We start from the raw sequence: 72,089 nt of genomic DNA on the forward strand, positions 1-72,089 counted from the left end.
AGAGAGATTCACACAGAGAATAGGGGCTCCTTAAATGAGAGAGAAGAGTAGGGAGGGAAAGAAAGAGAGAGGAGAGAGGCGGAGAGAGATTAAGAGAGAGAAGCTGGTAAGGAGTGAGGAGAGAGGGGGAGAGAGATTAAGAGAGAGAAGCGGGTCTCTTGGGGGCCGTGGCTACTTGAGGGAGGGAGAGAGTAGGGAGAGAGAGGGAGAGAGAAAGAGAGAGAGGGAGAGAGAGAAAGAGAGAGAGGGAGAGAGAGAGAAAGTTTATAGGAATGAAACGTGGCGAGAGGAGAGAGGAAAAGAGAGAGAGAGAGAGAAGAGAAGAGGGAGACTTAGGGAGAGAGAGGGAGAGAGAGAGAGAGAGAGAGAGAGAGGAATGAAACTTCTGTGCTAGAGGGAGAGAGAGGGAGAGAGAGAATAAGTGGGATGAGGATAGAGAGAAAAATACTTAAGAGTTGTCAAAGAGAGAGAGAGAGAGATTAAGAGAGAGAATGAGGTGTCTTGACTATGACTACAAGGAGATTTAGGAGGAGAGAGAGAGAGAGAGAGAAAGTAAAGAGAGTTTTATATATTTACATCTTTTATATTATATTTTTAAATGAGAGAGAAGAGTAGGGAGAGAAAGAAAGAGAGAGGAGAGAGAGGGAGAGAGATTAAGAGAGAGAAGCCGGTCTCTTGGGGACCTTGGCTTCTCTTGGGGACCGTGGCTCCTTGAGGGAGGGAGAGAGTAGGGAGAGAGAGGGAGAGAGAGAGAAAGAGAGAGAGGGAGAGAGAAAGAGAGAGAGGGAGAGAGAGGGAGAGAGAGAGAGGAATGAAAAATACTTAAGAGTTATAGAGAGAGAGAGAGAGATTAAGAGAGAGAATGAGGTGTCTTGACTATGGCTGCAAAGAGATTTAGGAGGAGAGAGAGAGAGAGAGAGAGAGAGAGAGAGAAAGTAAAGAGAGTTTTATATATTTACATACTTTATATTATACTTTTAAAAAATTATAAAAGAGTGAATTTATGGTTTATTTTGAAAGTGAGATAATGTTTTTATATATATTCATCTTTTAAATTGAAAAATGTTAACTTTTCTTTAGATACTTGTTCTTTATTTATATCACATGCAGGTTTAGCCTCTACATCACAACCCCTTCTTTTGCATATTTAAGCCTCTTAAACCCCAGCACATTAAAATGAACACAGAAAAAGAAATTATTTATTGCTTTTCTTCGCTTCGACGGTTGGTTTAGCATAGTTTAGCATAGATTAGATTGCCTTAGAGGAGAGACAATTCTCCAAGTTGCCAATCGAAGCCATGCTCAAATTTTTCTAACTAGTTCCTATTCGTTGTCAGTCCCTTCGCTCACATGCGGTTTAACACTCATAACATGCTATTAAATAAGACCTTTTACCATTTACCATTTACCAAGAAGTTTATCAGTGGGCAGATTGCATGAGCAAATATCAGTGGACAGATTGCATGAGCAGATATCAGTGGATAGATTGCATATATCAGTGGACAGATTACATGTCATGGGACATATTGGAGCTTGATGATTATTGGTTATTTTTATTGCATTTGTATAAATATTTAAGCTCATTTATTGTCATAAAAATCCTTGTAAAGCCTTTTATGCTATTTTTTACATTTATTGTCATATGAAGCGCCTTGTAATAAACCCGACCATCCCGACCATTCACTAATTAACGAGTATCAGTGGGATGCATAAGTGGATATCATGTGGGCTGCATAAGTGGATATCAGTGGAACAGTTTTTAGTGGATAGATTGCAACAGTTGGGTATCAGTGCTCAGATATCAATGGATGGACAGATTACATGAATCTTCACGAAGATTGAAGCTTTATCACTAGACGACATTTTATATTACTTGTAAAGCTTTATTGGCTAATTCTTTTACATTTGTACAAACATTTAAGCCTTGTAAAGCCTTTTAGGCTATTTCCCACATTTATTGCCATATGAAGCCTTGTAAAGCCTTTTGGGCTATTTTCCACATTTATTGTATCAAGGGTTGTATATTGTACTTTACTTGTATGTATCTAAATTCTTCATTATCTTTTCTTGTAGGATTATGGAGCAATCAGCTAATGTGATGGCTATGCTAGATGACTCTGAGATCAGAGAATGGGTTTCTGATGTCACTTTGAATTTCAAAGGAAAGGAATATAGCCCCAATGGCTTTGGTAGGTGGACTCGATATCACATGGGTAGAAGAGCCTGGTTTCTTCATCAAAAGGAAAAGAGACTCTTTCTACTTATGTCAAAAAGGGAGTTCAATGGTGTTGAAGATCCATGGGATGCTACTTTCTTCAAAAAAGATATGACTTCAAGCCTTGTAGTAGGCATAATAATTCAGCGAAAAGACACCTTTGTGGATATTTTAACAAAGAGTTCAGATCCTGAAGTTGGCGGTATGCATTTTATTGTGTCAAGGAGAGACGCAAAGACCTTTGTGATGCCTCCTCCTCAACCATCAAAGTTTCCAGAGTTGCAAAGGGCATTGGAGACTCTTTCATATACTTGGGAGCAATTTCCTAGTGTGGTGGCAAAAAGGATGCATGCAAAGATAATGCTTGAATACTTTCAGGATGCAGAATATGCTCTCCATATGCAAGAATCATCACATGAAGGAGATCAAAAAGCTCAGACTTCAATGCAGGGACAAGAAGAACAGGCACACTGTCACAAACCTGTAGAAGATGAGCGCAAACTTGTAGAGCCAGAAATGGTGAATGTAACTAAGGATGATGAAAAACAAGCCTTGAGTGCACGGGAATTAGCAAAAATTGAAGAAGATCAAGGTCGATCCACTGCAGTTATGCTAGAAGCTCTTGCTAGCAAGCCACGACGTGAAATGCAAAAGGCTAGTACTGCAAGAGCCACGGTTCCAAGCAGTAAGAAAAGACATCGTCCCACTGTAGAGAAAGATAATGTGGATGAAAAACGGTCAAAAAAAGAGAAAGATGAAGAAGACTCAGAATCCGAGGCTGAAGATGATCAAGATGAACTCACATCAATTAAAAATCTTAATCTGCGTCTTAATGAAGCAGTTACAGATGATGATGTGGGATATATCTGGGGTCAAAGGACGTGGTTTGTGAATGCCAAAGATGTGGAAGCTGCAGCTCTGTTTACTAATAGCCGAAGCCTTGATATATCCTATGCAATGCAAATATACGAGGCTTTGAGAGATGGCAAGAAACCTGTGGCAAGTAATGTGGTCTTGCGCCCAATAATGTTTTGTCCAACCAAAAATAGTTTTCTGGATCAAATAACATTTACAGGGCCTACACATTTCGAGGAGATCTTCAGTCAATTCTTTAAAAACACTCTAAAAATATTCCACATGAACGAGGCGAAGAGGCACAAGGAGAGAATATGCTAAAGGAAGTCAAGAAGGAATTTCTCCTTCATTGCAGATTCCAGCCCATTGATGGTCAACATTGGGCTTATGCTTGTAATCAGATCGCAAGGGAAGCAAAGGAGGGCAAAAGACTCACTCCAGAACAATTTGTAAAGATAAGCTCATTCCATTATTATCCTGCAACGATCTGTATATTCAAGCATGAGATTAAGTATTTGATTGAGTCCGAAAGACTTAATCATTATGTCCATGGAAAGCGTAAGATATCCTCAACATCAGAGGTCTTACAGAAGGCAAGGGTGATATGGACAACATTTGGTTCCCCAAATCCTGATTTGAAGCGAAAGGTCACAAAAGCAGACGCCGACACACTCACAAACTTTTATACTTCTTTGAGTGCAGTTGTGCCTAGGGGAACCCAAGAGCGGGAAGAAAGTATGACAAGCCTCAAGGTGGTGAGGGACAGATATGCCGACTATACTTCTATCATCTTTCGTCCTGTTGAAGTGTTCAATGAGATGCTTGAAACGTGCATTGCTTGTGAGCGTGGACAGCTGACCTATGAAGCTCCTTTGTTTATCTCCGGCAAGTCAAAGGTAATGGATAAGAAGGAGTTGACGGCAAGGATGTGGAGGCCTGTAAAGTACTTACCTGATAAGTATGCATCCATGGCAGCACAAAGAATTTTAAAGAAAGAATGGTTTTTTGGAAAAAAAGACAAAGACCACTGCATGGAAGAATGCATCAATGTACAGGTGAGGCGTGATGCAGTGCATAGTGCCATCAAGTATTTGCTGTCAGAGAAACAAATTCCACTTACTCATTGCAACATTGACTATAATGTGGTGAAGCATATAGCTTCTTTGTCAACACCCAAGGTAAAGCTATGGGCCAACAGGTGGATTAAAAAGGATGAAGATGGGTCGGAAATAGTAACCTCTTATATGAGAAAAGAGATCCCACAACAGGTGGTTGCATATGTGGAAAGATTAATCAGCGAGATAAGAATGCCAACAGATATGCACCAAAGCTTTCAATTCAATGTAGAGGTTACGGCAGAGTCTGGAAAGCTTGTCAACTTCAGGGGAGTCTCAGAAGATGACTTCTTTAAGAATGAGTCAGCATGGGATAAGCCACAACTATTCTTTATCAATGAAGTTTCTAGCGATGATATCCATAACTTCATTGATAGAATAGTATATACCACCATTAGCAAAGTGGCGATTTGTAACATTGTCATATTTGTTGATAAAAAAGACAAAGAAGCCATGCAGGTTACTCTAGAGTGAGCATATTCATCAGATTTGAAGATCTATAGTGGTGTTTATGCAGCAAAGAGAGGCAAGAGAGAATGTGGCATAGCGATTCAAACTCTTGAATCATTCTTTCTATGTATGCGGAGTCCCAACCCTGATCACTCTTTACAAAAGAACATAAGAGGGAATTCAAATAATTTGAGATTGATGCTAGAAGAGCAAGATATTCCCAGGTCCATACATTATCAGAAAAACAACTACGGAAGTCTTGCAAAAAGTGGGAGTCTCTTGCTTACCATGATGGAGAATTTGCTGCCGGCAGGTTGGGAGGTCACCTTGTGCAGGATGGGATATTTATTTGAGGATCTCCTAAGAAAAGGCAACTCCACCAATATTATTGAAAATAAGCATTTCATGGCCTATTTCCAGCTTCAAGCAGATCTAACCACAGGCTATGAAAAAGAGATAGACCACAAGGACACCGATGACATGGATGATTACCTTGAAGATCATAATGTCCCAGTTGTTAATGATGAAAAGATGGACTTACATGACCCATTCACAGAGAGGTTGGTGGATGAAGACAAATATGATGATGCCCTCTTTGATAATTATGGCTCTCAGGGTTATGAAAAAAGGCCACTACGACAATACTTAGCGGTATGAACTCTCTATTTCTCAACTAAATACAATTTTTTAAATAAGATTTAAATTTAAAGATAATGACTCTAATCTCTCATATTTATTTACAGGCAATAGAGGGAGAAGAAATGGATGAAGTCAATACGGAGGCACTCCCTTCCACTTCAACAATGCAACCACCTCTAAATTTGATTGAAAAATCAAATTTAGCTGCATTAGATAAAATGGAGAGCTCATTTCAAGTTAAGATCGTTTTGAAACGAGAACCTCAGTATTTAAGCTTTGGTAGAGAGGAGGTTTCAATCCTCTCCAATCCTTTAAAAGAGGTTAATGACAATGTTATCTTGGCCATTCTCAGGTAATGTTTATTTATTTATTGCTACTTCAATAAGCTAACATTTGTTTATTTATTCACAGTTCAGTTATATATCAGTTTCCTAGTGCAGAATGCAAATCAATTCTATGAGCTAATGTTTGTTTATTTCTTGGTGCAGTGTAGTTATTTCTCAACTTCCTAGTACAGTGCAGCATCGTGTCTACATGCTCGATGCTCTCCTTTCTTCTATTCTTAGCTCTCCTCAAAAGACTATAGAAGATGTCTGTACCTGGTTAAGCCCTTTGAATTTAGATGGGGTGCGAGTCATCTTAATGCCTTATCATGAGGCGTAAGTATCAACTCTAACCTTATTTTTACTATTTCTTTGGCAAGTTTGTGTAAAACAATAATCATTTTTATTCTGGTCGTGTAGCTCACATTGGAGTCTGATCTTCTGGGACCTTGAACTCAACCATTTATGGTTTGTGAATTCAATAGAAGGCTATCATGCCAACTCCCCAAGGTAATTATTCTCTTAATATTTTTGATACTTTCTTATTTTGTATCTTATGATCATGACATATTAATATATTTCATATGTCATGCTGGACAGTGCTGCATATCGGCTAGTATCTGCTGTCAGAACAACCACGGAGCAACAAGATCAAGTAGAATTCAAAAGACGTCTGCCAGTGGAGCAAAAAGATGGACACAGTTGTGGGTGGAGAGTCGCCTACAACTGCATGTTGTTTCTTAGAGAGATTTTTGATCTGGAGTTACCAGTCAAAATGGAATCATATACAGAAGCTGATCTGCTAGCATTTCGGGCTGAGAGTATTCAGCATCTAATTACTACCATTGGGAAACAACATGAAAATATGACTACATTGCAGCATGTATAAAACCTTATCTTTATACTTGTATACTTGTTCCAGCCTTTAAGTGGGATGTATAAATCTCATAACTTTTTTATATTTTCCTCCAAAAGGAGAAGAGAATGAGTTTAATGAAAGCATACTATCTTTATACTTTTATAATTATTTAAACCATTAATTTTATTTGGGATGTATAAATCTCATAACTTGTCTAATGAAAGCATGCTATCTTTATACTTCTATGATTATTTAAACCATTATTTTTATTTGGGATGTGTAAATCTCATAACTTTTTAAATTTTTCATCCAAGAGAAGGAGAGACTCACTCTAATGAAAGCGTGTATGAAACCTTTTTAAATTTTTGCTCCAAGCAGAGGAGAGACTTACACTAATGAAAGCATATATGAAACCTTATCTGCTTGTTTAAGCCTTTATTTGGGATGTGTACATCGCATAACTTTTTTATATTTTTATGGCAGAAGGAGGATGTGGAGGACATAGCAAGTGAAGAAGAATACGATGTAGACTACTCCCTCAATAAGATGAGTCATAAAAATATGAATCTATTGGAGCAGATTGGAAGTTCATTCACTGCTATGTTGTTAATTCGACAACAACCTCATTTTTTTGAATTTGGTGAAGAAGAGATTTCAATCCTCTTGAATCCTAAGAATGAGGTTAATGTCAAAGTCATTACAACCATCCTCAGGTTTGATGCAGCCTTTTCCTTGGCTTTATACTTTGCTTATTTTGATTAAACCCAAGAAGCTAATACTTTTTTTTTAAATATAGCAATGTTATAGCAAATTTTCCGCAAAATATACAAAGCGTTTCATATATGCTCGATCCTCGTATTTCGGAAGTGCTTATCAACAAAGAAGAAACCATAGAGAATGTTTGCAAGTGGTTGAAGCACATTCCTATGAATGACGCACGAGTTATTTTTACAGCATATTATGAGAAGTAAGCATCAAACCCTACTTGTTTTTCCTATTGCATTTGCTAGAATTGTCTCAAACACAGTAATTATTCTTTATTGATAATGCAGCTCACATTGGAGTCTGGTAGTCGTGGACATCCTTGCGAAGAAGTGCTTCTTTGCAAACTCAATGACATCCGTCCATGGCAATGTGTTAGAGTAAGTATAGACTACACTTGTTGTCACTTCTTGACATGTAGATTGATATGCAATGCACATATTCACTGTTGTTATATGTTTTGATATGCAGATCAGCTCGAAAATTAGTAGATGCTATCGACATAGTAATGCGGCAATGTGACTTGGCACAACAAATAGAGTATATAACATGTCAGGTATCACATCAAGATAATAGCCACATCTATAATTGTGGATGGAGGGTGGGCTACAATTGCTTTTTGGTACTTGGTCAAATTTTTGAGATGCAAAATGACACCACACTATCAACATATACGGATTTGCATCTCTATGCATTTATAACATGTACCATTCGAGCAATCATTGATTGCGAAATGAATGCCATCAAAGAGTCAAAGAGGATAGATGACCTCAACTCTACAAACATGGCCTCATTAAAAGAATTGGGAAGCTCTTTTAATGTTAGGGTTATGATTCAACATAGACCTCAGTATCTTGAATTTGGGGGAGAAGAGATTTCAATTCTCTCTAGAGCTTCAAATGAGGTCAATAACAACGTTATGATGGCCATTCTCAGGTTTGATACAAACTTTTTCTCTACTTGATAATTCAATATTTTGATTTAATCTAATAAGCTAATAAGCTAATATTCATTTATTTTGATTAAATCTAATAAGATAATATTCATTTATTTGTTGGTGCAGTATAGTTATCTCACGATTTGGTAGAGTCGTACAAAATCGTGCGTATATGTTGGATTCCCTCCTTTCTCCTATACTTAGCGATAGCAGAAAGACAATAGCCGATGTTTGTAAATTATTACAGCCTTTACATTTACATGGCGTGCGAGTCCTATTTATGGCATATCATGAGATGTAAGTATCATGGCAACCTTTATTTTCATCTTGTACTGGCAACATTGTGTTAAATAATAATGGTTCTTAATTATTCGTGTAGGGAACATTGGAGTCTGGTGGTTTGGAACCTTGAAGACAACTATTGTTGGTTTGTTAACTCCATTGCAGGCTTTCATGGCTCAGTGCAAACGTAAGTATTCTATTAATCTGTTGTTACTTCTATATTATGTACCTTATGTGATAGATACACTAAGTTTTTTTAATATGTCACGATGAGCAGGTCGATTGAGAAGTTGGTATCTGCTATCAGAGAAACAGGACAATACAAAGACTCGGTAGACTTCCAAAAGCGTTTAGTAGTAGAGCAGGAAGATGGGCATAGTTGTGGGTGGAGAGTTGCCTACAACTGCATGTTGATTTTCAAAGAAATTTTCTCACTTATGCCACAGATCTCATCGGAAGACTCTTTGGAGCTCAAATATTCAGAGGAGGATATACAATTGTTTAGGGCTGAAATCATTCGAGACCTAATTGCTACCATTAGAATACAACGTGCAACTGAAGCAATACCAGAGCTTCCCTTTAAGGAAGAGGAGACTGAGTCTACTATGAAAGCACTGCATACTACAGAAGAAGTAGAGACCCAATGTACACCTACAGCACCACAGCCTCCACTGGAAGCATCAGAAGAGTTGCCACCGCCTCCGCTTGCATTTAAGGAAGAGGATACTGAGTCTACTCCGAAAGCACTACATACTACAAAAGAAGTAGAGACCGAGTGTACATCTACAGTACCACAGCCTCCATTGGAAGCGTCCGAAGAGTTGCCAGAGTCTCCACTAGAAGCATCACAAGAGTTGTGATGCATGTATGATGTTGTGTTTGTAGTTTTTGTTGATTATACACCAATTTGTGACTTATTACTTAAGTGGCATAATCATGATATTTATATAATTTCTTTATGCACACAATTTTATGATATGAATGTGTGATGATGTGATTATTTGGAAATAAATCCTTGTGTGATGGGAATTCTGATATGAATATTTGATGATGTAATATTTGTAATATATTTATTTCATGCACACAATTTTATGATATGAATGTGTGATGATGTGATTATTTGAAAATAAATCCTTGTGTGATGAGAATTTTGATATGAATATGTGATGATGTAATATTTGTAATATATTTCTTCATGCACACAATTTTATGATATGAATGTGTGATGATGTGATTATTTGAAAATAAATCCTTGTGTGATGAGAATTTTGATATGAATATGTGATGATGTAATATTTGTAATATATTTCTTCATGCACACAATTTTATGATATGAATGTGTGATGATGTGATTATTTGGAAATAAATCCTTGTGCAATGAGAATTTTATTCAGTTGGACAGTCTCCACTCACTTAAAGTAGAGCATTCGCAATGCTTCTCTCACTTTATTCCAACCCTTATCCTTATCATCTCCACTCACTTAAAGTAGAGCATTCAATCTCCACTCGCTTTATTCCAACCCTTATCATAGTGAACACATCGTGCCACTCACTTTATTCCAACCCTTATCCTTATCGTAGTGAACACATCGTGCCTTAGTGCACTTGTATTCTTCCATCCTAGTCTTTCCACAAACACTCTCTTATTTCTTACATCCTAGTCCTTCTGAGTAACTTGTATTCTTCTATCCTAGTCCTTCCGCAAACACTCTCAGAGTCTTCTTTCATCCATCCTGATAACCAAGTATCCTTCTGAGTAACTTGTATTCTTCTATCCTAGTCCTTCCGCAAACACTCTCAGAGTCTTCTTTCATCCATCTTGATAACCAAGTATTCTTCTATCCTAGTTCTTCCACAAACACTCTCTTCTTTCATCCATCCTAGTGCTTCTCACATTAACTTGTATTCTTCTTGTATTCTTCTATCCTAGTCCTTCCGCAAACACTCTCAGAGTCTTCTTTCATCCATCCTGATAACCAAGTATTCTTCTATCATAGTTCTTTTGCAGACACTCTCTTCTTTCTTGCATCCTAGTGCTTCTCATTAACTTGTATTCTTCTATCCTAGTCCTTCCGCAAACACTCTCAGAGTCTTCTTTCATCCATCTTGATAACCAAGTAATCTTCTATCCTAGTTCTTCCTCCGCAGACACTCTCTTCTTTCTTGCATCGTAGTCCATCTCCCTTTCTTTATCATCTCCCCACCCATGGATGTCCTTGGCATTGTCGAAGACGTGGAGTTCGGAATTAACAATCTCAAAGAATGGATTGCTGACCAAGGAGCACAGAGAGAGGCCAGAATTCGACAAGGTTCTCCTTTGACACACATGGAGAGAGAGGAATTTGCTGCACAAAGGCATGCAGAGAGGGAGGAGACTCTCAAGATAGCAGACAGTGAAAGACTTCTAAGACGTATGATAAAAGCACGACAAGATCTATTAGATTTCTTAAGTAACCTGCGTTATCGTAGCTCTCGTCATGGGCGATTTGATGCGGATGCTGAGAGAACAATAAGAGCCTCTCAGAGAAATTATAAAGAAACAATTTGTGATTGCTTAAACTTCTTCTTCTCATGTAATTATGTTGAGGATACAGCTGTGGAGGCAGTGAAGGATTGGGTTGTTGAGAAGATAAGAGAGACCAATGATGAGATCTTCTAGACTTAGATAAGAGAGACTGTATTAAGGTGTTTTTTGACACCATATGGCTTTGTATTAAGGTGTTTTTTGACACCATATGGCCTTGTATTAAGGTGTTTTTTGACACCATATGGCTTTGAGTAATATGATCTACTTCTTGTACAAATGTGATGTTAAGATGATGTTAAGAGAGACTTCCATAAGGTGTTTTTTGGCACCATATGGCTTTGAGTAATATGATCTACTTCTTTACAAATGTGACATCTCACGTCATTTTTTCTAATTTGATTTTTTTAAATCTTCCTTTTTGACTCAATGTTTTGTTTTATAAGAGCCTCTTTTTTTGAAATGTTTTATCCAGAATTATCTCACAAAATGAATTTGGACAGTGCAAGAGTCCAAAATTAATGAAATAGGTGTTGAGAGAAAGAGAGAGAGGGAGAGAGAGAGAGAGAGAGAGAGAGAGAGAGAGAGAGAGGGAGAGAGAGAGAATGAAACTTCTGTGCTAGAGGGAGGGAGAGAGTAGGGAGGGAGAGGGAGAGAGAGAGAGAGAGAAGAGAGGAGGGATACTTAGGGAGAGAGAAAGAGAGAGAGGGAGAGAGAGGGGGAGAGAGAGAGAGAGAGAGAGAGCGAGAGAGAAAGAGAGAGAGAGAGAGATGAGAGAGAAGAGAGGAGGGACACTTAGGGAGAGAGAGATAAAGAGGGAGGGAGAGAGAATGACACTTCTAGCGGCCATGGCCGCCAAGAGAGGGAGATAGAGAGAGAGAGAGAGAGAGAGAGAGAGAGAGAGAGAGAGAGAGAGAGAGAGAGAGAGAGACTTCTCGCAGCCGTGGCCGCCAAGGGAGGGAGGGAGGGAGAGAGAGAGAGAGAATGAGAATTGAGAGAGAAGAGGGGAGGGAGAGAAAGAGAGATTAAGAGTGAGAAGAGGGACAGAGGAGAGAGAGAAAGGGAGAGAGGGAGGGAGGGAGGGAGGGAGGAAGGCTAGGAGAGATTAAGAGAGAGAGAGAGAGAGAGAGAGAGAGAGACATAGAGAGGGAAAGAATGACAAATCCTAGCGGCCAAGAGGATAGAGGTAGGGAGGTAGAGAGGCTAAGAGAGAGAGAGAGAGAGAGAGGGAGAGAGATAGAAGAGGAGAGAGAGAGAGAGAGAGAGGAGAGAGATGGAGAGAGAGAGAGAAATAATTACAAATCCTAGGGAGAGAGAGAGAGAGATAAAGAGAGAATGATAAATCTTAGCCGCCATGGGAGGGAGAGAAAGAGAGACTTGAGATAAACTAAGAGAGAGAATGAGTGGGATGAGGACAGAGAGGGAAACACATAAGAGTTATCAGAGAGAGAGAGAGAGATTAAGAGAGAGAATGAGGTGTCTTGACTATGGCTATAGAGAGAGTTTTATATATTTACATGTTTTATATTATACTTTTAAAAAATTATAAAAGAGTGAATTTATAGTTTTTTTTAAAGGTGAGATAATATTTTTATATATATTCATCTTTTAAATTGAAAAATGTTAACTTTTCTTTAGATACTTGTTCTTCATTTCTCTCACATGTAGGTTTAGCCTCTACATCAAAACCCCTTCTTTTGCATATTCAAGCCTCTTAAACCCCAACACACTAAAATGAACATAGAAAAAGAAATTATTTATTGCTTTTCTTCACTTCGATGATTGGTTTAGCATAGTTTAGCATAGATTAGCATAGATTAGATTGCCTTAGAGGAGAGACAATTCTCCAAGTTGCCAATCGAAGCCATGCTCAAATTTTTCTAACTAGTTCCTAATTGTTGTCAGTCCCTTCGCTCACATGCGGTTTAACACTCATAACATGCCATTAAATAAGACCTTTTACCATTTACCAAGAACTTTATCAGTGGGCAGATTGCATGAGCAGATATCAGTGGATAGATTACATATATCAGTGGATAGATTACATGTCATGGGACATATTGAAGCTTGATGATTATTGGTTATTTTTATTGCATTTGTATAAATATTTAAGCTCATTTATTGTCATAAAAAACCTTGTAAAGCCTTCTATGCTATTTTTTACATTATTGTCATATGAAGCACCTTGTAATAAACTCGACCATCCCGACCATTCACTATTTAACAAGTATCAGTGGGCTGCATAAGTGGATATCAGTGGAACAGTTTTTAGTGGGTAGATTGCATCGGTTGGGTATCAGTGCACAGATATCAATGGATGGACAGATTACATGTCATCACAAAGATTGAAGCTTTATGACTAGAGGGCAAATCAATGGATGGATAGATTACATGTCTTCACGAAGATTGAAGCTTTATCAGTAGAGGACATTTTATTTCATTGTAAAGCTTTATTGGCTAATTTTTTTACATTTGTACAAATATTTAAGCCTTGTAAAGCCTTCTAGGCTATTTCCCACATTTATTGCCATATGTAGCCTTGTAAAGCCTTTTGGGCTATTTCTCACATTTATTGTATCAAGCGTTGTATATTGTACTTTACTTGTATGTATCTAAATTCTTCATTATCTTTTCTTGTAGGATTATGGAGCAATCAACTAATGTGGGGGCCATCCTAAATGACTCTCAGAGCATGGGTCTCTGATGTCACTTTGAATTTGAAAGGAAAGGAATATAGCCCCAATGGCTTTAGTAGGTGGACTCGATATCACATGGGCAGAAGAGCTTGGTTTCTTCATCAAAAGGAAAAGAGACTCTTTCTACTTATGTCAAAAAGGGAGTTCAATGATGTTGAAGATCCATGGGATGCTACTTTCTTCAAAAAAGATATGACTTCAAGCCTTGTAGTAGGCATAATGATAGAGCCAAAAGAGACTTTTATGGATATTTTTACAAAGAGTTCAGATCCTGAAGTTGGCGGTCTTCATTTTGTTGTGTCAAGGAGAGACTCAAAGACCTTTGTGATGCCTCCTCCTCAACCATCAAAGTTTCTAGAGCTGCAAAGTGCATTGGAGGCTCTTGCATATACTTGGGAGCAATTTCCTAGTGTGGTGGCAAAAAGGATGCATGCAAAGATAATGTTTGAGTACTTTCAGAATGCACACTATGCTCCTCATATTCAAGGATCTTCACATGAAGGAGATCAAAAAGCTCAAACTTTGATGCAGGGACAAGAAGAACACGCACACTGTCACAAACGTGTAGAACATGAGCACAAATTTCTAGAGCAAGAAATGGTGGATGTAACTAAGGATGATGAAACACAAGCCTTGAGTGCACGGGAATTAAAAAAAATTGAAGAAGATCAAGGTCGATCCACTATAGTTATGCTAGAAGCTCTTGCTAGCAAACCACGACGTGAAATGCAAAAGGCTAGTACTGCAAGAGCCACGATTCCAAGTAGTAAAAAAAGGCATTGTCCCACTGTAGAGAGAGATAATGTGGATGAAAGACAGTTAAAAGAAGAGAAAGATGAAGAAGACTCAGAACCCGAGGCTGAAGATGATCAGGATGAACTCACATCAATCAAAAATCTTAATCTGTGTCTTAATGAAGCAGTTACAGATGATGATGTGGGATATATCTAGGGTCAAAGGACGTGGTTTGTGAATGCCGAAGATGTGGAAGCTACAACTGTCTTTACTAATAGCCGAAGCGTTGATATATCCTATGCACTGCAAATATATGAAGCTTTCAAAGATGGTAAGAAACCTGTGGCAAGCAATGTGGTCCTGTGCCCAATAATGTTTTGTCCAATCAAAAATAGTTTTCTGGATCAAATAACATTTATAGGCCTACACATTTCGAGGAAACCTTCAGTCGATTCTTTAAAGACACTCTTAAAAATATTCCACATGAACAAGGCGAAGAGGCACAAGGTGAGAATATGCTAAAGGAGGCAAAGAAGGAATTCCTCCTGCATTGCAGTTAACTCAAGAGTGAGAAGAAAATATGACAAGCCTCAAGGTGGTGAGGGACAGATATGCCGACTACACTTCTATCATATTTCATCCTGTTGAAGTGTTCAATGAGATGCTTGAAACGTGCATTGCTTGTGAGCATGGACAGTTGACCTATGAAGCTCCTTTGTTTATCTTCGGAAAGTCAAAGGTAATGAATAAGAAGAAGTTGACGGCAAGGATGTGGAGGCCTATAAAATACTTACCTGACAAGTATGCATCCATGGTAGCACAAAAAATTTTAAAGAAAGAATGGTTTTTTGGAAAGAAAGACAAAGACCACTGCATGGAAGAATGCATCAATGTACAGGTGAGGCGTGATGCAATGCATAGTGCTATTAAATATTTGCTGTCAGAGAAACAAATTCGACTTACTCATTGTAACATTGACTATAATGTGGTCAAGCATATAGCTTCTTTGTCAACACCCAAGGTAAAGCTATGGGCAAACAGGTGGATTAAAAAGGATGAAGATGGGTCAGAAATAGTAACCTCTTACATGAGAAAAGAAATCCCACAACAGGTGGTTGCATATGTGGAAAGATTAATCAGCGAGATAAGGATGCCAACAGATATGCACCAAAGCTTTCAATTCAATGTAGAGGTTACGGCAGAGTCTGGAAAGCTTGTGAACTTCAGGGGAGTTTCAGAAGATGACTTCATCAAGAATGAGTCAGCATCAGATAAGCCACAACTATTCTTTATCAATGAAGATTCTAGCAATGATATCCATAACTTCATTGATAGAATAGTATATACCACCATTAACAAAGTGGCAATTTGCAACATTGTCATTTTTGTTGATAAAAAAGACAAAGAAGCCATGCAGGTTACTCTAGAGCGAGCATATTCATCAAATTTGAAGATCTATAGTGGTGTTTATATAGCAAAGAGAGGCAAGAGAGAATATGGCATAGCGATTCAATCTCTTGAATCATTCTTTTTGTGTATGCGGAGTCCCAACCCTGATCACTCCTTACAAAAGAACATAAGAGGGAATTCAAATAATTTGAGATTGATGCTAGAAGAGCAAGATATTCCTAGGTCCATACATTATCAAAAAAACAACTATGGAAGTCCTGCAAAAAGTGTGAGTCTCTTGCTTACCATGATGGAGAATTTGCTACCTGCAGGTTGGGAGGTCACCTTGTGCAGGATGGGATATTTATTTGAGGATCTCCTCAGAAAAAGCAACTCCATAAATATTATTGAAAACAAGCATTTCATGGCTTATTTTCAGCTTCAAGCAGATCTAACCATAGGCTATGAAAAAGAGATAGACCACAAGGACACTGATGACATGGATGATTACCTTGAAGATCATAATGTCCCAGTTGATGATGATGAAAAGATGGACTTACATGACCCGTTCAGAGAGAGGTTGGTGGATTCAGACAAACATGATGATGCCTTCTTTGATAATTATGGCTCACAGGGTTCTGAAAAAAGGCCACTACGACAATACTTAGCGATATGAACTCTCTATTTCTCAACTAAATACAATTTTTTAAATAAGATTTAAATTTAAAGATAATGAATCTAATCTCTCATATTTGTTTATAGGCAATAGAGGGAGAAGAAATGGATGAAGTCAAGATGGAGGCACTCCCTTCTATTTCAACAATGCAACCACCTCTAAATTTGATTGAAGAATCCCATGAGCACAAGAGCTTTAAAGACACCATGGAAAAGCAGAATGATCGCAAACATAGAATACAAGCTATGACAGAGACCCATTCTGCAAATTTAGTTGCATTGGATAAAATGGAGAGCTCATTTGAAGTTAGGATCGTTTTGAAACGAGAACCTCAGTATGTGAGCTTTGGTAGAGAGGAGGTTTCAATCCTCTCCAATCCTTTAAAAGAGGTTAATGACAATGTTATCCTGGCCATTCTCAGGTAACGTTTGTTTATTTGTTGCTACTTCAATGAGCTAACATTTGTTGATTTGTTTATAGTGTAGTTATATATATTAGTTTCGTAGTGTAGAATGCAAATCAATTCTATGAGCTAACGTTTGTTTATTTCTTGGTGCAGTGTAGTTATTTCTTAGCTTCCTAGTGCAGAGTGCAGCATCGTGTCTATATGCTTGATGCTCTCCTTTCTTCTATTCTTAGCTCTCCTCAAAAGACTATAGAAGATGTTTGTACCTGGTTAAGCCCTTTGAATTTAGATGGGGTGCGAGTCATCTTTATGCCTTATCATGAGGAGTAAGTATCAACTCTAACCTTATTTTTACTATTTCTTTGGCAAGTTTGTGTAAAACAATAATCATTTTTATTCTGGTCGTGTAGCTCACATTGGAGTCTGATCGCTTGGGACCTTGAACTCAACCGTTTGTGGTTTGTGAATTCAATGGAAGGCTATCATGCCAACTCCCCAAGGTAATTATTCTCTTAATATTTTTGTTACTTTCTTATTTTTTATCTTATGATCATGACATATTGATATATTTAATATGTCATGATGGACAGTGCTGCATATCGGCTAGTATCTACTATCAGAACAACCACGGAGCAACAAGACCAAGTAGAATTCAAAAGATGTCTGCCAGTGGAGCAAAAAGATGGGCACAGCTGTGGGTGGAGAGTTGCCTACAACTGCATGTTGTTTCTTAGAGAGATTTTTGATTTGGAGTTACCAGTCAAAATGGAATCATATATAGAAGCTGATCTGCTAGCATTTCGGGCTGAGAGTATTCAGCGTCTAATTGCTACCATTGGGAAACAACCTGAAAATATGACTACATTGCAGCATGTATAAAACCTTATCTTTATACTTGTATGCTTGTTCAAGCCTTTAATTGGGATGTGTAAATCTCATAACTTTTTTATATTTTCCTCCAAGAGGAGAAGAGACTGAGTCTAATGAAAGTATGCTATCTTTATACTTCTATGATTATTTAAACCTTTATTTTTATTTGGGATATGTAAATCTCATAACTTTTTAAATTTTTCCTCCAAGAGGAGGAGAGACTCACTCTAATGAAAGCATGTATGAAACCTTACTTTTTAAATTTTTGCTCCAAGAGGAGGAGAGACTCACTCTAATGAAAGCATGCATGAAACCTTATCTGCTTGTTTAAGCCTTTATTTAGGATGTGTACATCGCATAACTTTTTTTATATTTTTATAGTAGAAGGAGGATGTAGAAGACATAGCAAGTGAAGAAGAATACGATGTAGACTACTCTCTCAATAAGATGAGTCATGAAAATATGAATCTATTGGAGTAGATTGGCAGTTCATTCACCTCTATGTTGTTAATTTGACAACAACCTCATTTTTTTGAATTTGGTGAAGAAGAGATTTCAATCCTCTTGAATCCTAAGAAAGAGGTTAATGTCAAAGTCATTACAACCATCCTCAAGTTTAATGCAGCCTTTTCCTTGGCTTTATACTTTGCTTATATATTTTGATTAAACCCAAGAAGCTAATACTTTTTTTTTTAATATAGTAATGTTATAGAAAAGTTTCCGCAAAATATACAAAGTGTTTCATATATGCTCGATCCTCGTATTTCGGAAGTGCTTAGCAACAAAGAAGAAACCATAGAGGATGTTTGCAAGTGGTTAAAGCACATTCCTATGAATGAGGCACGAGTTATTTTTACAGCATATTATGAGAAGTAAGCATCAAACCCTACTTGTTTTTTCTATTGCATTGCTAGAATTGTCTCAAACACCGTAATTATTCTTTATTGATAATGCAGCTCACATTGGAGTCTGGTAGTCATGGACATCTTTGCTAAGAAGTGCTTCTTTGCCAACTCAATGACATTCGTCCATGGCATTGTGTTAGAGTAAGTATAGACTACACTTGTTGTCACTTCTTGACATGTAGATTGATATGCAATGCACATATTCACTATTGTTATATGTTTTGATGTGCAGATCAGCTCAAAAGTTAGTAGGTGCTATCAACATGCTATCAACACAATAATGCGACAATGTGACTTGGCACAACAAATAGAGTATATAACATGTAAGGTGTCACATCATGAGAATAGCCACATCTATAATTGTGGATGGAGGGTGGGCTACAATTGCTTTTTGGTACTTGGTCAAATTTTTGAGATACAAAATGACACCACACTGTCAACATATACGAATTTGCATCTCTATGCATTTATAACATGTACCATTCGAGCAATCATTAAGGGCGACATTATGGACCCTCCCACAAGGCAAATAGATAATGGCTCAAAGGAGTGCGAAATGAATGCCGTCAAAGAATCAAAGGGGATAGAAGACCTCAACTCTACAAACATGGCTTCATTGGAAGAATTGGGAAGCTCTTTTAATGTTAGGGTTATGATTCAACATAGACCTCAGTATCTTGAATTTGGGGGAGAGGAGATTTCAATCCTCTCTAGAGCTTCAAATGAGGTCAATAACAACGTTATGATGGCCATTCTCAGGTTTGATACAAACTTTTTCTCTGCTTGATAATTCAATATTTTGATTAAATCTAATAAGCTAATATTCATTTATTTGTTGGTGCAGTATAGTTATCTCACGATTTGGTAGAGCCGTACAAAACCGTGTGTATATGTTGGATTCCCTCCTTTCTCCTATACTTAGCGATAGTAGAAAGACAATAGCCGATGTTTGTAAATGGTTACAGCCTTTACATTTACATGGCGTGCGAGTCCTATTTATGGCATATCACGAGATGTAAGTATCATGGCAACCTTTATTTTCATCTTATACTGGCAACATTGTGTTAAATAATAATGGTTCTTAATTATTCGTGTAGGGAACATTGGAGTCTGGTGGTTTGGGACCTTGAAGACAACTATTGTTGGTTTGTTAACTCGATTGCAGGCTTTCATGGCTCAGTGCAAACGTAAGTATTCTATTAATCTGTTGTTACTTCTATATTATGTACCTTATGTAATAGACACACTAAGTTTTTTTAATATGTCATGATGAGCAGGTTGATTGAGAAGTTGGTATCTGCTATCAGAGAAACAGGACAGTACAAAGACTCGCTAGACTTCCAAAAGCGTTTAGTAGTAGAGCAAAAAGATGGGCATAGTTGTGGGTGGAGAGTTGCCTACAACTGCATGTTGATTTTCAAAGAAATTTTCTCACTTAAGCCACAGATCTCATCGGAAGACTCTTTGGAGCTCAAATATTCAAAGGAGGATATATAATTGTTTAGGGCTGAAATCATTTGAGACCTAATTGCTGCCATTAGAATACAATGTGCAACTGAAGCAATATCAGAGCTTGCATTTAAGGAAGAGGAGACTGAGTCTATTGTGAAAGCACTGCACACTACAGAAGAAGTAGAGACTCAATGTACACCTACAGCACCACAGCCTCCACTGGAAGCATCAAAAGAGTTACCACAACCTCTGCTTGCATTTAAGGAAGAGGATACTGAGTTTACTATGAAAGCACTACATACTACAGAAGAAGTACAGACTGAGTGTACATCTAGAGCACCACAGCCTCCATTGGAAGCATCAGAAGAGTTGCCACAGTCTCCACTAGAAGCATCAGAAGAGTTGTGATGCATGTATGATGCTGTGCTTGTATATATGCATGAGGAGCATATTCTCATGATGTTGTTTACTCCATGAATATTATGGTTGACATTTATTTGTTGCAATATATGAATCATGATGTAGTTTTTGTTGATTATATACCAATTTCTGACTTATTACTTAAGTGGCATTTAGTCATGATATTTATATATTTATTTCATGCACACAATTTTATGATATGAATGTGTGATGATGTGATTATTAGGAAATATAACCTTTTGTGATGAGAATTTTGATATGAATATGTGATGATGTAATATTTGTAATATATCTCATGGCAAAATATCAATTCCCAATGCTCCACTCACTTAAAGTACAGCATTCCCAATGCTCTGCAAAATTTTATTCAGTTGGACAGTCTCCACTCACTTAAAGTAGAGCATTTCCAATGCTTCTCTCACTTTATTCCAACCCTTATCCTTATCATAGCGAACACATCGTGCCTTAGTGCACTTGTATTCTTCCATCGTAGTCCTTCTACAAACACTCTCTTATTTCTTACATCCTAGTCCTTCTGATTAACTTGTATTCGTCTTTCACTTTACGTCTTCCCTCACTTTCTATCACTCTTGAAGGAGGGGCAGCTCACTGTGCATCCCTCGCTATCGCTCCCTCACTCTCCTTCTCCCACTTTCCCTCTAAGACAATGACTAGTTACTACCCGACTTCATTTACTGAACTCAAATTCTGTCTTAGATCTCTTTTGTATGGACCAATGAAGGGAAAATCATTCGAGGAGGATATGTTACGCACATGGCTGCTTGATTTGAACTCAGCAGAAGAGGTGAATATCCTTAGCTTTCTTTTTTGCTTCTTTTAATCACATACTTCTTATGCGAACGAGTTAAATTTTCGTATAGGATATGGTGGTGGCTAGAAGTTATATTGAAAAAAATGGTGAAGATGAGGAAAGCCAAGAGAGAAAAGAAGAGTTGTTGAATGCTTACAAGTCGGCGGAAGATTCGAAACAAGTTGTGAGGAGAGTCTATGAGGAGATTTGCGATGCCAGCCCTGGTTACGCATGGCCTGCAAGTTTAAAGTCTGCTTGTTTTCATGAAGCCAATGCCATAGTAGGCACTTTCGAGGACATATACTCTCTCTAATGACTTAATAGTCAAGTGATGAAAATTTAATTCCATAGAAATTTAAAGTAACTATGAAGTTTAATTCCATAGACTTATGTGTTTTCTAAAGTAACTGTAATAGATAAGAAATGAAACTACAGTTCCACAAAGACTTTTTAGTTCTCTAATGTAAAGTTGTAATAGACAAGAGAGACAAAGATGACATCTTCTAGGCTGAGCTAATGGAAGGTGTTTTTTAACACCATATGGCTTTGAGTTATATGATCTACTTCTTGTACAAATGTGTCATGCTTTTTTTTAAATGAACTCTAGTTTTTTAATGTACTCTAGTTTTTTTTCTAATTTGATTTTTTAAAATCTTACTTTTTGTCTCTTTAACAACATGAAGTCCTCTTTTTTTAATGTACTCTAGTTTTAATAACATGTCACGTCATTTTTTTTAATTTGATTTTTTAAAATCTTACTTTTTGACTCAAAGTTTTGTTTTATAAAAGCCTCTTTTTTTTAAATGCTTTATCCAAATTTATCTCACAAAACGAATTTGGACACTGCACTAGTCCAAAATTAATGAAATAGGTGTTTCACGTTAATTCAGAGCATGAGGTGATTCAGGCTTGGATATCAATCTCAATAGAAATCAGATTAGGTTCTTGGATATCAATCTCAATAGAAATCAAAGGGGGTGCAGCATGCAAGAAGAATGGGCTGTAATTAGGGAAGAGGGTGTTCACTGGAAAGCTGTCCATTCATGTCCTCGAGCTGTTTTCTCATCAAAGTAAACCTCTTCCAATACCAATGATTCTCCCATAGCTCCTCCATTTTGGCAATGGGAGTGCCCTTCGTTTCTGGGACGAGCAGCAGCGTGAAGACTCCCATCACCACCCCCCACGCAGCGAAGAACCAGAATATCCCGTACTTGAAGGCACAGAGCATCGACAAGAATGTCTCTGCGATTATGAACTTGAACAACATGTTGACAAACACCGTCACACTCTGGCCTGCCGATCGTAACTCCGGCTGCAGGATCTCGCTTGGAACCACCCACCCTAAGGGTCCCCATGAACATGTGAATGCGATCACGAAGATGCACACCATTATTACCTCTGCTCGACCTAGACTGCGTGGTAATTGCGCACTCCGGTCTCCATGCAAGCCCACGTTGAAGATGATTCCGATGGCCACCTGAAAGTTTGCAAACGTAAGTTCAATGTCCAGTCGCATGATTAATGCTCGTGTATCGTCCTGCAGAGAAAGATATAACAGTCGCTCTCGTTTTAACTTTCAATTGTGTGAATGGATGAAAGCAATCGCTCGCGCTAATTGTCACAAATCACTTTAATCTACTGTGTTTCTTTTGTGAATGGAGAAATCTACGGCGTAGTTATATGTGCGAAATTGTGATCGGTTGATAACTGATGTCTCTGTGAAAAGCTTGATGCAGACGGACTTCTGGCCGTTATGGCTGGACTATTCTTCTTTGAATTTTCGAGCTGGCATTTCCATGATCCCTTTCTGGTGCATGAGGCCTTGAGCCAAATTAATTCCGCCAACAGAAAGGGGGCCTCCATCTACGTTGAACTCTCACTTCATCGTTGCATGTTGCCTGAACGTCTAGCATAACGTCGTAAGGCATGCCTTTGGAATGAAGGAAACTAACCATAGTCAGGAACGTCACCACAGTACCGCCGAGGAGAAGCACTCTCCGCCCCAATTTGTCGACGACGTAGCTTGCTACTGAAACGCTGAAAAATGCTGTGCCTCCAATTATTACTGCTGAGTACAGAGCCGCGCTATCCTGAAACCCTGCTGCCTTAAAAAGAAAAGGGCCGTAGAACAGTATAGCGTCGTTACCAGACACTTGCTGGAAAAAAGGGAAGGCAGCTGCCAAGACTAGTTGGGGCCTATTTTTCCTACTCAACAATTGTCTGAACGGATCCTGCACGCAGTTCTTATTATTACATGACTCGACGAGGTCGTCAAACTCCGCGTCTATTTGGGCAGAGCTGTGTCTGATTTTGCGGAGGACCTTTTTGGCCTGCTCATGGTAACCTCGCTGGACCAAACCCATGGGTGTCTCAACAAGGATCAGGCTGGATAATGTGATAACGATTGCCGGGACACCAGCTAGGCCGAGCGACAGACGCCATCCCCATGGATGAATCGACGAGCTAAAGAAATTAACAAGGTTTCCCGAAAAGATACCGATTACAGTATTCATTGAGAAAAGCAGGGTCAATCCACCTCGCCACTTTGGCGGGGCGATCTCCGTTAGATAGAGAGGCACGGCCTGCCACAAGGTCAAACTCAGACTCAGTAGCTGTATAACAGTGGAAATTAGAGTTCTCGCTGTCGCTAGAGGTGTAGGTATAAAAATGCGAATTATAGTCAAGCCCAACGCTACCTGGTTCGCGAAGCCAATGCCACAGCCCAGGAAGACGCGGCCGCTAATCAACATGAATATGTTTTGCGCAGCGCTAGAAAGAATCGTCCCCGCGATGAAGAATATGCCTGCTACCAGCATCGACTTTGTACGCCCAAATTTTCTTGTCACGGTGGACGCAAAGAAGGTGGAGATGAGAGCGCTAATGTAGAGAGAAGAACTAAACAACTGAAAGGTTTGGTTGTTGTACTTGCAGAAGTTGTCCTGATGTTTGCTTTGCTTATTCTTTAGGACGGTGGGATAGAAATCGTTTAGAAAATCGTCCATAATTGAGACCCCTCCTGCAGTAACCAAACAGAGGATTCAGCAACGGAATAGTTATCACTTACTGTGCTGCTGAGCCTAATTTACGAAAGTTTTGGGATGACATACCTGCAACCACAAGATCATAACCATACATTATGCCTCCAGTAGCTGCCAGGATGCAGGAGAAGACGAGATATGGCGTGACCTTGACGTCATCTTGAGCACCTTTGGCCGTGGAGTCTGCATACACTGCCATGATTCTAGTTATAGGGCACTCACTCGACAGGTAAATACGCTAAGCTTTAAACGTCTGATTGTAGTAGTGAATAGCGGAATCATCCAACGGCAGATCTATTCTGCAATGGCGTTGAAGCAAATGATGCTAAAATGATCTGTTCAACTCAGATGGACAATGAATTCATTGTCCCTGTTAGACCCTCGCTGGAGTGCAACCTCCTGCATGTTATGAAGTTCTCAGGCAAAAGTTGTGCGAAACACGTTCATGTGAACCCGGAGGACAAACACACAAAAAGATACTTCGTTCGTCTCGCTAGAACTATGTTGCATTAAAACGTTCGTCGCGTAGGTGGTGGGAGCCGCCGGAAGGATATCGTTTTGGAGGTAGCCAACATAAAGGACAAAAGCATTTGACGAAATGACGTATGAATTCATATGCTTGAGACGCACAGATTCTTGGAGCACCGGCGAGCTTTGGTTGAGTGCGATCTTGCCCACGAGCATCTGTGCGGAAAAATGCTACAAAATGCATGTGTTCATATATTGTGTTGCTTACTTTCCCCCTCAATCGTAGATGCCAGCATTTGGCGTTATGTTTGAGATTAAACTCTCCGTATGAACGGACAAGCAAGTACTAAGTTGGAACAAATAGTTTCATAGAAAACTCAACAAATCACACAACTTGGGGTTTCAGATTCTTCAAGATTTTACTTGAGAATTTGCATATTGTTAAATTTTGCCGATTTTACAAAATTGAGAAAATATTGTTTACAACTGAAAGTGGAAACGTTGCAAGTTCATTGTATATATAGATTACAAGTTTTATGTTAAAGACTCTAACTAATGCTTTGCCATGGCGGCTTATACCTTTGTGTGATAAGACGGCTTAATATACCTTTGTGTGATAACATCCAAGGACTACCGATGTAGCATATTGCGAGAATGCACTCTTACCAAGGGTCTGCAATTCAAGGAAATCGGGACCAAGAGAAGTAAAATTACGTTTATAGATAGAGAAACCTTCAACTTTCTGCCTGAGAGGTTTTTGCTAGACGTTTCAAGATTCTAAGGCAAAAGATAAATAAAATATTAAAAATTAAAGAATTTAAAAATTGCAAAGGTAATTCTCATAGGTACATCCAAAAACTTGAAGTTTAAGATTGGGATTCTTGCCAGGAAGGCCCGCCAATTGGATGGATCAATTTTTTAAATAGGGCTATATAGTAATTTGTATGTAAGTTGATCAATGCAAGCTTCTCTTTCACACTTATATCACATGTGTTCTTTCTTCAAGCATGCTTCTCTATTCTAACATGCTATGAGATTTCCTCGTTCGATCCTCTGCCTCAAATAGCTTGTGTCCCTAACAAGGGGCCTCATCTCCTTACATTCCACTTTTCCACCATGTCCCCTTTAGCTTTACTTGCATACCTTGCAAATCTTCTTGTTGATTTTAATTTAAAAAGTAAACATTTTCATACATAAGGGATGCTTTATTCATTTCAAAGTTTACAGAAGCGGGGTATATAGGTTATAAATATTTGTAGGTAAGGGGTTTTCCTAATGCCCCTTGATCGCACTTGCTATATGCCTAGGGGGACCACTAAGAAATATGTAAGATAGCAAGTGCGATCAACAGAAGGGGTTTTATATTTTCATGGAGTTACAGAAAATATACATACATAAGGGGTTTTTTATTTCAAAAATTAAAAATTAATTTCATTCTTAAGGGATACTTTAATCATCTCAAAATTTACAGAATGGGTGTATATAATTATAAAAATCCATAGGTAGGGGGTTTTTTAATACCCCTTAATCGTACGTGCTATATGGGATTTTTACATAGTGGCCCCCTTGAGGGATAAAAAGACTTCATCTTCTATACAAACAAGTTTTTTTGAAAATTCAATTTAAAAACCCCATATTTAAATACATTTCTATAGCTTTACCTTAAAAGTTCTAAATTTGAAAAAACCCCTCCATTTGAATCCACATTGTATACCTACATATTCTAGCGTCGGCAGCATATCTATTAGATCAAGAAATTGACCAACACAAACCGGATCTGAACAATAAAGATGCAAATTTTAGTGAATGTATTGAATATTTTGGGATATTGTAATTGGGTTTTTGAAAGTATTTAAATTTTGATTTAAAAGCCTTTAAAACACAAAAATAACATTAATTTCACTTTTTGCACGAAATGAGCAAAGCGCATGGTATCTTATGTTTTTTATTTAAACCATGTGGTATTTTGTAGTACATGATACCATGCATTTCGGACACACGACCAACAAATTTTTGCAACATGTATGCATGCAATTGATCCAAAATACCATGTGGTAAACCAAAATATTATGCAATAAAAGAGCTTGGCCTATAAAAGGGTTTGGCCTCTAAAGGGGGGCCCTACTTCCTTTTATTGTATTTAGTACCCACTACATCGCCAATACTACAATTTACACTGGAATATTGCTGCTTATTAGAGGCTTATCATCAGTGCTTTTGGTTAGTCTTTATTCAAAGGTCTTATCGTCGATATTAGTGCGCTAGTTATATTCATTGATATTTCTATCAATATTACCATCAATAATAGGTCATAAAAACATTTCTACTAATGTTTATAATACTTTCAAAACTCTAGAAAACGTCAATATAAGCATCAATATTAATGTCAATAAGACTCTAGAATAAAACACATCACTAAAATAGCATTGATATCTACAATGATAATTTTGGACAAGTGTGGGCTTTCACCCTATAACTTGCAACAATGAAATTAAATGAAAATGTTTCACACCAAAAATAATTTGTATCAATCCAAGCCTCACTCGAATCTTCCAAGTTGCACTCATGAGATCAATGCTCATCCTCTCAGTCCTTAGTAGCCAAGTCTGTCACATCTTTAGCATGTAAATTAAGTTCTCCTAAATCAATGTCTAAGAAACCCTCTATGAAACTCAAAGTGTCTTCACATTCTAAAACTCTTGTAGAAGGTGTACTAGAATCTTTAGCTTTCAATACATCTATTTGTTGATCTTCCATTTCATGCTCCACTTTCACAGATTCAAATATATCTCACTTTCTAGGTGCAACTTGAATCATAAACCACCACTAGCTATGCACTCGATCAGGTGGAGAAACCACCTAAGATATAGTTGAGAAAAAATTCATGATATGTTCATGCAAGATTGAATGAAATACAAGGACAAGACACCAATATAAGAAAAGCACTTACTTGGTCAAATTGGAAGGGTGGAATAAATGTGTCAATAATGTCATACCAAAATATGGCCTTCGAATCATTTCATACCAAATATAAATACTTTGAATTTTCTAAAATTCACTTTCAAGATGTCTTGTATGGTTCCACCATAATCCATTTTGCCTACAATGAGCTTTGTATCCCTTGTACTATGGCCATGAGTCCTCAACCAAATGTGATGCACTTTATATCTATTTTTTCCACTTAGAAGTGAATAGCATATGTCCCCATTGCATTTAATGAAAGGAACTAAAGAGGTAATGGATTTTTATTTACCATATAGATAAAATTGTAAACATGTGCAAATAAAAGCAATATGATTACCCAGAGGGGTTACTAAGAAATATGTAAGATAGCATGTGCAATCAGTGGAAAGGGTTTTACAGGGTGGTTGCAAGATAAGGGGTCCACCTTTGTGCTACTTCGGCCAAAGTGTGACACCCAAAGCCTCCCAAAATACAAAATATTTGGTACAGTTGAGCAGCACGCAGCATACCTCAATTGAGGCATGGAAATACCTCGTTCATGCCCATGCATGCCATTTGAAGGTCATCCATTGTATATGCATGCATTAGCATGTGAATACCTCGAACTATCCATTTATGGGGGCTTATAAGGCATGATCTAGGCTATCCTAATGTCATTAATTTGATACCTCAATCGAGGTATTTGATTCATTGGCATATATTTTTTGGCTATTGGTATCATTTAGGCTAAGGGTGCATGAACATTTGATACCTCAATCAAGGTCTTTGAGGCATTGGCATATATTTAAGGCTATAGGCTATTCTAATGCCTTTTAATGTGATACCTCATTCGAGGTATTTGAGGCATTGGCATATATTTGATGGCATTTGGTATCATTTAGGCTAAGTGCGCATGAAAATTTGATACCTCAATAGAGGTATTTGAGACATTGGCTATTGGTATCATTCAGGCTATTATAATGTCCTTAATTTGATACCTCATTCGAGGTATTTGAGGCATTGGCATATATTTGATGGAATTTGATATCATTTAGGCTAAGTGTGCATGAAAATTTGATACCTCAATTGAGGTACTGGTTATTGGTATCATTTAGGCTATTGTAATGTCCTTAATTTGATACCTCATTTGAGGGCACATTAAGACATGATTAAGCAACGCGGTATTGCCTAATCTTGCTTTAGGAGGCTTATCGAGCATTTCATAACAATGAGCAGTCATGCTTGGGAGAAGCCATGTGTATTTTTCATAGATGAATTGCAAGACCTTGCACTGTCATGGATAGTTGAACTTGTGCAGTTTATCATAGAAGGTCCTATGGCAGATAAGAAAAGATCAATGTTGGTCATGTTCATGGTAGAATCAAAAAGGGATGCCTTATATGCGAGTTTGACATTTGCATTTGGGTATTTACTCTCAAAAGTATACCATGGTATAGTCCTACGCAATCTTATGACTGTCTTGGAAGGCACTGCCATTCAAGTCTTGCAACCTTTGATGTGCTTCTTATCCAGGGGTGGTGGCATCTAATCAAAATTCCTTTAAGGACTCTCAAGCTTCATTACTCTGAGGAAAATAAGGTTAAGCTTGATGTAGCACTACAAGGCATAGGCCATTTTCCGACGGAAATACCGACGCTTTTTACATTAAAAAATTTTTTTTTCACGGGCGCAAAGGTCGCTATAAAAGTCGTTAAAATCGTCGAAAAAGGAGCGTCGCTATAAACCGTCGCTATATAGCGACGCTATTAATCGTCGCTATATAGCGACGATGTAAACGTCGCTATATAGCGACGATAAAAACGTCGCTATATAGCGACTCTGTTAATCGTCACTATATAGCGACACTGGTAAACGTCGCTATATAGCGACGATTAACAGAAGGTAAAAAAAATGGTTAGTGGGGCTAAACAGGGCCAAAAGGAAGCCCTGTTTAGCCCCACTAACCTTTTTTTTTTTTTTGTAATTACAAAAGAAAGTTTTTTATAACAAAATTTCCCTTGCTTGCAGGGTGATACAAAATTGTTCTTGTGAACGATGAGGAAGAAATGCATATACATATACAACTGTGTTTGAAACAAAATTACCCTGTGAAAGGGCGATACAAAATGGCTCTAACGAGCGGATATGAAAAATGCTACTACCACTACTAATCCGAATCCGAATCCGAATCGTCTTGTTGGGCTGTTCCCTGGTCCGCGGCACCTGCATCTTCTCCCTCGTCCTCGACACCTGCGTCTTCTCCTTCGTCATCGGCACCTGCGTCCGATCCTTGCCCCTGTTGATCGCTCGTCTCTGATGATGGGACGCTTGAGCTTTGACCCTGAGAGTGAACCATATAAATCGAAAATTAGATTGGAACTTAAATTAAAAAGTGAGATTACAAGCAGGAGTAAACTTATACCGTGCGAGCAGCCACCTCAGCCCAATCGACTGTCGCTCCCATTGCCTCTTGCTCAATGAACCACGGCTTGGTTCCTATCCGAAATGCGCGCCGCGTCTCTGCATCCGTAGGAAGACGACCCATCGCAGCTTGCTGTGGATCCAATTTACGAGAGTTAGAGTTAGCTAAAGTGCATGTAATATGTAAGTAAAACAAATAGAACAATACATTAAATGGAAAGAAGTAAACTTACCACGGTTGCCTCGAACGCATACCGTCCACCTGCACCAAAGTGCGAAGTACCTACGACATCCAGCCGTCTCTTCGCAGCCCTCCTCTGACCCTCGAACATTTCAGGATGGTCCCTATTCTGCTTCTTCAAGAACTTCCAATCAGCTTTGTCTGCCCAGCTGGGTTTAGACAACCCCTTTGTAATGGAAGTACGCATGGTTGATCTGCGATGCTTTAGGACCAAACCCATGCGCTCGAGCATATAACTGTTATTAAACTCCACATTTGGCGGATTAGGAAATCTGAGTTTTAACTCATCGATCACCGCCTGCTTCTTTTGGCCATCTTGATACCGCCAATCGATATTTATGCCGCTCTTGAAGTGATGACTCATCAACCGCCTCATGGCGGCCATCACTGCTTTGCCCTTTTTATCTTCTATTATCTCTCCGGCAGATGTGATTTGATAGGAGAGATCCCCTGATGAGTAAGGGGGACTGACGGTAGCAGAGTTTGAAGGAGTGGAAGCTGCGTGACCGCTTCCGGATCGAGGAGTAGCTGTGGGAGTAGGAGAGGGAAAGGGACCTGACTGATACTGTGTCTCCGGACCAAGTGGAGACCTAAAGGAGCGTGAGTGTGCTGACTCGTCTACATCTCCTGAGTCAGCACAACATGAGCCGCCCATCCTACTCTTCCTTCCCTTGCAGGAGGCATGCGCAGGTGATGATCCCGCGGTCGAAGGGGCGCGAGGGGATGGCTGGGCTGTACGTCCACCCGTCAGTGTAGGGGAAGGAATTGCGGAGGTCCTCTGAGAGAGCAGAGAGAAGAATCTCGCTGCCTCCTCATCGCTCATCTGCGCTACAAACTCGTCGGGAGTCCCAACAAAGCCATGCGCGGCTAGCAAAGGAGTCCCCTGAGGGGTAGTCGCAGTGCTACGTGGAAGAGGGGTCGGACCAGGGGTAGTCACAGTGCTAGGACCGAGAGGAGTCGGACCAGGGGTAGTCCTCGGGGTAGTCGCCTGAGAGGAATCAAAGTCCTCTGGAGCATATAGATCGTGAGCTCTCCTCCTGCGAGGCTGTCCGTACTCGTCGGATGAGCGACGTGATCCCATGTCTAACATAGACACAAACACGAAAACAGAAAACAAATAAACAAACATGAGCATTCTCATAGGCATAGGCATAGGCAAGAAGAAAGAAGAGGGAAAGGAAAGAAGAGGGAAAGGAAAGAGGGAAAGAAGAGGGAAAGATAAGAGGGAAAGAAGATGTAAAGGAAAGAAAAGAATGAGAACGAGGAAATAGAGAATGAGAGAAAGGGAAAGAGATGAGGGAAAATAGAGAATGAGAGAAGGGGGAAATGAGAGAAGGGGGAAATAGAGTGGGAAATAGAGAATGAGCTTATGCAGAAATAGAGAATGAGCTTATGCTTCTCTCATTCTCTATTTCCGCATAAGCTCACGCATGTGCATGAGCTTATGCGGAAACTTAAGCATAAGCTCATGCACATGCATGAGCATAAGCATGAGAAGGATGAGTTTCCGCATGCTTATGCTCATGCGGAAAAAGAGAAGGAGCTTATGCAGAAAAAGAGAAGGAGAGAAGCATCTCTCATTCTCTATTTCCGCATAAGCTCCTTCTCTTTTTCCGCATGAGCTTATGCTTATGCTCATGGGTGAGCATGAGCTTATGCTCATGTTTCCGCATATGCGAAAATAGAGGAGGAGAGAAGCATAAGCTTCTCTCATTCTCTATTTCCGCATATGCTCACGCAAAAGAGAAAGAGAAAGAGCTTATGCGGAAAGAGAGAAAGAGCTTATTCGGAAAAAGAGAATGAGATCCGCATATGCTTCTCTCATTCTCTATTTCCGCATAAGCTCCTGCGGAAACTTCCGCATAAGCTCATGCTCATGAATAAGCATAAGCTCATGCTTATGCTCATGCGGAAATAGAGAAGGAGCTTATGCGGAATGAGAGAAGGAGCTTATGCGGAATAAGAGAAGGAGCTCATGCGGAAACTTGCGGAAACTTGCATGCGGAATAAGAGAAGGAGCTTCTCTCATTCTCTATTTCCGCATAAGCTCTTGCGGAAACTTACGCATAAGCTCATGCGGAAGAATGAGCATAAGCATGAGCTTATGCTTATGCTTATGCATAAGCATAAGCATAAGCTCATGCTTATGCTCATGCGGAAAAAGAGAGGGAGCTTATGCGGAAAAAGAGAAGGAGCATTTGCGGAAACTTGCGGATAAGCTCTTGCGGAAACTTACGCATAAGCTCATGCTCATGAATGAGCATAAGCATGAGCTTATGCTTATGCTTATGCATAAGCATAAGCATAAGCATAAGCATAAGCTCATGCTTATGCTCATGCGGAAATAGAGAAGGAGCTTATGCGGAATGAGAGAAGGAGCTTATGCGAAAAAAGAGAATGAGAGAAGCATATGCTTCTCTCATTCTCTATTTCCGCATAAGCTCTTGCGGAAACTTACGCATAAGCTCATGCGGAAGAATGAGCATAAGCATGAGCTTATGCTTATGCTTATGCATAAGCATAAGCATAAGCTCATGCTTATGCTCATGCGGAAAAAGAGAGGGAGCTTATGCGAAAAAAGAGAAGGAGCACTTGCGGAAACTTGCGGATAAGCTCTTGCGGAAACTTACGCATAAGCTCATGCTCATGAATGAGCATAAGCATGAGCTTATGCTTATGCTTATGCATAAGCATAAGCATAAGCTCATGCTTATGCTCATGCGGAAATAGAGAAGGAGTTTATGCGGAATGAGAGAAGGAGCTTATGCGGAAAAAGAGAATGAGAGAAGCATATGCTTCTCTCATTCTCTATTTCCGCATAAGCTCTTGCGGAAACTTACGCATAAGCTCATGCGGAAGAATGAGCATAAGCATGAGCTTATGCTTATGCTTATGCATAAGCATAAGCATAAGCTCATGCTTATGCTCATGCGGAAAAAGAGAGGGAGCTTATGCGGAAAAAGAGAAGGAGCACTTGCGGAAACTTGCGGATAAGCTCTTGCGGAAACTTACGCATAAGCTCATGCTCATGAATGAGCATAAGCATGAGCTTATGCTTATGCTTATGCATAAGCATAAGCATAAGCTCATGCTTATGCTCATGCGGAAATAGAGAAGGAGCTTATGCGGAATGAGAGAAGGAGCTTATGCGGAAAAAGAGAATGATAAGCTCTTGCGGAAACTTACGCATAAGCTCATGCTCATGAATGAGCATAAGCATGAGCTTATGCTTATGCTTATGCATAAGCATAAGCATAAGCTCATGCTTATGCTCATGCGGAAATAGAGAAGGAGCTTATGCGGAATGAGAGAAGGAGCTTATGCGGAAAAAGAGAATGAGAGAAGCATATGCTTCTCTCATTCTCTATTTCCGCATAAGCTCTTGCGGAAACTTACGCATAAGCTCATGCGGAAGAATGAGCATAAGCATGAGCTTATGCTTATGCTTATGCATAAGCATAAGCATAAGCTCATGCTTATGCTCATGCGGAAAAAGAGAGGGAGCTTATGCGGAAAAAGAGAAGGAGCACTTGCGGAAACTTGCGGATAAGCTCTTGCGGAAACTTACGCATAAGCTCATGCTCATGAATGAGCATAAGCATGAGCTTATGCTTATGCTTATGCTTATGCATAAGCATAAGCATAAGCATAAGCATAAGCTCATGCTTATGCTCATGCAGAAATAGAGAAGGAGCTTATGCGGAATGAGAGAAGGAGCTTATGCGGAAAAAGAGAATGAGAGAAGCATATGCTTCTCTCATTCTCTTTTTCCGCATAAGCTCTTGCGGAAACTTACGCATAAGCTCATGCTCATGAATGAGCATAAGCATGAGCTTATGCTTATGCTTATGCATAAGCATAAGCATAAGCATAAGCATAAGCTCATGCTTATGCTCATGCGGAAATAGAGAAGGAGCTTATGCGGAATGAGAGAAGGAGCTTATGCGGAAAAAGAGAATGAGAGAAGCATATGCTTCTCTCATTCTCTATTTCCGCATAAGCTCTTGCGAAAACTTACGCATAAGCTCATGCTCATGAATGAGCATAAGCTCATGCTTATGCTCATGCGGAAATAGAGGAGGAGCTTATGCGGAAAAAGAGAAGGAGCACTTGCGGAAACTTGCGGATAAGCTCTTGCGGAAACTTACGCATAAGCTCTTGCGGATGAATGAGCATAAGCATGAGCTTATGCTTATGCTTATGCATAAGCATAAGCATAAGCATAAGCATAAGCTCATGCTTATGCTCATGCGGAAATAGAGAAGGAGCTTATGCGGAAAAAGAGAATAAGAGAAGCGTATGCTTCTCTCATTCTCTATTTCCGCATAAGCTCTTGCGGAAACTTACGCATAAGCTCATGCTCATGAATGAGCATAAGCATGAGCTTATGCTTATGCTTATGCATAAGCATAAGCATAAGCTCATGCTTATGCTCATGCGGAAATAGAGGAGGAGCTTATGCGGAATGAGAGAAGCATAAGCATAAGAGAATAAGAGGGATGCGGAAATAGAGAATAAGGGGGAAAGGAAAGAGAGAAGGGAAAAGAGAGAGGGGGAAAGAGAGAATAAGAGAAGAGGGAAAAAAGAGAAGGGGGAAAATGAGAAAAAGAGAAGGGGGAAGAGAGGGTTCCTACGCCCATCACTGCAGCTAGCACTTAAGGCGCTAGCTGCAGGCAAATGCAAATAACAAAAAGCTTAAATGGAAAGAAGAGGAAGCACTTACCTATAAAAGTATGTCCCGCTCGGTGTAGTGAACTGGGCCCACAAAAGAGAGACTATGTCCCGCTCGGTGTAGTGGACTGGCCCTACAAAAGAGAGAAAACAACCCATTTTTTCAAATAAGATGTTAGTGGAAAGAGGAGATCACAAAAGCAACTTCTTGAAAGGAGACAAGGAAAGAGAAGATTGAGGAGACAAGGAAAGGAGGAGATTGAGGAGAAGAGAAGGAAGAGAAGGAAGAGAAATACAGAAAGAAGAGGTGAGTTTCTTTCTTTCTTTCTTGAAATTTCGTTTTTTGTTTGAATCCTTTCTAATCAAGCATGAAAACTAGTTTAAAACTTTAGCAATACAAGTAGAAACACTCACAAAACCAAAGCTAACAAACAAACAACCTACATTGTTGAAAAAAACTCACCTTTTAAAGAACTTTCTTTCTGGAAACCAAAGAGGGAAAAAGGAGAGAGAGGGTGCACAAGAGGTAGGAGGAGGGTGAGGAGTGGGAAATAGGGTAGGAGGTTGCTTGGAATAGATGGGAGGTCAGTGAAAATAGGTGGGAGGAGATTTTGGAGAGCTTAGTTTAGAGATTAGGAAAGCTTTGAGCAAAACGCCGCGGGTTTCGCCGTTTCGGGTTTTAACCCACAGCGTCGCTATATAGCGACGCTTATTCGTCGCTATATAGCGACGTTTTCAATTAAAAACGTCGCTATATAGCGACGCTTTCAATTAAAAACGTCGCTATATAGCGACGGAACAGAGCGTCGCTATATAGCGACGCTAACTGTTTGTTTTTTAATGAGGCCTCTTGTGACTCAAACATGCTATGCCTATAATTGTCAATATCTCCTCTTACTACATAGCCTTACTATATAGGATTTTTTGTTTCAATCCTTACTATATAGCGATGTCATTCTTTTTATATAGCCTCAAGAGAAGCTCAAATTAAACATGCTATGCTCATGATTGTGTACATCTCCTCTTCATGCTTATGTTTTGGTTTTATAAGTGTAGATGGAAGGGACGAGTGGAAGCTCATCCGATGATGCGCCAACGCCCGGGAGCACGAAGTGGCTTACGGAGAGGTTATATTGTCATTGCACTCATTGCAAGCGAGAAGTACGACATCAACGTCGTATTATCATGCGCCACTTGCGGATGTATGGGGAGGAGCCGGAACCAGTACCCCCCGTTGGTGTTGCACATGTTGATGGATCATCGGTAAGTCAAAGCTATTTAAGTTCGCAATCTTATTGTATACCCGCCGGAATTAGAAGATCTTCTATTTACACGAATGAGCTTATGACAGGATGACGAGGGTGACGAGGGTACACATATACCTTCTCACTTTCAACAAGACTATAGTCTCCCAGATGACGACGAGGGTATGGTCGACATGATGGATTCCATTTTTAGGGGCACTACATCCCACGTACACGTGATGTCAGAGTCTGAGGTGAAAATGCGAGAGTTGCAATCAACACAATTGTACGAGGGTGCCAGGATGTCTAAACTACGTGCTTGTCTCTCAATCTTGAATCTACAAGTACAGTATGGGTGGTCGGATACAAGTGTCTCGGCCTTAATGAGGTTAGCCCTTGCATTAATTTGATTGACTCATTATTTGGATATTGTTTGTTTTGAGAATCATCATTTGGATAGTGTCTTTGTCATAGGTTGCTCCAAAAGATGTTGCCTGCACCAAATACCATGCCCGCATCAAGAGATGAAGCGAAAAAGATGCTAACAATGGTGGGTATGGATTATGATACCATCCATGCTTGCCGTAATGATTGTATTCTCTTTCGTCGTGAGCATGGAGATTTGGCTAGTTGTCCAAAGTGTGGGGAACAACGATATAGAGATGACTTGCAGGGTGAGAGGATACCGGTAAAGGTCTTAAGACACTTTCCCATCATTGCAAGAATACAACACATGTTTCGATGCAAATCCATAGCGGAGTTGATGACATGGCATGCATCTCATCGGTCCACTGATCACACATTGAGGATTCCCGCAGATTGTGCGGCTTGGAAGCACATAGATAATCAGTGGCCGGACTTTGCGAGAGAGCCACGCAACTTACATCTTGGGCTAGCCATGGACGGCGTGAATCCTTTCGGGTTACGCTCGACATCTTGGTCAACATGGCCCATAGTCGTGGTGAATTACAATATCCCATTATGGCTAACAATAAAAAAGGGACACCTCATGCTTGCACTACTTGTGCCAGGAAAGTACAAGGCAAGAAACATGGACGTGTACATGGCACCTTTGATAGAGGAGTTACAGATATTATGGAGAGGAGTGCAGGTCTTTGATATTTCCAGAGCTCCTAGGCATACCAATGATATTTCCGTCAGGGGTATCTTGATGTGGACCATGCATGACTACCCAAGATATGGAGAGTGCGCAGGTACGTGGTTATGTCTTTACATGTACAATGAGGGATTATGCTTTTTTTACTCTCTTTTGCACGCATGTCTTGTACTAACATATTCATGCACGCGTGCAGGGCTTGCTACAAGTGGGTACCATGCTTGTCCTGTTTGTGGACCCGCTCTGAAATCGCTTGCACGCTACTCCAAACACATGAGGAAAAATGTTTATGAAGGTCATGCTCGATACCTTCCGCTCGACCATCTCGCACGTGGAGGTCAGCTTGATCCACCACCATCATATTTAAAAGCAAGTGATTGGATTCAAGCTTGGAGGGAGAATGGAGAGGAACCTCCTCCTGGTATGAAGAGGCTATCGATCTTTCACGAGCTTCCTTATTGGGGTCAGTTACAAATCAATCATCTCGAATGTGGGGGCTACCATTTGGGCACACTTGGTTGGTTCCAAGGACTCGAGAGGAGTGCGAGAAGACTTGCGTGCTATGAATAGGATGTCTCGTTTGTGGCCCCAAGTGCATGCTTCAGGAAAAGTTGTCCTCCCGAAAGCAACGTGGATCCTCTCTACGAGGGAGGAGGCAGCGATCAAGGCAGACATTGCCTCTTTTCAAACACCGACAGGGTACATGCGTTGCTTGAAAGGAGCATTTTCAAAGGACAATAAGCTTAGTGGCCTCAAGTCCCATGATTGGCACAAGGTCTTACAGGTATTCTAAGTAGAATTAGTGTACCGATAATAGTGATGCATTAGCGTAATTATTATTATGTTATATTGTTGACATGATTTCATTGTTGCTTTGATAGTTCATCCTTCCAATTACAATAAAAGGGTGCTTACAAGAAGATGTTAGAAATGCTATATTCAAGATCTGTGGTATTGTGAGGTATGCTTACTATCAATTCGCATTATCTATTTTCTTCATGGACATGTGAAATAGGTGGATATCTCAAATATCTTACATATGCATGGACATGTGAAATAGGTGGATATCTCAAAAAGAGATCTCTATATCGAGCATCGAGAAGGCTAGGGTGGAATCCATCGAAGCCGTATGCTTGCTTGAGAAGCACTTTCCCTCAAGCATTATGACAACTCAAGTCCACTTGCTTGTGCACATAGTTGATGAGGTGGCTATAGCAGGTACCGTTCATAATCGATGGATGTTTTTTCTCGAGCGGTTTATGAAAACTTTAAAGGGGTTTGTAAGACAAAGAGCAAGACCAGAAGCAAGCATGGCAGAGGGATGGCTTGTGCAAGAGTCATTAGTATATATCACAGAGTTTCTTGCATCCACGGATCCTGATATGCCGCAATCTTGGCGAGGTCCCCCAAGGAAAAGGGATTGAAAGAAAGATGAGCGAAGAGCAAATGGAGAAATTCAATAAGTTTTGTATCCTCAATAGCCCTGAGATGCAGAAGTGGATTGAGAGATATGAAGTGGCCAAAGCAGAAAGAATAAATGCAAGGACGAGATTCAGAGTAATGTACAGGCGATCACAACCATATCCACGAGATCTGGCTCTTCTCCCTACTCACATGTCACTTGATTGGCTACAACTAGCTATACGTAAAGCCGAACGTGATGGAGAGACAATAAACGAGCGCGAGCGGGAGTTATCATCTGGATGTATGGTGCATGTAAGTTTCTTATCTCTTGATGTAATTAAGTAATTATTTGTGGCAATATATGCTATAAAATAGGTGCATCTTCATTGTTTTAATGATGCTCTTTTACAGTACAAAAAGTACAGTGCATTATGGTCATATGGACGACATTTTCGCATAGAACGCATCGATTCAAAGAGAGTCACGTATGATTGTGGAGTCATGGCTAACTTCACACAAGATAGCCGAGCAAGTGCTTCGGATACCAATCTTCTCTCCTCACAGTTGGATTATTGTGGAACCATACGCGACATCTATGAAATTGATTTCAGACGATTTACTATTTTCATTCTTGATGTAAAATGGTTTAGAACTACTTACAACGGTCCCCATGCAACTGTGAGAAAAGATGGTAGCGGTCTCTTTGCAATAGACTCCACCAAACATTGGACCGATGAAAGTGATACTTTTGTTCTTCCCGAGCACTGTGAGCAGGTGCATACTAATGATTTAATTAGTCGAAGCTTTCGTTTTTTAAGTCCATTGATATATATATAATTGACGACATTTGGCACGTGATTTTTCATCTTCAATATAGGTGGTTTTTCATCCGGATCGTTCTGATCCAAGATGGTGGTACGTGATCCAAGTTGCACCACGAAGTAAGCAGATTTTTGAAGATCGAGATGTGGATATGGAGATGCCACTACCAAATCCGGATCCAATTGATGAATCTAGCGAAGAAGATGTAGATCACCATATGAGGCAAGAGGAAGATGCGCATAATGACATCGCACGGGAGGAGGATGGAGATCACGATATTGACGAGGAAGACAACAATCGTCAAGATCAATCACCACACTTAAGCTTAATTGAAGAAGATGATCAAATACTTTTAGGTGAACGTACGATGCTAGAGTACGATGATGATATAGGAGATCAACTCGGTATAGAGTTGGAGATAGACTTGCTTGGCGCCTTAGACTTGGCTCAAGATGAAACAGTTGATGTAAATGCTCTTATTTAATTTGATTTTTCTCATCTCCAACTTGGACATGAATATATGAGCTTCAAAGGCTTGATGTACATGCTCTCATTTTTTATTTCTCTATGAGCTCAAACATGTATGAAAATTTAAAAAATTTTGTCATTGGAAGAAAATAAATTTTAAGGCTAAAAAAAAAAAAAAAACCTCTCTGTAAAACGTCGCTATAATATAGTCTCAGTGTCGCTATATAGCGATCTTTAAAAGTCGCTATATAGCGACTTTTACTAAAGTCGCTATATAGCGACCTTTCAAAGTCGCTATATAGCGACCATTACTAACGTCGCTATATAGCGACGCTTATTAAAAGTCGCTATATAGCGACGATTTACGACACCCGATTTTTATACCGACGATTAACGCTAAGCAGGCGCTAATCGTCGGTACGTAAACGTCGCAATAGGATGCGTGTGTAGTAGTGTAGCAATGGTGGATTATAGAAAGCTGATGGATCCTAATGTGATACTAGAGATGACAAAGAATTTACTGAATGATGGGTGGGAAGTAGCATTGTATCGATGGGTTTTGCAGCTGAGAAATTGCTACGCCAAGGTAGAAATGTAAATGTTATTGATACCTCCCATCAGATTGAGTTCTTTGACACATATTATAGTTGCACTACCTTGTTTGAACAATAAAATGTCAAAGAAGAGGGTAGTGAGGAAAATGTCGAAGACAAGAGGGTAGTGAGTTTGAGGGTGGTGATTCTAGCTCAGGTGATGATGAGGATGAAAGCTCTAAATCCGATGATTTACACCAAGAATAAATCTGCACAAAGAATAAGGGTGATCAATTATCAACTAGAGTCAAGGAGGTTCCACTCATCATACAGGATGGCCCATGATAGGAAAAGGTAAGGCTAAAGAGGTGGAAGCACTTCCCTTGAAATTAAAGGTAAGGAAGGCACCCTTGATCTTGGGTGAAGGACATGCAAATGATCAACCAAGGAAGCCTTACCCGAAGAAGGTATGGATGAGGCAATGACCAAGAGGAGTTACTAGGACCTTACAGACTCTAGAGTAGCCTAATAGTCAGGAACCTAGTAGCCATGACCCTACTCACCAAGAACTTAGTCATGAGACTCTAGAATGATCCTACTAGTTAGGTGCTTGGAACTGAAGAGCAAACTACTGAGGACCTTGCTATTGAGATTCTAGAGCAGCCTATTAGTCAGGACCCTGGTAGTCAAGGGTGCATTGAGGACATTGGTACTGTCTTAGAGCAGCCTATTAGTCAGGACCCTCATAGTCAAGGGCTTGGCATTGAGGACATTGGTACTAAGGAACATGATGGCTGATGGCTTTGTAATCACAAGTTTTGAACTTTGCAAGTTTTGAACTTCTATGTAAAGTGAATATCTAATAAAAAGCTAACTACTTTTTTTATTTCTTTACTCTCATTATTGTGTATAAAGATTGTTTATGAGGCCCATTTTGTACTTAATGGTGTATTTTAATGTCAATGTATTTGTATAGTTAAGTGTGTTTTTTAATACCAAGTGAGGTGTATATGTACACCATTTACACATAAAAGGATTTATGTACACTACCTTTCTAAGGGGTTTATGTACACCACCTTTCTAAAAGAAATGGTCATAAAGGTGTGTGCACACCACTTATACATAAAGGTGTTTATTTACACCACCTTTCTAAGAGAATTGGTCATCTATTGATGTTCTTAGGTGATAGTAGCTCAATTCATAAGAAGTTATAAAGATGTTTATGTAGACCACCTTTGTAAGAGATTTGGTTATGCATTGATGTCCTTAGTACTTACTCACCAAATCTTTTGTTTTGAGTTATCAAATCTAGTTCAAAAAACAACATTACTAGTATATTCAAAAATTTTGGACTGTTTTTTAGTCCATTTCTCAAATTGGACTTTACACAAGTCCAAAAATTTTGAATAATGTGTTTGAAGAGTTCTTTGTGCTTGCATATCAAAATTTTCACATTGTAATATATCACTGAATGTTTCAAAGTCTCCATTTGGATGTTTTAACTGTACTTTAGGATTGATCACATTGGTGATTATCACTACACATCTTGTCTCACCACAACGTTGAAAATGACAAACGTTCATACGATCAAGACTATGTATTTATCCAAAGGCTACTACTTCATTCTTCTCACATAACACCACATCTAAGCCCTCTATTAGGGTGAATATCTGTAAATGCAAGAAAATATTAAGATTAGCACAACTACCAAAAAACCCAACAAATCTCTAATTTATAAGATTTAACCCTAGAAATGCTCAATTTTTATATCAAATCAAGAACAAAACCATTCCTTAACCCTCCTAAACTCTAACTCTAAACTATAGATCATAAATCTTAGACCCTAGATCGTAAATCCTAAATCCTAGATCTTTAAATCTATAAAACCCTAAACCATTAACCCTAGACCCTTAACCCTTGCTCCTAGACCCTAAATATTAAACCCTAGCTAAACCCTAAAATGCAAGCAATAATATATATATATTTATTTGATTTAAGCAAGAGGTTGGAGTGCTCCCAACCTGTTGGGTGCACCCCCAACCTATTGAGTGAGCAACAAGCTGGAGGTGCACCCATCATGTTGCTCAACTCAGTAAAAAATAATGATTTGAGCAACAGGTTGGAGTGCACACAACCTATTTCTTAAGCAACAAGTTGGGTGCACCCCCAACCTATTTCTTAAGCAACAAGTTGGGTGCACCTCCAACCTGTTGAGTGAGCAACAGGTTGGAGGTGCACCCAACTTGTTGCTCAACTCGATAAAAAATAATGATTTGAGCAATAGGTTGGGGTTGCACCCCACCTATTGCTCAAATCAGGAAAAAATACTAATTCGAGAAATAGGTTGGAGTGCACACAACCTAGTGTTATTGGGGGTGGATCCCACCTGTTTCTCAAATTAGTAAAAAATATTGATTCAAACAACAGGTTGGAGTGCACACAACCTGTTGCTTAAGCAACAAGTTGGGGGGGTGCATCTCACTTGTTTCTCAAATCAATAAAAAATACTAATTTGAACAACAGGTTGGAGGGCACACTGCCTATTTCATAAGCAACAGGTTGAGTGCATCCCCAACCAGTTGCTTGAGCAACAAGTTGGGAGTGCCTCTCACCTATTTCTTATATAAGTAAAAAATATTGATTTGAGCAACAGGTTGGAGTGCATGCAACTTGGTGTTGTTGGGGGTGACCCAACCTACTCCTCAAATTACTAAAATTACTTATTTGAGCAATAGGTTGGGTGCACCCCTATTGGGGATTTGATTATTATCATTTTTTAATAAATAGAATATTTATTCTTTTAAATAAAATAAATAGTCTACGAATATGAATAAAAAGAATTTTACTTTTTAAAAATATATATAATATTATTTATTATATTAAAATATTACTATACTTTATTATAACAGAGTAGCATGACTCATGTATGACATACGATGGGTTAGAGACTTACCTCAGGTCTCAAGGTGGCCTTTAATTTCTTCAAATCGAATCTTAGCATTTCTTCCAGATGGAAAAATTGTGTAAATTTGTAACATCTCTCTCTCTCTCTCTCTCTCTCTCTCTCTCTCTCTCTCTCCCTCTCTCTCTCTCTCTCTCTATCTATCTATCTATATATATATATATATATGTGTGTGTGTGTGTGTGTGTGTGTGTGTGTGTGTGTGTGTGTATATATATATATATATAGATAGATATGTGTGTGTGTGTATATATATATATATATATGTATATATATATATATATATATGTATATATATATGCTTTTTACTAAATTTACTATATTTCAAATTTCAATGAAAAATATTTTCTTAAACCAATGCATCCATCTCTCTCTTTTCTTTGAAACTTGAGAGTGTGTATGTGTGTATGTGTGTATAACTGTTAACAAAATTCAAGTACATTTTATTAATGAAAAATTTATAGATAAGGGATTTTAAAAATAGGCCTTGAACGCATGTAATATAGAGCGTTTATACATAATGACTGCTCGAGTCATTGACATGCTCATAGATTTTAAGCTCATATTATTTACCAAGTTTATATCTCACAAGACGGATGCGTCAATTTTACGAGCAAAAACCTATGAGCAGGTTTATCCGAGCGTGTTTTTCAAGAGATTTTTAAAAATGTTTTTCTTTAGGAAACATGGTTTTTACACTTTTATTTTCACTAGAACTAGATCCCTTTATCATAAAAATATACAGACTAGTCACTCATTCATTTTTACACAACATAATTTTCTTATTTAGAGACATCCCTTTGTACCCCTGTTATTACCTTAAAAAAGTGTTGATTCCTTTAAGAAACATTCCTCATAATCACTCTCAATGTAATAATACTATGCATATATAATTACTTATTAACACAGTTATATCATATGGCAATATCTTTTTAGTGTTTTTATAGCATATTTATGGACATGTTTCTAAAGAAGTTTAAATTACTATAAATAAGTATTAACTTGGGCTTATATATCACTCTCATAAAATACATGTAATATTTAATACTATATATGAAAGATTTTCCAAAATATAACTTCATGGATGTGCTCAAATGGGGTGTTCCGATCAATTTGAGTGGTTGAATGACTATATTTGGACATTGGATATGAAAGTTATGTCACTTTTAAAAGTGCTGTCCAAGGTAGTTTCGCCAGCGAAACTACCTTGGGAGACTTGCTTCAAAGGGGTTTCGCTGGCGAAACTACCTGGATGGCTTGCTTCAATGAGTTTTCTTTGAAGAAACTCTTTCATGAAGATAGGTTGAGAGAGGGTTTTCAATGTCACCCCCTATTAAGTAAAAGTTGTAAGAAGGATCATAAGGGAATTTTCATAGAGAAGTCTACTCGACATGTGGGTTTCTTCAAAAGCCATCCCATTATGCTCTCACCATTCCTACAGATTCACCTAAAGATTTTTGTATAAAATAGGCATTGCTATAATACTTTGCATATTTCTAAGTGAAACTATGTTTTCTTCTGATCGATTTTTGCCATATTTATGCATAGTTGGAAGCTTTTTTTTTCCTTCGCTTGGACGCTCGGAAGATTTCGCTCAGAAAATGCTCGTCCCCCTCACAAGTAAATGAAATGTCATTACATTGACCTAAGCATTGGAGAAAATTATGCTAAATGCTATATTGTACTAAGGTCTTTTTTGTTAATGATTTATGCAAACCTAAGTAGGAGTAGGACTAGGAGCCACTTACATCTTAAAATAGCATAACCATTTAGCTTTACTTTTACTAGCTTACCAAAATAGTTACCTTTACTATCTTACCAAAACAGTTTGCAAGGTCTTGTATGATTATTGGAAATGTATGTCCTAATTGAACTATCATGGTGCAATCAAGAACAAAACCATTCCTTAACCCTCCTAAGCTCGAAACTCTTTTTAACCATAGATCTTTAACCTTGGACCCTATATAGTATATCCTAAAACCTAGATCTTAAACTCTTTAAAACCGTAAACCTAGACCGTCGATGCTAAACCCTAAACCCTAGGTCCTAAACCCTAGATCGTAGACCCTAAACCCTAAACCCTTAACCCTGAACCCTAGATCCTAAATCCTGGATCGTAAATCGTAAACACTAGACTCTAAACCTTAAACCCTAGACCCTGGACCCTAAACCCTAGACCCTAGACCCTAAACCCTAGACCCTTAACCCTTGCCCCTAAACCCTAAAACCTAAACCTTAAACCCTAGACCATAAATCCTAAATCTTAAACCCTAGCCAAATCCTAAAATGCAAGAAATAATTTGTAAAATATCTTGATTTAAGCAACAAGTTGTAAGAAAACCCTAAAATGTCAGCAATAGTCTCTAAAATATCTTGATTTAAGCAACATATTGTGTTGCACAACGTAATGCAATAGGTTGAGAAAATTTACCAAGAGGTTGAGGTGCACACAACTTGTTGCTTGAGCAATAAATTAGGGTGCACCTAACCTGTTATGTGAGCAATAGGTTGGGGGTGCACCTAACTTGTTGCTCAAATCAATATTTTATAGTGATTTGAGCAACAGGTTGGATGCACCCAAACCTATTGGTCAAGCAACAAGTTGGGGGTGCACCCAACCCAAATTACTAAAGAATATCATCTGAGCAATAGGTTAAATGAACCCAAAAGAAAGCTTGATTATTATTATTTTTAATAAAAATAATATTATTTATTTATTTTTTGTAAAAAAATAGTCTATGTATATGAATAAATTATTGCTCTTTAAAAAAATATCTAGAATATTATTTATTATATTAAAATATTATTTTACTATATCATAATATTAATACAATATTAATATATTGTAATTTTTTTAAAATATGTTATTATTTTAGATTTTAAAAATCATATTTTATATTAGATTATTATTATTTTTTAGTATAAATATTTAATATATTATATAATAGTATTTCATTGTGGAATCGTTTCAAAGTGTTGTCCTCCAAATCGAATAAGTTGTATAAGGAGTGATAGTTTCTTTGGACTGATAGATAATATATTAGTCTTGTCATATGAACAATTAGTTTGGATAGCCTCGTTTACTTTGATATATAGAAAATGCTATGTATAGAGCTTGCTATATGTAGAAAGAGGTATTGATAATAGTATGTTATTTATGGTGAGGTTGCAAAAGTAAGAGCTATATAGACAAAGATCTAAAGGCAAGAGCTATATAGATAGAGATCTAAAAGTAAGAGTTAAATATACTATTATGTTGCACGAGTCTAGGATAATAATAGGAGCTTAACAACATTAGCGTTTGAAAAAATTATTCCTTATCAAAAGGCCTAAAGCAAGTGTAAAATTTTCACTAAGGGGGCATGAAAATAATTCAATAATTTAATAATTTAATTTGATTTGATTTTAGTTTATTGTCATACCAATAGGTTAGAAGAGAGTTGAGAAATAAAAATAAAAGTGAAAAAGGGAAACAAGTTGTAATAGGTTAGAAGAGAGTTCAAATTTTAAAATAAAAAGAAAAAGCGCAATAGGTTGGAAGGTGCTGCATACGTAACAGGTTGGGAAGACATTCACCTATTGCAACATTTGGAAAATTTTGTGAATTTGAGCAGCAAGTTGAAATGAAGAGAGAACAATGAAAAGTTCAGGAATGAGGAAAACAAATGAAGATTATCATACTTATAATTCTCCTCAAAAAATCCCTATACGTGCCCTAACCCTAATTATCTCATATGTTATTTATTCTATATAATACTCCTCCTTCCTCATCTCTTCACTTTTTCAAATCTCCACAGACAACCTCCTCCTCCTTATTGGTAATCCCTCCCTCCCTCCTCTTCCCTCTCTCCCTCCCTTGCTCCTCCCCTCCTCCTCCCTTCTCTTCTTTCCTTCTCTCCTCCCTCTCCTCCTTGAAGCTGCCGCGTACTCCACCCTTCTCTCCTCCTCTCCTCCTGCCTCCCTTCCTCCTCCCTTATCCTCCCTCTTGTCCGCCGCCCCTCCTTCTGGTGGCACCCTCCTCATCCCTTCTCTGTTGCGTCTCCTTTGGGATACCACTGCCCCTCTTTTGTTGCCACCCCTCCTTTGCCATCCTGGACTGCCAAGGGCTGCCAGTGATGCCTCTCCCTTCTTCTCCTCCTCCTCCCCTCCCTCCTTCTCGTCCTCCTCCTCTCCCTCCTTCTCCTCCTCTCCCTCCTCCTCCTCTTTTCCCTCTCCTTCTCCTCCCTGCTCCCGGTGGTGGTAGGCAGCCTCACGATGGTGGTAGGTGGAGCAGCGTGATAGGCAGAGTGGCAAAGTAGTGTAGCATGAGGAGCAATGAGTATGGCACAAGCAGCAAGGGGCACCCCCTCTCTCAACCTACAGTGCACGCCACAGGTTCGGAGTGGGGAGGGTAAGATTAATTAGGTTTAAATCCCCCCCTCTTAACCTGCTATGCACACCACAAGTTGTGAGGAAGATTAATTAAGTTTAAGTTCAAAGCCCCCCCCTCCCAACCTGCGGCATGCGTCGCAGGTTGGGGGAGGGGGAGTAAGATTAATGAAGTTTAAGTTTAACCCCCCCCCCCCCATCTACAATGCACGCAGTAGGTTGGGAGGGGGGGAAGATTAAGTTAATTAAAGCCCCCCTCCCAACCTACTAACGTTAAAAATTTCCCCTTCTCAATTTTATTTAAAAACTAAAAATACATTTTTTTTTAAATCTCTTTATTTTAAAAAAAAATAACTTTAGTTAGTTTAATTTTAGTAAAGTTAATTTTTTTAATAAAAAATTTTCCTTCCTCTATTTTATTTAAATAATAATAAATACGTTTAAAAATTTCCTCTCTTTATTATTTTTTAAAATTTAACTTTAGTTAATTTAAGTATAGTTAAGTTATTTTTTTTAATGAAAATAAAATTGAAAATTTAAATTTAGAATAAACTTTTTCACCTTTCATGTTAAAGAAAATATTAAAATAAAGAAAGGGAAGAATATTAAAAGAAAAAAAAGGACGAAATACTATGGATGACTGATGCTATCGACGTAGAGTTATTGTTAGGATAGTTGTTACGCTTTGGTTAGTAGCACTAAGGAGGGATTATCGACTCCAAAAGACTTAGGTAGTTGGACACACATTTTTTATATAGTTAGACACTCGCTTTTTTACATCTCACTTTTTTTAAATAGTTAGACACTCGCTTTTTTTACATCTCAATGCGCTTTTTTACATCTTCATGAAATAAGTTCTAATGTAAATAGATATAGATTTGTAGGAAATCATGGCAAAGTCTGTGGCTCCCAAGGTCATTAACAAGGAAATCATGACATAGTCTATGGCTCCCAAGGTCAAGGTCATTAACAAATTTATCAATCATGACCGGTACTTCACAGTAAGGAGAAATGCATAGTGTTTTTTGTTGGTCCTCACTGAGCAACATGTTTCAAGCCCAAAATATAGCATAGAGGCAATAAGGACTGCTCACATGGTCACAAAGATAGATATTCAAGAAGAAAATGGTTTGATGAAAGTTATGTGCACAACAAGCAAGAATAATGAATTGCTACTCTATACTCTAAGAGTTAGCAACAAGAAGTACTTCGGAGCGGGAAGTTTGAATTCCTTGAGGGCTACATATTAACTCTCACCTCTCCTATAACTCATTTTCAATCACACCCTCCCTTCTACTCTTGCCCCCATCGTGTTTCCCTCTCTTCCTCTCTCCCTCATGTTGCTCTCCCCCTACCTCTCGCTCATGTTGTGCTCCCTTTCCCCTCTCCCTCTCCCTCTCCCTCTCCCTCTCCCTCTCTCTCTCCTTTCTCCTACGTTCTCTTGATCTCTTTTCCCATTCTCCTCCTTCTCTTCCTCTCTCTTCCCCTCCCTCTCTCTCTCTCTCTTCCCCTTCTCCTCTCCTCTCTCCCTCCCTTTCTTCCTCACCCTTTCTACTCCTCTCCCATGCATCCCCACCCTCACTGCATTGCCGCGATGGCTTGTCCTTTTTTTTTTGGGGGGGGGCTACCTTTGCAGCATGACCCCTTCCCCTCCCCCAGTCATCGACCCCTTCCCTCTCCTCCTATCTTTTTGCTATATTTTAAAATTGAAATTGTGCTTGGTAATCTAGACCAAAAACATGTCCGATAATGAGGCCAAGCCTCTTTAAAGGTCTAGATCAATTTCCATGTTTCACAACTTGGCTAGATGTCAGATCCCTAATACTACGCACCTTTAAATTCTATCCTACCTTGTGGCTTATGCCAGTTGTACACCAGTTCATTTTTCTCTTATAGCATTGGGATTCACTAGTGTGCTTGGCTAGCATCTTTGTTGATATGCACAAGTATAAGGCATTGGAATTTGGGATTCTTACTCGTGTTTAGTAGGTCGTTTTGCTACAATAATTGACTTAAAATTTGTAGCCTATGCTACACATTGGAGTTTGATGCTCTACTTCTAAAGCCATTGACATTGTTCATTTTTAAAATTATATGCGCTTCTAAGACATCCATTTTGGAAATTTTATTTCTTACTGGTTTGTTCTACAATCAAATGTCACCTCTTGCTCTTGCTTTTTTGCACTTTGCATTTTTTGGAGATCTCAAGGTTTTCTTCTATAACACACGATCTGTGTATAGGTTATAACGGGGCAAAGTACAGTTTCCAAGTGAAGAATTTTATGACCTCATTTGTTGATTGACAGAACTTTGTACCTTATCAGCTTTTATTTCCATAGACTTCCACACTTTGCAATTGAGTGTTTGATGCCAATTTCACCACAAAAGGTCATCTATTTCCTTTGCCATAGGGTCTTCTCTTGGAATGTTGAATGATAGAGAATTTTAAAAGTAACAATTGTCTTTTGTTACTGCTACTTCAGTCAAAAGCAAACAAATTGCTAGGAGTGTGCTTGGTAGGTTTCTACCTCAATGTTTGCATTTGAACACTCCATAGATTTGTGCGGGATTTGGGGCAAAACAAACAATTTACTTCGGCATGGATGCGATTTTATTACCAATTAATTACCACTAGTCACTGGCATGGCAGCTTCTTCATGATTATTTGGACATCTCGAAGTTAATTACAAGCCACCATAGTAGCATATGATTGAATGCCAAACTTGCATGGGAAAAAATACTTTTAGTGCAGTTCAAACTACCAGTCACCATGGTGTGATGAGGTAAAATAGCATCTCATCATTCTATAATTGGATGGTCTTGCATATCAACGATCATTTTTAGGGCAAAACAAGTAATTTAGTCCGGCATGCATGCGATTTAATTACTACTTAATTACTAGTCACAGGTATGGTAGCTCCTTTATTATTATTTGGATGTCCCAATGTTAATTACCAAGCATTGTGCTATGGTGGCTTGTGATTGCATTTGAGCCACCATAGTGATTGGACACTTGGTGGAGCTATACAAATAATCATGAGCCATCTTAATAAGCCACCTTAATTAATCAAAATATGAGTGAGTGTGATTATTGGAGGCTCAATGGTGCCATCTACATAATCATGAGCCATCTTTGATCAATCAAAAGTCAAGCTACCATCATTAAAGGTGAGGGCATTGCGATGACTAGGACTAGATTGTTTTGCCCTAAAAATGATTGCCGACATGCAAGTGCATCCAATTGTAGAATCATAAGCCGCTATTTAATCCCATGCCACTGCGATGACTGGTAGTTTTAATTGCACTAAAAATAGTTTTTCCCAAAAAATAATCATATGCACAAATGGCTTTTGGGGCCTTTTCGGACCTCTAGGTGCCCGTTTCCAGTGTTTCAAAAGCCCTTTTAGGGATTTTGGCCTAGGCTTTAGCCGAGTCGGTGTTGTCCAAGATACCAAATTCTATGCCATATGTTAGTGGGATTATGTCATATTTTATTATTTTAGAAAAAAGGAAAAACGAAGAAATCATGAATTTTTCTCAAGGCCCCAAAACGAGCTCCTTTTTTTCCTAATGAAGCAATCGAGTTGAAGGTGTGTGCCTAGAAAACCTTTATAACTATTGTAAGCCTAAACACCATATTAGGGAATTTGGGAGTTCCCAATATGGCTAATATTTGGCCACATGGTCAAATCTTAAAGTTGAAAGTGGAATCTATCCTAAACACTATATTTGGGAGTCCTGTTTTAAATAAAAGGTTAAGATTTAGCCACATGGTCAAATGTTAACTGATTATTTGAAAGTGGGACTTGGGAAACTCCCAATTCTCTAATATAGTATTAAGGTGTTTATTGGAACCATTATAAAGCTATTTGAGATAATAACATTGTTGCTTTTTGAAACTCTAAAAGGTGTTTATTGGCACCGTTATTAACTTTTGGAGATTTTAGAGTTCTGAGGAGTTTATTAACACTGTTATAAATCTTGGAGATTTTAGAAGACTCTCATGGTAAATTAATCTCATGTATGGACCTTAGCTTTGTGTGTGTGTGTGTGTGTGTGTGTGTGAGAGTGTGTGTACATATGTACATACATATATATGTGGTTTATCCATGGATTTAAATGATTTTTGTTTATTTAAGTTATTAATAAGTTAAGGAAAAGTTAAACTTTTAAATGAGGATTCTTAAAAATAAAAATAAAAATTTATACTAGGATTTTTGCAATATAGAGTAATGTAAGAATTATGTTTCATAGTTTTTTGCATTATTAGTACAAAATGATAGTGTAAGTAAACTCTTTATTCCAAAAGGTAGTGCCACCTTTTGGTTTGGGAAGGATATTTTCATAAAGTAGATTTTTTGAATATAAATTTAAGTACAAAATGAATTGGGACCATGCACCACTCTATGTAAGCTGTTATGTTAGATTTATGAAATCTAAGTTTATTTGCTTTAAAAAACTCTCAATTTTGGCTTACTTTTGGGTTTGATTTTCTTTTTCCAATAGTGTTTTTCAAATAAAATTTTGTCTAAAAGTACTTATGAAAATGAATTTGGACATTGCAGAGTCCAAAATTAATGAACTATATGTTCTATCACAAAAAACCCTAAACAGAAACTTCAAAACCATAAAAAATCATCAAAACCAGTTGGCAAAACTATGAGTTTCTATACCACTACCTCGACACCATAGGCTTGCTATCTTGCTAGTGGCTGTTGCCATAGCCCCTTATCCGTCGACTAACACATGTCAACCACCTAACCCACTTGTCAAATTTATGGTCTGATAGACAGGTTGACTCGGTGCTTTAGCTCTATCCCGTTGGGTCCTCTATCCCATCGGGTCAGTGCTTTAGCTCTATCCCACAAGGATCAATACTTTTTCTCTATCCTACCGGGTTGATGATATAGGTTTATCCCACTGGATCAGTGTTGTAGGCCTCTATCCCACTAGAGGAATAGCTCTAGGAACACAAAAATTAGGAGATATAAGTGTAATCTATCACCTGAAAATTGGGACCCCAAGTATAAGAAAATGATGAAATTTGCATGCAAATTGTATTCAAATAAACTCCATTTTGCAAAAAAATCACAATAGCACTGCCCTCGCACCCCACTAGGAAGCCACAAGGGGCTCCCGCCCCTTGACCATGCGTCGAGTCAGATTCAACCCAAAATTGGGGCCTCAACTATGCCAATGAATACATGATCTTGAGATCAAGAAGACTCCTACATGGTTACCCTGAGCCTAAAGATAGTGCCTCAAATATCATCTTGTAAACCTTCATACCTAGCGTGGCATACATAGGGTCAAAAGTCGGTTCTCACTCCTTGCAAGAACCACTACCAGGTGAATTATCCAGCCCAGAAGAGTCCATGAGTCAGGACAGAGACATGGGTGAACCCTCTAATGTTAGAGCCTCAGTGGCTTTGAACTCCATCCCCAATGATCTCCACTCTCCTACCCCTTCTACAGGAGAAACTAGATTAAGGGAAATAAAACATGGGAGATATCCTCCTTGGCAACAAAACATGGGAGATACTCCCTACCCAACAACTGCCCGTTATAGACCTATTCCTGCAGGAGGGAACATACTACTCCCTACAGGACCTCTAGTCCAACCTTGGGCCCAACCCAACCCAAGTCACAATGCAAATGCCTAGTGGGTCAAGGCACTCGAATCCCAACTTTGTGCTATCAAATCCATGGAACCCTTCATTAGAACCACTGTGCATGGGACAATGCCCACAATATCCCACAACCTCCTCATTTATCATAAACAGTCCTTATGGACGAAGCTATGAGAATCCTAGTGCAAGTGCTAGCAAGCGGGGACTGTCGCTTGTTTCTAGGAAGAGTTACCAACCCCTCAAGGGGCAAGCCTATCACAATCTTGGTGATATTGGAGAACTAAACAAGATCAATGCTTTTGGCTTAAGCCTTGATGGCAAGGCTAGAAAATGGCTCTAAAGTGTGCTATTCGAATGCACACATACCCAACTTTGCACTTGCATTAGTCCAACCTATGTTGATTTGTGTGTAAAGTATCATGCCCATCATATATGCTTTGGATGGTCAAATTCACCACAAACCCATTTTTAACCAAGTGTTATGCATAACCACCAAAAAATAGTATCTGAGGTGTGTCATTCAAATGTGCTCATACCCAATGGGAATGATACTTTGCACACACATCAATACAACCTATGTTGAGGTGCGTACAAAATATCATGCCCATCAGATATGCTTTGGATGATCATACGTGCCACAAACACCATTTTTCACCACATGTTATGCACAACCACCAAAAAATAGTATCTGAGGTGCATTATTCGCATGCTCTCATACCTAATGGGCACTATGCTTTGAAAATATATTAATATAACCTATTTTTAGGTGCATGAAAAATATCATGCCCATCGGTGGATGGTCAAATGCACCACAAATCCTATTTTTCACTAAGTGTTATGCACAACCACCAAAAAATAGTATTTGAGGTGTGTTATTCAAATGTGCACATACCATATGGGCATGATACCTTGCACTCATGTCAATCCAACATAAGTTTAGTCCTTTGCAAAGTATCGTGCCCATCGAATATTCTTTGGATGGTCAAACACATTAAAAATCCCACGCTCTGAGGTGTGTTTTTCAAATGCGCACACACCCTATGGGCATGATAGTTTTCATGTGCATCAATCCAACCTATTTTGATCTATGTGCAAAGTATCATGCCGAGTCAAATATGCATTGGATGGTCAAAGTTGCCACAAACCCTGTTTTTTACCAAGTGTTATGCACAACCACCAAAAAATAGTATCTGAGGTGTGTCATTCGAATGCGCTCATACCCATTGGGCACAATAATTTGTGCACACATCAATACAACCTATGTTGAGGGTCATTCAAAATATCATGCCTATCGGATACGCTTTGGATGGTCAAACGTAGCATGAGCGTTAATGTGTCTTTCATCATCAAAACTAAAGTGAGGGTGTGAGAAAAATCTCATTTTACTTCTTGGACAAGATGTCTAATGGAAAATGTGAGAGATTTTGTCAATGACGTTCTCTCTTCTCGAATTTTAGTTCTTCGATGATGTGTTCTTGAATGAGGGATTATGTGTCATCCTTGAAATTTTCTTGAGTGGGATATTTCAGACTTTACTATGATAAGGTGATATTTCTATGTGAGGGGGAACTTGTAAGAGGTTGACTGTGTGAGGATTTCATACCCTACTTAGCATAGAAGCTCTTTTAGATTTCTTATAAGGTCCATGGAAGGTGGAAGTTAGCTACATGTAGAACAAGTTTGAGCATCTTGCAAGAAGGTTGATGCAAAGGTGGTAAGGAGACATAGAAGGCATCATCATCTTCATTGTGAAGCTTGGGAGACACAATGTCTCCATGTGATGCATGGCACACTCGCTCACATCTAGCTCCTCCCAACTACCTCCCATTTAGCTCCTGTTGATTCCCTCCCATGTAGTTCCTCTTAACTCCCTCTTGTCTAGCTTCTCCAACTTAGGGAGGGTTGTTGTTCAAATGTTTCAGCCCACTTATGTGTGTCTCGTCATCACTCAGGCACCATTCAGTCTTCGTTCCCTACCATTTTAGATCGTTTCTTAGTAGAAGTCATGCCTCCAGCAAGTTGAAGACTAGGCTAAGGTCAATTCATGGGTCAGCTCATAGCTAGCTATGAATTGATCAAGTTCAGCTCAAGATCCACTAGAAGTCTCCAAAATATAGCCCCCCACCCCAGGTTGGTCTAAACCCCTGGCCCACTTGGCATTAGTTCTAATAGTGGGGTGCAAGCCAAGGTCATTGACCTTCCTAGGGTTAAAGCATTGTAACGTTGACCCAAACTAGCAAGATTTCTTACTTGACTATTGCAACTACCCCAATTCCTACTGCCTATACAAAGATGTATCAAAAGCAGAGGTTCATTTCAGACCCACAGGAGAAGATCTATTATTTGCACAGCAAGAAATACAAGAGCTCAAGCTCCAACTTGTAGGTCTTGGAAGGAAGGTACAGGACATGGAAAGCACTGGAAAACAAGAATTTATGGTGGAAGTATTACACAAATATAGTATACCTCCACTGGCACCATACTTTGCCTCCACGCTTAAGGAGATGAACATTAATCAAGTAATTTATATCAAAGAGGAGATGATTGTTGATGCTAGCAAAAACTTATATAAAGCTGATTTTTATATAGAACTAAAAGAGCAAAAGTCTAGAGTGGACAATACTTGTTGGGGGGTTGAAAGATGGATGCCTTCATGCTGATAAGAGAAATACATACATGGCATAATCATAATGCCTTAAGAATCAAGTACCACAAGTTGAATGGAACAAAAATGACATCCGTAATATGAGTCAAAATGGCACACAAGTACAAATCTAATTCAGAGGCAGGGCAATAAGAAAAAAGATCCTCATATAAGCACATAATGTAAGGGGTACAGAGATTTGGAAATCTAAGAGGAACTCGTCCGATCTAGCTCAAACAAAGAAATAATGAACTGATTGAAGTAAAGGAAGCATGCAAAGCAGAAAATGGGTACTTTATGGAGATGGACAGACACTAATATTTAAATCCAAACCCAAAGACTCTCAGTCTTAATTGTAATTATGCCCTATAACTCGAGAGGAGCTCCTCTAAATTCTCTAGTTATTTAAATGTAGTACGTCACTTTTTGGTGTTTGTGTACTTTGTCTCATAGACCCATGAGTTCTTCTTCATTGTTAATAGGTCTTTCTTTCTTTCTACCTTTATGGCTTTAACCCTGGTCCCTAACCCCATACCAGACTAAAATATATAAAATATCTCAACATCTAGGGTCAAGCAAAACACAGTTGACCTAGTGGTTAGGTGCTTGGTGTGTGGTTTGGGAAAGTGGGAGATTGATTGCCCACAATGGGAGGTGTAGTAGATCCCCTTTAAATAAAAGGCTGTAGTCTCTTGAAAAAAGGGCATGCACACATGCTAGCCACATCAACGAGTCTATAATAGAGACATGTGGCACCAATGTGCCATGTCAACACTGCATAGGAGACATGTTGTAAAGGGCCACGTTGGCCTTCTATACATGTGTGTGCATGCATATGTGTGGATGTACGTGGGTGGGCGTGTGTGTGCGTGTGTGTGTAGTTAAAACAATGATGCATCAGTAGGAGGTGCCATGTCATCATGACATGTGGTAGCCCGCATGGCCAAAAGGGCTCTCTCAACACTCCTGATGTAGTTGCCATATCATCAATGACATGTGGTAGCCCACATGCTCAAAAGGGCCCCATCAACACTTATGTTGGAGCTTGACTAAAGCAACCAACTAGACTCTTCAAATGACTAGAAAGATCTGTGCTCCAACACAGGGCCAAATCAACTGAGGCAAGGGGTTAGTTTGAAGGTGAGGCCACAAGTTTTAAAATTTGTGGAGCATTAGGGGAATTCTGGACTCAAAATGGGCCCCATAAGGATTCGATTAGCAAAATGAATTAAGAACTAATAAGGCCTACAAAGGGTCCCATCACCCCATATGGGAACAAAAAAGTACATCTCCCTAGGTCCTTGGTGGTCCCCAAAAGTGCACCTCCCTCTCTAACTTGGAGGGCCCCCCCACTCTCAAAAAGTTAACTCTCTTAACAACCTTTAGGTGGTCCACATTCCCAAAAAGTATCTCGCGCGTACACCCTAGCCCAAAATTTTGAAAATTTCCAAAAGTGCCCAAAATGGCCCAAAACTCTTCAAAACTTTCCCCCAAACCATGCCTATGCACCCAAATCACTTTTCAACATCTAAATCCTACTCTCTCACCATATTCATCTTCCAATCCCACATTCATACTCCTTCTATCATAAGCACTTTGCAACACCAAAATCCAATTTCTTCTCATCATTTTGTCCAAACTTGCTTCCATTGATCCTATTATATCTTTCCATTGTCCCAAACTTGTTTCCATTGATGCTATTCTATTCTTTGAACTAATCCAAGGCCTTATTTCTAAATTCCTCTCCCATGGCTGCATTGGAAGATTACACCAACAAGCCATGAAAAAGCACCTTGCACATCGAAATTGCACCAGAGTATGCCACAACTCGTCAATGTTATGGCCACAAGGTTGCCCCGGCAAAGTTACACTAGATCAATTATGACAACAAGGAACAAAGCATGTCAACTTATGGAATGTTGGTGGACTCTATCCAGTGGATCCTTTGATAGGTGCTCCACCTTTGTTTGAAAATGTGATGAGTTGGATTCAATACATAGGCGATGGTCTTCAAGGCTTACTAGGATATTGTAAATGCATCGGCCACTCCAATGCTGAAGCACACTTTGCGAAGGTTCACTTGTTGAGGATGGAAGGAGAGACAAAGATACGTAGAGATACCGTGCATAACCTCCAAGAGCAACTAACCCAGGAACCAAAAAAACTTGCTGACTCAGAAATTGCAAAAGAGAGGTCACAAAAGACAATCACAAGATTAATAGATGAGAAGAACAAACCTTTGAAAAAGGTTTGGTGTATCCAACAAAAGCTTGCTACTTTGACTAGGAGATTAGAAAGGATAAAAAGAACCCCTCTAGGTGACAAGCATAGGATCAAGCCCATGCAACCAATGGATAGCTTGGCATATGGTGGTGGAGCAAGGAAATGTAGGGTGAAAGCTACAGGTATTCACATATATTTGGACTATTTTGTAATTATGAAGCATTACTTACAAATGAGTCACTTATTTTTCTGATGTTATCATGATTTCTGTAGAAATTTTATGGAGGAGGTTATTGGAAGAAATTCCTCTGACAAAATTTGTGCCATAAAGAGTGTAATTAAGAAAAAAGAATTCATTTTTATTCTTAGGGACCCTCATCGGCGTGCATTGTGACATGCAATATTACAAAATGTTGCAAGTGATTTAGAGAACCTTGTAGATCCATCGGAAGTTGTCCATGCATGTGATGCTGCTGGCATTAGTTGGCAAGGGTACTTAGCTATGTATAATGTCTTTGTAAATGCACTTCAAGGTCAAGGCATTAAGAACTCTCTATTGTCGAGACCAGTATACATTAGAAATGCAAGGAAAGAGACAAATTCTACTGTTCAAGATTTGTTGGGTGGATTTATACACATCTCAAAAAGCATGACGTTGGAAGGCACAAACAAGACAAATGTCCAACATAGCAAAAAGAAAGGAGGACCAACTACCAAAGGGGTAAAGCAAGGACTAAGAACCTTTGAGTACATAGAGCATAATAATGTTTTTTTGGATATATGTAGGGTCCAAGATACAATGGTGGAGTTTTACAACATGAAAGCATGGGGTATGTTAAAATTATATTATTTAGGGAGCTCAAATTTTAATGAAATCTTTTCTAATCATGTAAATCTTTAATCTTTCAGATTGTGAAGGAAAGCTAGTATTCATTATCCAATTGGATGAGTGTGAAGTTGTAAAAGGCCACAAGTTGGAGAGGGTTAGTATTAATTTGATGAATAAAGCCCTCGAACATGCCAAAGATAAGGAAATGAGGGAAGGTTTCAGTGTGCAATCGGAGAAGAACATTTGGTAGCTTGTCATGTTTGAACTTCCTAAAGAGACACACTCATTCTTGAAATGGGTATTTGATAGATCTCCAATTCCAAGTGTCATAGATGTGCAAACGAAAGGAGAGTTGCTTCAAGTTGAAGGGTTCGGGTCATTTAAAGTTGAATGGCAAATGGCAAGAGATCTCAAGACATTGAAGAGTATGTTTGGAACGGAATTGAGTGCAAATGTGACATATCCATGTCTTTATTATATGCACTCATACCAAACTCAAGGTAGTAACATAGGAATACATAGAGGGAAAGAGCAAGTAAAAAGAGGAAAAGACTTTGGGAATGCTAAAGATGCAATGAATGACATCACAAATGATGAGGCTAACAAATGAATGTATTGGAGCGATGGAGTAATGAGCTGCAATCAAGATGCTACACCCAACAGAGATCAGAACGCTAAAAATTGGGATCCAATTTTAAACATTCCATTACAAAGAGTGCATTTCTGTGTGTTACATGCAGAGATGCGGCTCATTGATAAATTTCTTTACTTGCACATTGTATATGCGGCTCATTGATAAATTTCTTCACTTGCACATTGTATATGCATGGAAAATGAAACCGGAGGAGAGAGCGGCATCATGTATAGCAAGGGTCAAAGCTTTACTCTCGAGCATGGGTCTACATGGGGGGAATGTATTGTCTGGAAAATCAGGAAATCTTCCAAATAAAGTGTCCATGGGAGACTCTAAGGCACGAAAGTTTTTATCCAATCATGGAAAACATCGATTAAATCTACATTGGAATTATTAGAAAAAGTTATGTGATTGCACGACTAATTTGGAAGCTAATCCTCATGTTAGAACCTTGAGAATATGTGTTTGGAAAGAATTGGATACTCTGGTAAAGATCTTGAGGAAGCCTTCCATAGACGATGATGATATGCAACTATATAAAGTCATCGTGGAAGAGTTCATTGAAGCCATGGTAGATGGATGGGGTGAATCACACATTACTCACTACATGGTGTGTTTAGTCTTTGCTATTTTCAAAATTTTAATTGCAATCAATTTATTCTTGTTTACCTCGTGTTTTTTCTATGTATGTAGCACATTCTTTATGCTAATGGTCCATGGTTTCTTTGCCAATATGGTTCCTTGAATGCTTGGAGTGCCCAAGGGATGGAAAAGTCTCATTATAGAGCTCAAGGTACTTATTGCAAGAGTACGCAACATGGAGGGGGGATTAATGGAAGTAATGCTCTTCATGAGATGTTCGAGTGGTTCTATCGTGGTATAGTTGGGTCCTCCTATGCAAGGAATAAAGCTTTGTAAACGAAGCTATCCCAAGCAGTTCGTCGAACTCAAACGAGTAAAAGAAGGCATTCATGGATATCTTTGCAAGCTACCCAAAAACATAGAAGTTGGATAGCAACCAAAAGTTGTGTTGGAAGGCATTGGATTGCTAAACCAAATGTACTTTGATGTTAATTAAAATTGCACTTCAATATTTCTTGTGGACATTTGATTAATTGGCTCTTTTTTTAAAAACAAGCGTGTACTTGTGGCCCTAACAAGGGCAAGCGATGAGAAAAGGTTGGGGGAGCGACCTCACGAGAGTTCAAGGGGAGTTTCAAAAACCCCTTAAATAAGTTTTTTTCCCCAAAACAAACACCCCTCCTCTTTATGTAATTTTGTCCTAAAGTTGAATGAAAAAACCCAATGTTTTAATGAACTAAGTAAATTTTTTAATAAATATGACTTCTTTACAATGCACGTGGTACACTAAAATTTTGTGAGGTTAACCCCCAAGGGGATGCTGACAAATGGGGGAGGGGGAGGATGGGTTGAGGGGGGGTAAGGGGGGAAGTGGGGGGAAGGGGGGGAGGGGGGTGGGGCTAACTAATAATGATGCACAAAATAAATATACCCCTATATATATGCAAATACCTTCATTTTCTCAGTACCACCAGTACTCTCTCATACTAGTACATTCCTTCCTATTGTCACATTTCCCATAGCCCCACCATCACCGACATGGCAAGAACAAAGCAGACTAGAAAACCAGTTGATTCCAGAACAAAGTTCCCAATCCCTCTCTATGTATACAATGCAATGATCGAAGAGAGAAGAAAGAGGAGGCAGGAGGAGGAGGAGGAGGAGAGGATAGAAACCAATGAGCAAATAGATGACGATGAAGAAGATCATGGGGAGCAATCTAATCCTTAGAGTCAGCCCGAGGCACCTGAAGAGCCAGAAAGTAGACCAAAAGAACAGGAGCGCAAAAGATGCAGATTGGAAGAATGGGCCAAAGAACAAGAAGATGCCAGGCAAATGCGAATTCAATTGGCTCAACAATAAAGGGCACAAATGGAGAGCCAACAACGATGACCCGCATGGCACAATGCTACTCAAGACTTTCCACATTCTAGATAGGGTGGAAAATCTTTGCTAGAATTGCATCACACAACAAAAGGAAAAGGCAAAGCTCACAGTAGGCGAGGTGGAGGTGGAGGTGGAGGTGGAGGTAGAGGTGGAGGTGGAGGTAGAGGAGGAGGTGGAGTCCCTAGAAGACACCACAGAAAGCCTAGAAGGAAGGAGCTTCAAGAGATAAGAAAGTATCAAAGTAGCATGAACCTTCTAATCCCAAGAGCTCCGTTCACTCGATTGGTGAAAGATATTATGCAGTCCTACAGGGACGACTATCGTATTCAAACAATCGCACTAGTTGCCATACAAGAAAGCAGCAGAAGTGGCAATCATAACTCTTCTTGAGGACACAAACTTGTGTGCAATCCATGCCAAGATGGTTACGATCATGGCAAAAGACATGCAGCTAGCATGGAGGATTAAAGAAGACCCACAACAACAGATGTGCACACTTTCTGAGCAAAAACCTACGAGCAGAAAAGTCCGAGCGATAATTTTTGACACCAACCATGCTTATATATTTCTCAAAGGAATATACAATTCTTTCTTAATTTCTCATTTATGGAACCATATACTTACTTATTTTTCATTGTAACCCATCACATGTTCGAGGGCTTTTTTTTCTTTTTGTTTTTTGGGGATGCATCCCCCATCACATACTAGTGTCTAATCACATTCTACCATGATTATTGACTAATTACATATACTAGTGGCTAATTACATTCTACCATGATTATTTGCCATCAACAATCAATTATATTATGTACATACATAAGATATGGAAGTAAATAATACATTGCAAGATTTCAGTTGAAAATGAAAACTCAAAGTTGAAAATCCACAAGAAAAATAGTTTCCAAAGGATTCTATTACAAAAAATATTTACAACCATCTTTGCACAAAATTGCTTTTGACAACCAAAATTGGTGTCCGTAGTGAATACAACAAAAAATCTGACCTAGGCCTAAGTTGTGAGGGGTTTCCATTTTCCGAGCAAAAACCCCCGAGCGACGAGCGGACAAAAGGTAGGAGGGGTCAAAATATATAGGCTCAAGTCCTTTTTGGGGAGCGAAAAAATCCAAATTATTTCAAGGAATATGTAAGTAAAGATGAAATACTACTAAATAGATATAGATATAAATAAACCTTTATATAATATACATATATACTGTCCAAGTGGTGACTTATTTTATCACCTTCAAAAATCCTTTCTTTTCCTTTCACCATTGGTTGGATCATGAAATTTTGAGCAAAATTTTCTCTATAGTTCCTCAGGATGACCTAAGAAAATAATATAAAACTTTTTTAATAGACCCTCTAAGTGTATTTTTCCAGAGGAATATGGTTTGAAGAGCTTGCCCCCCAACCCTATTCCACTGGTGGAATACCCTTGGAGAGCCTATGTAGAAGGGGTCATAACTTTTGCTCCTTATCTTAGATTGAGGAGCTGTAAAAAGGAAAAATGTTTAAAATTTCATGATCTATGCATAGCTAGGCTTAAAATTATACTTTTGATAGTTATAAAAGATAAAAAGTAAAAATTTCAAGATGTATATGAGAGTTAGAGCTTCTCCCTAATTCATATTATGGTAGGAAGGAGTTCAATAGAGACCACATTTCCTTAAAAGTACTTAGGTTTGGAGAATTGGGAATATTTTAAAAATTTGTTCCTTGCCTTCTCATATTTGATAATGTATTAGAGATTAATTTATGATCGATTATAATGGCCTCAAGTATGAGGTTTCCAATATCTTTTTCCTACTCATCCAAGGAATATGGTATACATTGTTATATGAGAGCTTCAAATATGGAATTGCTGAAGATTAGAGAAACTCTTTTAAATTGATTTAATTACCATAATCCTCAAAAGAGAGTATGGTAGGGAGGTATTTATAGGAGTTTCTAAAGTGTTCAGTATTTGTTCATATATAGATGACCTTTTAGGAAGCCTTGTGAGGCCCTCGCCTTGGTTCAAAGAAAAAGCATGTCATAACTTTATGACAAGAGGGTTAAATCTCATTATTGTTTTTCATTTTTGAATAGGTCCTTTTGTTGTATGTTGTTGTTGTACCAAACCCTTACCTAGGAAGTCTAGCTGTTGTACCAAACCCTTACTTAGGAAGCTAAGCACCCCTTCTATTTCTAGAGGCTCATACATCTAGATCTAATAACTCCAAATTTATTTTTTATAGCCCATGATTATAAATAAGTCACTTCAATGCATGTCTCCAAAATACCTTCTGGTGATAAGGTCTCCTTGAAAATCTCAAATGTTAAATGATTTTTTTTGCTCACATATCGAACAACAAATGCACATATAAATTATTTCAACCCGTAACCTCAAAAACACTATAAGAGTGTACCTAGCCAAGCATTCAAACAGTTGACTAAAGGCATGCTACAGTTGTAACCATGCTGGTGCGCAATAACATGGCACAGTATAATTTCGTTTAAGCATTCCTGTTTATGACTTGAATATCCTGGAGAGGGGAATGAGACACAGGAGTGCAACAGTCTTGGAATTTTATAATTACAGCCACTACATATTTGCAACGGAGATACTCGTGCCCATAATGTCTCATCCTTCATACGTGCTTGATCTACATTGCAAACCACCAGTCTATTCTCAACCTTCAAGAACTGATAAATAGTGACACTCTGGTGAGGATCAGCTGTTCGTTGCCAACAAGTTTGTCAGCCCCTTGGAAAACCCCATGGAGAACATATGGTCAAAAGATTAATGCATTAAACCCTCAAGCAGTAGGAATGCACATGATGGGGAAACACAGCTATGATTCGTCTAGAATATGAAAGATATAGATAAAGGTACCCAGCAGTGGTGGGAGCGAGCAAGCAAAGAGAGAGAGAGAGAGAGAGAGAGAGAGAGAGAGAGAGAGAGTTTAAAAACTCTTCCAAAGACTGAAAGATCAAATAGACAGAAACAGACCAGGTACAGTAAAAGCTTAAGGGGTGGGACTATTACCATGACAGTAACGGGTATTAAGAGAGAGAGAGAGAGTATTACCATGACAGTCGTGTAGAAAAAAATCATAAGCAAACTAGTTTGGAAGATGCTTAGTCACTGCACTTTTGCTGAAGGCATTTACAAAGAATCATAGAGCTACAAGAGAGGCTACATTACTTAATTCTCAGGAGAGCTGTACAGCCCGAACCCCAACATTACTGCCTGACTTCACTCAGGACATACTCAAGAGCTTGTACTCTGCCTCTCAAAGTGACCTTCATGGAAACAGGTTTGAGTATGGCCAGGAGATGCAAGCCATAGATGGAGGCAGATGCAATACCCTTGCCTTTTCAACAGCTAGACAGCCACCCTTGGTAGCACCATAGCACCTTTTATGCTGCTGCAATATTTGATATGACATCATGTATATCAACAGTGTTGTCACTCGAGGATGCTGTCAAGCTGCTTCAAAGGAACCCACGAGATCAAAATGACAGATATGCAGAACAGGCTGGCCCCTCATCCAGGGTCAAGGCTTTCAAACTGATAAGTTTCTGCTTGCGAGAAGCGGCACTGCTGTGGGGGGAACAAGAGCTCTAACATATGCAGCTGGAAGGGAGAGGAGTTTCTTCCATTTTCCAACATATGCCCGTTTTGTGAAGCTGTTGTAATCATTTGCTTCAATAGAATCCAATATTTGTCGATACAAGGTCAGAGAAGCCCACACCTGCCATCACCTACTTTTCAGTACACAGTTCAAACCCATAAAATTTTAATCAGGGGCAGCTTACTCCTAACCTCAGCTTACCGGCCATCTGCTGTCCTTGTCCAGTTCTCCTACACCCTGCTCCGATTTATCAAAGAACATACGTGCCCTCGTTATCTGGTCCTTCATGAAAGCCCTCCACTTATCTGTAACTTTGCCAGCAAAGATGTCATCTTCACAAAGACCAAACTGTGCGAGCTCATCCCGAGGAAGGTATATTCTTCCACGCCTGGCACTGTTCAAACACCCAAAATCCCAATCAGCAAAATAATGGGAGACATCCACTCCTTGATATTCAGACAAGTACACAACAATCTATAGACTGAACATCTGTACTAGCAATGAAAGAGGGGGAAAATATAGCAGCCCACAAAAACATGACTGGGTAGGGTTAACAGACAGACATGGCTTTGCATTACAATAGATGAGGAATTTTAATCCAAACTAGTTGGTGCAACACATTTATGAGGAAATAGGAGCATCAGCACCAACATCACATGAATTATAAGTTCCAAAGCAGGAGCAGGTAAATATATGAGATCAGTAAGAGGTGCAAAACTTGAACCACGTACTCTTCACCAATGTCTCGCAATATGTTGGTCAATTGATTTGCAATACCCAATGCCAATGCCGCATTGAACACACTTTCGGTGGACATTTTAGACTCAGGAGCAATGCCCATGACAGGGACACTCATAAGTCCCACTGTTCCAGCAACGTAATAGCAATAGAGATAGAGCTCATCAAAGTTCTCATACCGGGTCTTGACTAAATCCAGCCTCATGCCATCAATCATGTCCCGAAATGGCTGTGGCATAAAAAATAAGCTTATTATGTTGAAGAAATCTCGAATAGATTCCAGAAAGTGAGCAGCATTGCTTTAAGCCAGCGAACCTGAATATCAATTGGAAACGTGGAAACTGTGTCGGCCAAAGCTGCATCCAGCATATCGTATGGCTTCCCATCAAACACATCTTCCAACCTCTGCTCCCACCGGTCAAGTGCGGTTGGCGTTATATGAGAGGCATTTGGCCCATCCACCAGCTCATCAGTTCTCCTACACCATACTGCACAACAGCTGAATTTGATTATTGGCAGCACTAATTTTCCTTCAGTGCTGCTTTCTTCAATAAATAGTACCACAAGACTTCAAAGTTCCACGGAAAGCTATCATGAAGACTCACACGTAATCCAAAATACAAGGAAGGAAAATCTCAAAAAAAGATGCAATTCCAGGTTAAAGCAAGCCAAAAACATAAACGGCTGTTCCCCACATCAGCAGAGGACTGGTCGGGCTTCTTAACGACAGGATAATGCTGCTCCAAGATTCAGGTCCCTTGAGCAACCCACATTTACTCTCAATAAAACTGGTAATTTGTAAGTTGCTAACCTGTCTCTATTTAATCAGCTCAGAAATCGTCCACCTCTTCATATGAGCAATTCTTGATTGCAGGCATGGCTACTAAGTCTGACTTAAAGAGGTCTGAGCATTCTATATCTTGACTCGATGAATTGGCAATAGACGCTTGTCATATCAGCGGTCACTGATGCTTCTCATAAGAATTTTATATAGAACACGATATAAATGCTAACATATTTTGTATGTTTTGAGAGGTCAGGTAAATAACAAGAACGTGCGAGTTCACATAGGATATAGCTCCATGGAAGAAGATGCAATACCACGACACCGTGACTTATTGTTTTTCCTGGCCGTTAAGGTGCACTGTTATGCGTATGCAGCTCTGCTGCTGAGAATCTCCCTTTGGGACGTGTCCAAAGGACACCTGGAAACGACGAAACTAAAGTTCACGAGTGAGCTTGTAGCGCAGACAGTTATACGAAGTCCTCGCGGCTCGAGAATTCCAGAAATATAACGATGCCGCCGGACAGCTCAGGCATACTTAACCTCATTTCTTTGCAAAGGACCCGCTAAAAGAGAACTTCAGAAAAAAGGTTGAGATGTGAGATCTGTACTCAAGCAGCAACATCTATCACTCTCATTCAATAGTTTTGTCGGCGAATCTTTGATTCGCTTCTCCCGCTATGCATTCACCCCCTGAGCTACGCCATGCACAGTGTTTGAAGCGTCGAAGGCATACAGGAACACAACTTCATACGCTATTTAAAATGCGTAGCTCTTCAAAATCATGTTTCGGAAAAATCTCTTAAAATACTACGTCGCGACTCCTTCCTAGAACAGCTACACAAGAGATCTGGTGTGTAAGGAGAACAGGCTAATATACATGACGGCGACTGCCATGAGCATAGAAACCAAGCCCAACTCACCGTAGATCGCCCAAATCGCTTTCCGCCGTTCGGGAGTCATCAGCATTGTTCCTGGAAAATGAGCACATTATCCTTCAGCCCGGCAACAATTCACTTCAATACCTTTGAAACCCGAAACGAAATGAGAAAAAACACTCGGTCAGTCCAGTAATCGGCAGGATGATACTTAAATGCCGAAGAAGAACATACCAAGATAGAACGTTTTGGCGTACTCCTCGCACACCTCCCCGCACCTCGCGTACGCTTCGTGGAGCAGCTCGAGCGAGCCAGGGGTGGCCAAATCGGGGCGGACTTCCCGGAGGGCCTGGCTCTGGAGGCGCTGGTTGACCATGGAGGCCTGTTTGAGCACGACGTCGGAGACGCGCTGCTCGGAGGGGAGGACGGGGCGGCCATGGAGGGTGGTGGCGGGGGGGGGGAGGATGGCAGCGAGGTCAGCGTGGGCGAGGGCGGGAGGCAGGAGGTGAGGGGAGGAACGGGGGAGGGAGAGGAGGAGGGAGGGGCGAGGAAAGGAGGAGGGGGGGAAGAGGGAGCGAGAGGAGGGGAAGCAGCGGAGGGGGAAGGGGAGGGGGGGGTCAAGGAAGGGGGAGGGGGAGGTCTGCATGGCGATGGAGGGGAGGAGGGAGGCTATGGAGGGGAGGGAGCAGGGGAGGCTGGCTATGGGGATGCGGTGGAGCTTGGCTATGGCGACGATAATGAAGAAGAAGAAGAAGAAGAAGAAGGTGAAGATGAAGAGGAAGACAAGGGAAGGGTATCCACGCTGAGAGAAGCTCGGCCTCAAAAGAAGACAGGCTCGCATTCCCCCGTGGAACCCATTGGAATGGGTCCCCCTCCGTCTATTCCCAAAAAGTGAACCCCCCTATTTCCACTTCTGCTCCCTCCCTCGTCCACGTGGTCCAGTTCTATCGCTCGTTTTGTGATGCCTGCCTGGTCCACGCTTCTATTGTCCCCTTTCGGTGCTTTCCACCTGGCATCTTCCCCTTCCCTCATTCGCTCCCCTCCAATGTTCTAGAACTTACACAAGTTGCCTCTCCAGTTTTTGCTAGCAGCCAAATCCACATTGCTTTGGGATCATCCTCCCCCGGATCTCCAACACATCACAAACCTTTCCGTTTCATATAGAATGTTTTAGCTAAAATATATACCTAAGTTGCCTAACGTTTTGCAAATTCCACAAAATTGAGAAAATATTTTTTACAAGTGAGAGGTTTTATGTGAGCATTGACCACCAATTCTTAGGTGGGTTTCACAACCGTTCACCCAAATGTCCCACCCAATCAAAAATCGGCACACGAGAGGAACGACCTTCCCACCCATCCGCTCACCCTACTCAAAAATTCACGCTACCATCTGAGTCACAGCCGTTGCATGAAACAAAACTCGAGCAGCCTAGATACACTACCCAAGTTAGTATCCAAGACCATGCCGAGGATTCAAACTTAGACCCTTGGCCTGAAATCGGACGCCTGTTCTAGCCCTACTTGGTGTGTAATTCCTTCAGCATTTATAATATAGCAAAGAACGTCCACCTTTTGTGCGAACGGATGCGACCTCTGAGTTGAGAAAGTGGCAAACAATACATTTGGGGGTTCGCATGTCCACAGACGGTTGTGAATCCCCATCCTCTCATCATTTCACTTTATTAACTAAATATATCATCTACTCTCTAAAATTATTCGTTGAGACTTCACCATCACCTCATTATTTTTTTCCCTCATCAACATAATAATAAAATAACATATCCTTATTTCTTTCTCATGTTTGGAAGACATACTTCACCATCACCTTTTTACTTTTTTCTCTCAATCATCATAATAAAAATAACATATCCCTGTTTAACTCTCATGTTTGAAGGCAATTGGAGGGTCAGTGAAACATGTTTGAAGACGATTGGAGGGTCGGTGCATGCATTTTACTAAATTATCGATCTCTGCACCGATGCATTGCTTTGCTGTGCTGAGAAGTACAATTATCAATATTCATAGCATCTATAAAAGGTAACACTTGAAAGTTCAACTCCATGTGTGTTATTTCCCATTCCTTTTGAATCCAATGAGCAACAATGTCCATGGTCATGACACATATCCCACGACTTAGCCAAACAATAACACAATGAATGACACATGCTTTGAATCTAATGAGCACAACGTCCATGCTCTTGACACATATCCACATGCCAAGCCAAACACACAACACAATGACAGCAACGTAAAGAAAACAATTTTAAGTCTAATACTCCATTCACATCCATGGTTAAAAAGAGTTTGAGAAATATCTAGAAATAATGGCCCTCAAATTGCTAGAGTCCAAGCTTAAAAATTATGCAAGCCCTTTCGTAGTTTCGCCTCTACCACCATAAGCCAAATTAGAATCCCCAGTACCTCGATTTGTACAACAATTGGTCCTCACTACATCAGAGAGACGCAATGTAAAGAAAACAATTTTTAGTTTAATATTCCATTCACATCCATGATTAACAAGGGTTTGAGAAATATCTAGAAATAACGGCCCTCATATTGCTAGAGTCCAAGCTTAAGAATTAGCCACTCCATTTGGCGGTTTCTCCTATGCCACCATAAGCCGAATTAGAATCTCCGCTACCTCGATCTTCACAACAACTAATCTCCACTACCTTGATCTTTATAACACTGGTAGTCACAATTGGTCTCCACTATGTTGATCTTTATAACACTTGGTAATCATTCTTAAATGCTATCCATTACTACCAATACATGAATCCTTATCCACCAACTCATTTGTACATCCCATCAACCTTATTACTTTATTGCCTTAACAAGTTCTCCTCTCAATTTTGTCTCCCTCATGGTTGAATGCATAAATTATAGATGCATCTTGTTTATACACAATTATCCCACCTTTATAGGTACTTTCCCATAACTTTGCATCTACTGCCATCCTCGTGGCACACATCCCCAACCGTAGTCAACCACGTAGTATGATGACCTCGACAACCAAAAAGGTCTATATCAATACAATAAGTTAATGCGTGGAGGAAAAGCATCCACGTAGCTCTATATTTAAAGTCTCCACATCCATACTCTAAAATGTTTTTATTAAGATCTAGAAATTATAGTTTAAATGGTGAACCTTATGCCTAGCAAACACTAAAACCATTTGGTGTTGACATATTATGTACTCCAAGTTGTTTTATGTGCCAGCCTTTCTAATTAAAGAATTGTGTTTCCCATGACTTAAAATTTTGCTTGTGAAAATCTGTGAATGTCATGGTGGGTGATTTTGAGATGATTTAGTTAAAAGTTATTCTATTAACTATGACACTAGAAGATCAACTTAACAAAGAAAAGAGACCTCAATCATAAGGGAAAAAATAATGAGTGAGCCCATTATGATTATCTTCCTCATGCTTAAACTACATGTGCTTATGCCCATATATGTTAATTATAAAGTGTATCATTTTTACTAGATTATGCGCCTTTTACAAAGTCATTATATACATATCCTATTTATTTACACTATTATCATCCTCCATGACACAATTAACCATATAGCGTGGTGATCTATGCAACCAATACAACCCTTAACGATAGAGCAATTTTAAAAAGTCTTCATGCACATCCATCCTCCAAGCCATATTTGGGAAACATTTTGGTATAAAGTAACAAATTTGATTAAACTTTAACGATTTGTTTTGTTTTATGTCTTCTTCTTTTTTGCAAAGTTCAAGGTACTAGACACCCTAATCTTCCATTGGAACAACTTCCATATGTAGAAATGCCAAACAAACTTCTCTCTTTGTGGGATGAAGATTGTGGCTATTGGTTGAGTAGCATGGAAATTGGAAAGCATATCAAGGAGACAATGATGCCTATGATGATTTGAACACAAAAGCCATCCATATTTCATAGCATGTCTAAGAACATCATATCTGCCCAAGTCATGCATATGACCAATGCATCAAAATTCAAAGATAAAACCCTAGTTTCCATCTATGATGGCAAGACCTTGGTGACCCATCTAAATCTAAAGACACACTTAATCTTAGAATGAGATATGGGAATAATATGATGGATCATCTAAACACAATACAAGTTCTAAAGGA

General features: G+C 39.2%; 2 protein-coding genes across 2 annotated transcripts; both read right to left on the reverse strand.

Annotated features, from left to right (window-relative positions):
- Nucleotides 1–22,327: 22,327 nt before the first annotated feature.
- On the reverse strand, nucleotides 22,328–24,558 carry LOC147884529 (sugar transport protein MST4-like). Its single transcript, XM_087398001.1, has 4 exons — nucleotides 24,429–24,558; nucleotides 24,018–24,337; nucleotides 23,274–23,903; nucleotides 22,328–22,798 (listed from the first exon to the last, which is right to left on the reverse strand). Exons 1-4 carry the CDS (start codon nucleotides 24,556–24,558, stop codon nucleotides 22,328–22,330), a joined length of 1,551 nt encoding a protein of 516 aa, XP_087254127.1.
- A 40,504-nt stretch (nucleotides 24,559–65,062) lies between these two features.
- LOC147884530 (phytoene synthase 2, chloroplastic-like) lies at nucleotides 65,063–68,742 on the reverse strand. Its single transcript, XM_087397380.1, has 6 exons — nucleotides 68,201–68,742; nucleotides 68,012–68,062; nucleotides 66,620–66,792; nucleotides 66,298–66,533; nucleotides 65,768–65,960; nucleotides 65,063–65,686 (listed from the first exon to the last, which is right to left on the reverse strand). The coding sequence occupies exons 1-6, from the start codon at nucleotides 68,610–68,612 to the stop codon at nucleotides 65,498–65,500; spliced, it is 1,254 nt and encodes a 417-aa protein (XP_087253506.1). The 5' UTR covers nucleotides 68,613–68,742; the 3' UTR covers nucleotides 65,063–65,497.
- Between the last annotated feature and the right edge of the window lie 3,347 nt (nucleotides 68,743–72,089).

This window comes from Dipteris shenzhenensis, chromosome 26 (genome assembly GCF_047967505.1).
Source record: "Dipteris shenzhenensis isolate YYH24624 ecotype China chromosome 26, Dip_SZ_1.0, whole genome shotgun sequence".
Classification (NCBI taxonomy): domain Eukaryota; kingdom Viridiplantae; phylum Streptophyta; class Polypodiopsida; order Gleicheniales; family Dipteridaceae; genus Dipteris; species Dipteris shenzhenensis.

Bases quoted from the DNA above. Each gene is read 5' to 3' on its own strand.
- LOC147884529 (XM_087398001.1), bottom strand. From the start codon at position 24,558: ATGGCAGTGTATGCAGACTCCACGGCCAAAGGTGCTCAAGATGACGTC. The intron at 24,338-24,428 runs GTATGTCATCCC...TGGTTACTGCAG, and splicing joins TTATGATCTTGTGGTTGCAG to GAGGGGTCTCAATTATGGAC. The intron at 22,799-23,273 runs GTTAGTTTCCTT...GCAAACTTTCAG, and splicing joins TGGTGACGTTCCTGACTATG to GTGGCCATCGGAATCATCTT.
- LOC147884530 (XM_087397380.1), bottom strand. From the start codon at position 68,612: ATGCAGACCTCCCCCTCCCCCTTCCTTGACCCCCCCCTCCCCTTCCCC. The intron at 68,063-68,200 runs GTATGTTCTTCT...CTCATTTTCCAG, and splicing joins CGCCAAAACGTTCTATCTTG to GAACAATGCTGATGACTCCC. The intron at 65,687-65,767 runs GTAAGCTGAGGT...AGGTGATGGCAG, and splicing joins ACAAGGACAGCAGATGGCCG to GTGTGGGCTTCTCTGACCTT.